At 42.7% G+C, this 71879-nt stretch overlaps 3 protein-coding genes across 4 annotated transcripts in view; all 3 read left to right on the top strand.

The window, feature by feature from the left end:
* The first annotated feature begins 21648 nt into the window (after positions 1-21648).
* sall3b (spalt-like transcription factor 3b) lies at positions 21649-31260 on the top strand. Its single transcript, XM_076139081.1, has 4 exons — positions 21649-22254; positions 26429-29416; positions 29810-30147; positions 30398-31260. Exons 1-4 carry the CDS (start codon positions 22173-22175, stop codon positions 30788-30790), a joined length of 3801 nt encoding a protein of 1266 aa, XP_075995196.1. The 5' UTR covers positions 21649-22172; the 3' UTR covers positions 30791-31260.
* An 847-nt stretch (positions 31261-32107) lies between these two features.
* atp9b (ATPase phospholipid transporting 9B) lies at positions 32108-63339 on the top strand. 2 transcript variants are annotated; one of them, XM_076139319.1, is made up of 30 exons: positions 32162-32210; positions 32661-32736; positions 36065-36238; positions 38416-38566; positions 39573-39686; positions 39868-39976; positions 40697-40755; positions 41277-41328; positions 42727-42821; positions 43784-43864; positions 45983-46058; positions 47161-47237; positions 49815-49975; positions 50211-50353; positions 51431-51543; positions 53109-53363; positions 56432-56593; positions 56731-56823; positions 57653-57736; positions 57828-57998; positions 58109-58207; positions 58315-58404; positions 58712-58856; positions 59212-59276; positions 59436-59591; positions 59677-59741; positions 59837-59945; positions 60105-60162; positions 61230-61433; positions 62228-63339. In XM_076139319.1, exons 2-30 carry the CDS (start codon positions 32729-32731, stop codon positions 62362-62364), a joined length of 3306 nt encoding a protein of 1101 aa, XP_075995434.1. In that variant the 5' UTR covers positions 32162-32210; positions 32661-32728; the 3' UTR covers positions 62365-63339. The 2 variants fall into 2 exon arrangements, with proteins under 2 accessions (XP_075995433.1, XP_075995434.1); XM_076139318.1 differs by lacking the exon at positions 32661-32736 and having other exon boundaries at positions 32108-32210.
* Positions 63340-71519: 8180 nt separating this feature from the next.
* The window catches only part of nfatc1 (nuclear factor of activated T cells 1), a 32982-nt gene continuing 32622 nt past the window's right edge, over positions 71520-71879 (top strand). Inside the window, exon 1 of the mRNA XM_076139639.1 lies at positions 71520-71860. Coding sequence (XP_075995754.1) covers positions 71842-71860 — 19 coding nt within the window. The 5' untranslated portion in view covers positions 71520-71841. The remainder of the gene's footprint in view (positions 71861-71879) is intronic.

Genomic DNA, 71879 nt, shown 5'->3' with positions numbered 1-71879 from the left:
AGAGGGAGCATTGAGGTCTGCTGGCGGTTTAAGGCTCACCGCAGCCGCCCCTTATTGTCCGCGCAATTATCATAACCTGCTGCTACCTTTAGTGCGCTGGGAAGATCACGCTTTGAGCAGTTGCTAAGAGCTTTACTTTACAGGAAATGCAAATTGGGGTGTTTGCAAATTGGATTCTGGTAAAAAAGGGGACGCAAAAAGAAATAGTGTCAAAAACCTGGCAACACCTCCTCAGCTAATCCACCATGACAGTCTGCTGTAATGAAAATAAGAGCTTTGGCAACGGCGAGAGATCATCGGACATTTTGAAACTGTAAAACCTGACGAGTTTATGCATTACTGCGTGTTCTCCATTAAGGCCCGACTCGCTGGAGGAGAGGCCGGCAAAAGCCCAGTTGGCATATTTTACTGATTGATTAACTACAGTGAAGCATATGGACACTGTGTTAATCGAATGAGGGAGACATCTGTGAGATGATTTATGAATTTGTTCAGATTTTTTTTTTTTGTTAGGCTGCAGGGTTGCATCAATGACATCATCAGCATCACTCAACCTTGCCTGGGATGCAGTGCATTTCCTAATTGATGAGGAAAGTGTGAACACTTTTAACAGACAAGCTACTCCAATGTCAACTTAACATAGAAATCTGTACGCTAGAATAATACACATGTGATGCGATTGTGATATGTGCAGTTTAGTTTAACTGTTTCAATTAGATGCATTTCTTTTAGTATGAATAGAACTGCTGGTCTGATTGTAATTGTGTCACTCATGTGTCAGGAGAAGTGATTTGTTTATTTGTTTGCCCTGGACATTTCCACCACAAAGACACACACTCTCTCTCACTGGGACGCCATCGCTTCTAAATCACCCAGAGACGATCTGACAGCTGAATTCCCTTCATTTCCCTTTTAACCTTTCACTTTATTTGTTTCATCCTCAAATATGAGGAGGCAGCTGAGCCAAAATCTGCCATCACATCGGACCCGCTGAGGGATTTTCCGATAGGAAGTCTCTGTAGCGCCTCCTACTGGAAGAATGGGAAAATATCAGCACCATTACATACAGGCAGGAGATGCAACAGGTAGGAAGGGAAGAAGAGGGATACCTACAAAGGTCAAAGGGTCAATAATGTTGACGCTGGAGCCAATTTGTTGAATGATGTAATGTACCTAACAATGCTAAAATGCTGATCTTGGTTGTTGATTATTTTATATTGTTATCAAAGCTAAGCCATTTTCTAGATTTGTGTTCCCTTCTTCCCTTAGTTTGGTTTCAGCCCTCCAGGATTACACAGCGTACACCAGTCAGTATGTAACACAGCCACGTGGAGCTGAAGTGTATGCGTAGTTAACAAGTCTAACCCTTTGCTGATGACACAGGGACGTGTTGAGTGGCAGCAGCAGCAGCACAGATGCACAGAGGCTGACGGCCATTCAGATGGAAATGAAACTGAATTGGAGAGCAGAGAACATTGACATTTTCATAAAAGTACAATTGCTTTTTTGTAATGCCAGTTATGACAACTTACACAGACAAACACACACACACAGTCACACACACACACACACCCTATCTTGCTACTATCTGCTTTGATCTACAGTAAATTCATCTCTTATGTAATCACTGGTGGCTTCTGCTGCCATGTGGAGTGAACCTCCAGTAAACTGGGATGAAGAACGTTCACCACATGCTGGTGTGACATCAGAGTCCTCTGTGGTCGTCTGCAGCAGAACCTGATGCAAACCTTCAGGATGGACTTTGGGGGATGGTAGTTAGACGGTATAAGGGGAGCAGAAGCTGCATCGGGTGAAGCTGTAGGAGAAATGGATGACCAGGGTCCTCAGAAGGCTTCTGTCTGTCAGCCTCAGGTGTTCCATTGCACTTTTACAGCCTTGAAATTCAACTTCCCTTCTGTTTGCAGCTTTATGTCATGACCTGTTTACCTCAGGTGTCATCATCTACATGACAGACATCAAAATCATTTTGTTGTGTCTTTCATTGCCTCCTTGACAGACGACAGATCATTTAGTAAGCAGGTCTAAATGGACAGAGTCATGTCTGAGCCATTTGCTTTCAGACACAAGAACAAATCTGTCATTGTACTGAAAGGCTTGTTGTCATTTAAGAAGCCTTTCAGTCAGACTGACAGACTTTGAACAGGCAGGCTGGAGTTTTTATAAGTAACAGATCAGCAGGCCGGCGCGTCAGCAGCAGCATCTCCCACTGACGGCTCAGAGTTCCCCTGGAGGGAAATCCTCTTTGTCTGGGCGGCGTGAGCGGGACGCGTCTTTCAACAGGATGTCCCAACAGAAGGTGAGGTCAACTATGAGCAAACTCTGCACAAAAGGATCCCGAGCTGGATTTGATGTTTCACAAAGAAGTGCTCATATTCTTTGAAGATTTCACACACACACACACACACACACACACACACACACACACACACACACACACACACGTGCACTCACCCACACACACACTCCACACACTCCCCCTCCCCTGTCCGGTCTGTGAGAGTTAATTAAACATAGGACAGCTTGGGGTCAAGCTTCAGCTCAGATTGAAAGACTTTCTTTTCATCTAATGTGTCGTGATGTTTCATGCATTGTCTTCCCACAAACGTCTTCACCTCAGCTAAAGAGCGACGATCTTCATCAGAGCCGCACCTTCCTCCTCCTTGAGTGTAGTCAATAATATTTTATGACTTTTTCTCATCTGCTCCCATTTAGTGTTGCTTCTGTTTGCAGTTTCTGTTTTGTAAGAGTCTCTGTTTTATTGATTCACTCTACAATCTGCCTTTTGCCTTCATATAAAGCTGCTGCGAATGAAACTAAACCCTTCCTGCAGACAATAAAAGCCTTCTAGGGAAATGAACTGCCGGGTTTTTAGCACCAAACATGAGCAGGAAATGTTGAGTTCACATTAACATGAACTTAACTGCAAGAAACGGCAAAATAGAATCATTTGTGCGGAACTATTGTCAGCTTTAAATGTTGCTGGTGGATCAGGGAGGCAGAGTTCACACCTAACAGGCTCTTACTCTGGAAAATCTGAAGGAAGTGCAGAGTTTCATCAACCCTGCTTAACATCAATCAGAACTAGCAAGATAATGTAAATAATTTTTTTTTTTCTTAAACCATGTATGTTTAAAACAGAAACTCTGAGCAGCAGCGTTTCTTCATCTGTTATCAAAGCAAAGCTGACACTTCCTGCACCATAACGGCTTCCATGGCAACCATCACTGTGGGGGGGACGTGTCACCTTTTTCCTGCTTTATTTTTATTTTTCAAAAACAATTTTCTTAATGCTTCACTACCGGCTCTTATGTGCACACACACTGTATTCATCTAAACACACACTGACTGCGGCCCCTCACTTTGCTGGTATCGATGTTGCCTTTCACCTTTTTGGGTTATTTCTCCGTGTAAAAGCTAAATGAATATTGGTAATTTTTGAGTGTTTGACCCCGAGTTATTTTTCATCTCCCTCCAGAGCGAGCTTGGCAGGGCATCCGTCGGAGCGGAGCTGCTGGCTGCCCTTCCATGTCTTCTGTTGTTGTTTTCTGCAGGCCTCAATGGGATGGGTAGTTTGTGAAATGACAGGACATGCCAACAAATTGCATCACTTCTGGCTCAGCGGCCAAGGACAATGCTGTGCCATATGCCAATCGGGGGGGTTATGGGCGGAGGGATGAATGGCTCTCATTTCCATGTGCTCCCCCTCCTTCCACAAACCCCCCACTAGAAACTCTGTTACCATCACACACACACACACACACACACACACACACACACACACACACACACACACACACACACACACACACACACACACACACACACACACACACGAAAAGCCTGTCGGGAGGCTTCCTTGGCCAGTGGTGTGACACAGACATACGAGCTGACACATTAGCCATTAGCCAAAACAAAACATCCAGAGATTCATTTCAGCACTCGGGCGGGCCTGAGGAGCGTCACGGTCCCTGCTGGTCTCTCTCTCTCTCTCTCTCTCTCTCTGCCCGCAGTCGACAGAGTCATCACAGCCACCGCACACTGTACACACTCTCCCACACACACACACAAACACACACACACGCTCCATATCGGAAGCTTTCTCACTGTATGATCACAAAAAAAATCATACTGTGAGAAAATCAACCTGTGAATTTGTGAGATTATTTCAAGCTGTTTTCACTACAAATTCTTTTTTCTAGAACTCAATCGTTGCCCAAAACGACTCAGTGATGGAATTTCTGCAGTGTTATTGATTTAACTTGAAAATAAATAGCAGAAATTCTCCCTGTGAAGGTGTTTGGTGTTAAAGTGAGACAGTTGCTAATCCAATTATTATAAGTGTGATAACAAACGGAATCAACAAAATAGTAACAAACAAGTGGATTTATCAACTAATTCACCACTAAACCCATCTGTCCATACTGAATAATGCGCACTAGTGGTGGACAAAATGATTTTAACATCAGTGTAGATTTACAGCAGTTTATTAGTAGCAGTTTTGCAGAATTCTAACTGTAAATATTTACTCATAAATACATTTTAAACATTTAAATGCTGCACAGAATAACTTTTTCTAGTAAATAAGTGATTACAAATTATGAAACCCTGAGTTGGAGGCAAGTTTAAAAGGTGTTGCAAGTTTGTGAATATTACCTAATTAAAGCATTTCTATATTTTCCTCTTGCTGCTCCAGATGAACTTCAGACCTGCATCAGGACAAAACAACATTTAGGAAAGTTCTCTGTATATCTTGTCCCATTTGTTTCTATGGGATCACAGGTGTAAAAAAGTGTGTGTGTGTGTGTGTGTGAGTGAGTGGAGCAGGGAGCGAGGGGCTGTGATTTAGGAGCCGCTTTTCGCTTGACACGATACAAATGAGGATGGCACAAAAGGTCAAGCAGCCTGCGCCTTCGCCATAATCGTGCTAATTAGGACAATATGTGCATGATAAATCACCACAGCCTGGCATCGGCTCCTCTTAATTGCCTTTATTAAAACATAGCACTGCGTTTGCCACTCTAGCATCAAAGTGGGAATTTTCACTTGTTTTCACTCATGTTTTGGTGGCGGCCATATGTTATTAAGAGCATATGTTTACGTGCTGAGGGAGGCAGGGAGGGAGGGAGGGATCCGTGAAAGGGTTTTAACCTTCTATGTGGGTGAAGTTGTGCGGTTAATACTCCAGCCACCTCTTCTTTGGTCCAAAGCCAAGTGATCCTCCAACCCCGGGCTCGACGAGGCGGGGCCACCAGACCCCACAGATGCTTCTCTCTCTCTCCGTCCGTCCCCTCCACCTCGCAGCCAGATGCCGAGAGGATAAACTCTGGTAGCTGCAGGACTCAGACATCAAGGTTGTGTCCAAAGCTGAAGCCTGAGATATTAGTCACAGCGGTGGTGTGATGTACGATGTCGCTCTGCACTCAGGCCACACAACTTTTATGCTTAGTTGGTGGAAATGTGTCTAAAAGCACAAGATAACAACAGAGTGATGATACCATGTGATGAACAGAGCTGCAGGGAGAAATCATCAGATAATTAGAGTTCATATCTTTTTAACAGTCGCTCATTCAAGTGTAATTTCTTAAATTGGAAAAAAAATACTAATTGAAAAAAATGACTAATATAATGAGGGTGAAAGAGTCTTTTGTGATCTTGATTGGTTGAATATTTAAAAATCAGTTTGTGTTGGAATTTGTCCTTAAATTAGTTTTGTAAAACCAAGAGTTCTTTGCCATTTTCAGATTTTTCTTATGTTTCCTGTGTCTGCAAGTCTGCAAATCAAAGTTTAGTAAATTCTATGATAGATTGCAGCAAAGGCATACATTCTTATGGCTTCATTCTACATTATTACTCTACATTGTAAAAAGCAATACAGAAAATTGACAGGAAATGTTTCAGTTTTTTTATTTACTTACTTGGCCTGAGAACTTTTGCTGTTGCCCATCAGAAGTGATTTTAAAAACAAAACATTTAGATTACATCATCAACAAGCTTCAAACTTTTATTCACACATATGTTTCATATTCAAATTGAGAAGTTTACAGTCTGAGTGAGACGTTATTGGCACCCCTGGGTCTGCGTCCCACCCTGTGACTGAGACCATGGCTCCATGGAGTTCAACCACTTTAGCAATTCTTATATGGAACTCATTTATTTATTTATTTTTAGGGTGAATTTGCCACAACATTATATATATCTCCACAAATTTAAATTGTTTTGATTCTCTGCAGATTTCTCTCTGTCTATTGCAAGAACAGGGGGGGGGGGGAGTTCATGTACCACTGCTGTTCCCCACCCCACAGTTTGAGAACCACTCAACTAGAACAACAGAGAAAAAACAAAGAATAAATAAATATAAAATAAATAAATGTAGGGTGTGAAGGTGGTGTGTAAGTGAACCCCCAGCTCGTATTGTGTGTGTGTGTGTGTGTGTGTGTGTGCGTGAGTGTGTGAGAGCGTGAACTTGACATAAAGGCTCAAAGCAACGGCACAAAAGTGGGAACCTGTCATAATTATACATGCAGATTTATTCCATCAATCTTACAAAATCTGTTTCTCCCTTGTTTTTTGTTTTTTTTTCCACTGATGGGAGGGAGCGAGGGAGACCTGTGGATGATTAGCTTCTTTTTGTCCTCTGCTTTATTTTCCCTGAGAAGATTAAATATTTCTGCTTGAGAAAATCTTTTTAAGCTGCCACTGACTGCTGTCCTGGCCCCCTCTGTCACAGCACAGTCCCCCTCCACAAAACCCACACTTCTCCCCCATTTTGTCATTCCAAAATGTGGTGAAAAAATGTAATCTTCTAACAAAGAATAGAAAAGGAGGCTATAGGGGAATTTTTTTCTGCAAGTGGCCTCTTTATTGGGTGGGGGATGGGCGGCGGAGGGGTCCTTCACAGTATCCACTCACAACAGGGCTCCAATCTGTCAAATAATTAGCCAGTGTGGGAGGACAAAGGTTTTTATTTGCCCGAATTTCATACATCACTGCTTGAATACATCATCACTGTATTGTGACGGGTCCTGGGAACTTCAGCTCACAGGCAGAGACGGAGAGAGAGAGAGAGGTCGAGAAAAAGTGATGGTGAAAAGAGCTCAGGAATAAGGAGAGGAGTTATGGAGACATTAAAGTCTAACAACAAGCATGTTTATGCCTTTGTGATCAGTCAAGAGAGAGAAGCTCTTGAACTCAACTGGGATCAATCAGTTTAAAACTAAAAAGTGTTATTAACAATAATCGTTGTGTATTGCTGGAGATGGAAAGCAACTAAGTACTGTACAAGTGACAATGTTGTGCTAGATTTGACTTCTGCTCCAGCATTTCCAGATTTTTCTTTTAAAATTTGGACATACAATGTTGTGAAAAACTCATATCTCTAATTTGGGGAAATCACATGACAATTCTTCACAATGAGTTGTTACTTTAGTACATTAACTGATCTGATTGCTTCTTGAACCAAAACATGTGTTGCATTTCACAGTAAAATCCTCGAATCTACAGTAAATCTAGCACAGATTATCAAAATCTCCGAGTATCTCCTCAGTAGTTTGACTTCATCTTTCAGCTGCCGTGTTTATTTGAGGCGTCTGCTCAGATCAGCTGGCTTCATTGTGACAAAGTGATTGAAAGTGATTGGCCCTGCAGTGAAATCAGAAAAGGAGTCATCAGGATCTCTGCATTGTCCCGCTGCTTTCAAGGGAAAGACTCTTCTGTCCATTGTTAGACATGATTGCACCGTTGGCCCGTCACACATTTCTCTGCAGGATTACATTGATCTGCTGAAATAAGATGAACTCGGTGTCGGCTTTCTCTACTGTACAGCTGCCACGACGACAACCGGGGGAGATTTTGTGGAACAGAGTTTGTATTTGTCTTCTCCTTTAGCCTGGAACTGAAATGAATCAATTAAGATGAAGAAAAGGCAGAGGAAGAACAGTTTTTTATGATGGAATCTGTGTTGTAGAGTCGCTTCATGTTGAATCCTTTAGTGTAAATCAGTGAATCTGGTTCTTGGCCAAAGAAGCCGAGCTGCTGTCTGCATCAGCATCTTATATTTACTTCTTAATCTCTCTGTTCTTTATCATTTCTCTTTACTTTTTACAATTCTTACTACAAAAGCACAACCTGAGAACTCACAGAGGTAATTTCCTACAAAAAACTGTCTCACCACCAGGAAGGCACGTCACGTTCCACTTACGGGACACACGCCACAGTTTGAGAAACACAGGGTTAAGCCTCTTAACTGTTATATTATCTTCATCTGAGGAAGAGTGTCCTAACATTCAGCATCTGATTCCCTGTTTAAATCAAGCAGTGGCCTTGTTTGGGTTGATTGAATTGAATTTGTTTTCCCTTTGGGGCTCGTCATGGTTTGTAAAGTGTGAGGCTGTTTAGTTGTGAGATGAAAAATCATTTTTGGCTCCTGACAGGTTGATGTATTTGATGACTCTTGGCCTGACAGCAGTGATGTTTGGATGCGGTACATGTATGCATGTTCAGACCGTGCCTCACACTCTCTCACATCACTGCACGATGCTTTTCTTTGGCAGAGAGAGGAAGCTAAGACACGGACAAACAGACATATTTTATGATTTAGCATTACAACTGGATTGCAGATTCATGTAAATGGAATGAAGCAGGATTGTGTGTAGATTTGTAGATTTGCAGCTGTTGTTGTGAGTTTAACAATCCTCTAACCTTTGATGTGAAGCGACATGTAAACCTGTGACCTGCTGCTGATTTTCCTTCCTCAAGAGTAAGACATCAAGAGTAAAATCTTGAAGTAAAAGAGCACAAACGCTATTTTAAAATCAGAAAGTTAAAGACGCCGGTCGCTGCTGCGCGGAGCAAAGTGACATTCTCACATCTCATCTTGGACCGAGTGTTTTATTTTCTCCCTGTTTTTTTTTCTTCTCCTTCCTCCTCTCAGACTGTGATTTAAACACACACACACAACATGATGCACAATGGGAGCCTTGTTTGCTAAATGGGATAGCCTTAATGGAGACTTATATTTCCAGGATTATATCTGTATTCAGTTGCAAATGATTTGGAGGGGGGGTCGTTTCAATACTCTTCCTCTGTCTATGAATAATAGTATCATTTGAATTAAGTGGACACCTGGTGCAGTGGCTAAGGCTCTGAGGCGCGCTGTTGACCCGCTACCACTGCCAACTTCCCTTTTTCCCAGCCTGTCCTTATCCGTCCCTTCAAGCCTCCGATTTCATTCTCCCTCCACAAAATGCCACACACTTGTAACTTTAGTCTCCCTTCGGCAAAAACTTGCTCTCTCCTGAAAGGCGAAGGGGGTGGATGAAGAAAAAAAAAAGCAGGGAGAGGAGGGGGGAGAAAGGGGGGAGGGAGGGAAAGAAATTCTTATCAATCTCCTCTTAGATTTTGGGGGGAAAGTCATTTGAAAAGCGCGGTGTAATGTTTCAGGGAAAACTTCCAATTAAATACTGTAAAAAGATAAAATAACAGTATCCTGGACCGGGCCGTCGCTGCTATTAAAGCCCTCTTTTGTTGATTTATTGTACATTAGCCACTGAGCCATGCAAGGAAGGGGACATTTCAGACGGGATTCTATTTGTATGCATCCTGCGTCGACTCCACACACAATCAGGCCTGTATTGCGTTTTGCAAATTTATACCAGGATGTAGGTTTAGAGTGTTGCCCCCACCGCCGCCGCCCCCTCCCTGAAAGAAAAAGAGAGTTTTTCAAGTAAGTGTCTGCTTTCATGAGCACAAGTGATTGAGGCTCACAAACAAAGCTTTGTTTCAAAACTCACAGATGTACAGCCCCTGTGTAGCTTTGTCCTCTGCCCCTGAGAAGCATTCAGAGATTTCTATTAGAGCACAACATTGGATTGTTTGGGAAATACTTTTAGAGTGGACATCCAATAATAACCCCTAAGCTTTCCCAGGGCTGTATTTTTCACCCGAGAGGAGGAACGAAAAGAAAAGTCTTTTTCTGAGCTCCATATCAGATAAAAAAGGAAGTAGCCTGCTTTTTTTTCTTTTTTCCCCCCCAATTCTTCTTTTCAGGCTTTTCCCCTTCGTTTGCTTTGTAAACGTCCTGAGAAACTAATGAGAATTTGAGAACCAGAGGAATAATATTTGGATCGTGAAGGCATTCAGCCAGATTCCGGAGAGAAGCACAAGATGAAGCTGATTTCAGATCATACGTTTTTCAGAAAGTCTATTTTTATGCAGAATATTTGACATATGACTCTGATTTTGTCTCATCATTGTAAACAAATAACATAAGCTGATATAAAAGGAGCTTCTTCATGTAGATTTAAAGAAAAAGCTTATGCGAATGTGAAATCTTAAGAGTTTAAAGAAAGAGCTGATTTGGATGAACGCCTGTCAACTGAGATGTGTGTCTTTGTGTGTGTGAGGCATGCGTACACACACACACACATACACACACACTAGGAGCGAGAGAGCCACAGCTAGAGCAGGTTACAGTTAGATGACAGGAGAACAATTATCCCTCTAATTCTCTTGTCGATGCCGTTATGTCGTACGCGGTGGATGGACGCCTGGTTGTTATCCCTGATCGATATGAGACACTTCATAACACAAGTGAGCGTGATAGAAGCTGATATCCTGCGTGACACCTCCTCATTTAGCCTGGATCGCAGGCGTCGGCGTAAATCTGTTTGGCTGGTTATGGATTAGTTACTTTGGCCCTGCAGTGGCTGCAAGTTGATGATGTGATTAAATCAATGATCATCTCTCTGAAGGCTCTTTGATTCACTCTCGTTTGGCTGCGCAGCATAACACACACTCCACTGGAAGAAATTACCCGGCTCGCCCCCTCAAAGGCTCGTTCATGCTCCGAGTGTGAGGCCAAGAAAGATGTGACACAAGCGTTTTTAGTAGAGTACTTATCCATTACATTAAATATAAGGCAAGTGGGGCAGCATGAAATACAAATCAGCTCACTTTATGTTACTGCAGATGGTGTGTGTGTGTGTGTGTGTGTGTGTGCTGTGTGGGGTTTGACCTGCAAGTTTGGAGCATTTGGGGTAAAATATTTGGAATTCTAAGATGAAATCATTAAAATCTCAAAACGGACAAAGTCTTTCATAGAATTGAAGGATAATATGTTTTAAAATACGCAATTTCTTATAAAATGCACGATGCCATCAAGCAAGAAGAAAAAAGAACAATATTACACTCTGACATGTCCTCAAGTAGCAGGTAGTTAACTCAAGTAATGTAATAGAATAAATGTATGTAGTTACTTTTGGTAAAAGCAGTAAAAGTTGTAAAGTCAGCGGTATGTTCCTTTAAATTATTATTAATATGTGAAACTTGAACTCTCCCTTCTTCTATTGAAACTCTTCCCTATCTTGTTCCTCTGTAGCCTTAAACCATCCATCAGTGTTTTGACAAAAGTCACCGTGAAAAGACTTAAATTTCCTGCAGTCAACCCTCAATTATTCTCATTTCCATTGTGCGACACTGCTTAAGCGTTTCTGCACTCACACAGATGTCTTGCGAGTGTTTGCCTCAGTTGTGTCTAGACTACAGGAAATGCAAAATTGCGTTTGTTTACAGCCACGAGGAGCTTGAAGCGGGCCGCGGTTAAAGAACGTGCAGCACCGGGCGAAGACGGCAGAGAGGCGGAGAGGCTTCACACAGCAGTGAGGAGGCCGGATATGAGAGAGAGGGAGGGAGAGAGAGAGAGAGAGGGAGAGACAGAGAGATAGAGAGAGAGGGAGGGAGAGAGAGAGAGAGAGGGAGAGACAGAGAGAGAGAGAGAGAGGGAGAGGGAGAGGTGGTTTGTCTGCAGGCAGCCAGAGAGGCTCAGCCCAGGATGTGCCGTAAAAGTGTTGTAAAGCAGATTGGACTCTTTTTTTTTTTTTTTAACTGTTTGCGTCGCATGACATTTGTTTTTCTCTCTCCTCTCCTCCTCCTCTGCCTCCTCCTCCCCCTTCTCCTCCTCCTCCTCCTCCCCTCTGCCGCACATTCAATGGGCCGTTTGACGCACGCGCTGCCATTTTGTGGCACAGTTTGCTGTGTCGGGGCTACAACAGAACCAGGGGTGTGAGACAGGTAGAAGTATAATCCAGGCCGCCGCTTATGAGAAACTCTGTTTTCACTCTCTCTCTCTCTCTCTCTCTCTCTCCCTTTCTTTCTCCCCCTCTCTCTCTTTTAATGTCTCTGTAAACACCGGCCCAGTCAAAAACGTGTCAACAGTACGGTGATATTGCCAGTTGCTTTGCCTCAGGAACAGACATAATACAAACATAACAGCGATGACAGATTTCATCCAAGCAAACGCTGGCCTGTCTGCCCGTCTGTCTATCCAGCTATTGATTATCCTTCAGCAGGAGGTCATAAATTACCCATGATCATCTGGCTGAAAAACATATTCGCAACATCTGACCTGTCACCAGAGGTTAATCAAATAAACCACGTTGGCTCCGTGGACCATGACTTTGCAATTATCCGTAACTTACTCCTCCTGTACCGGCTTTTATTGGCTCATTAATACATGGGAAGCGAGGTTGACAGCCAAGGGTAATGGCAGCTTTTAAAAAACACTGTGTGGTGTGAATACTTCCATTAACCTACAGCCAAAGCTTGTTACTTACTTACACGTGAGCAAAAAAGAGGCGATCAGAAAGGAAAAGGGTGCAGGAGGAAGCAACATAAAGACAATGGATGAAACTTTTACCAGACTACAAGGCTAGAGGACATTTATTTACAGTCTCACTAAAGAGACAGAGGAATGCATCACCTCCACATCTGCTGTGATGGATGGAGATGTTGTAACGTTCAGGGGGGAGAGGTGCTAATGCCAGGGAGAGGAGAAAGGAGAAAAGAGGCTCCTGCTGTCATGTTGTTTATGTCTGCCACCTTCAGTTTGTTTGGACGCTAACGAGTCAGAGAGGAGAGGTCATGATGCTGGATTCTGCCACACAAAGCCTGGACTTTGGGTGGTTTTTAGAAGAGGAACGCAGACAATGAAAGATTTATAGAAAGTTTGGGAGAGGCTGGGAATTTAGTTGAGAATGTGAAATGCTGGGAAACTGTCTTCAACCATCACTACAGCGTATATGCCTGCATCTCTTTGGCAATCAGAAATATAGTGCGAAACTTTATATAACCAGGTTCACAAACTCAAAATCAGTTTGCGACGCTTCAGCTGGAGCGACGCAGACTGAAACTGAACTAAGGTGATGCTGAAATATTCACGCTTTCTCCAAAGTTAGCTCTTAATTTGGTTCCGAGGCTCCTTAGTGTTCAGAAATTATAGGCATTTTTGCAATTCTACTTTTCATTGAGTTTGTTTTTCATTTGACGCACTGCAGAAGAATCCTTCAGCAGACAGGCAGACTGACACTGGACACTTGGGCTTGGGCTTGACATTTCTGTCCACAGTTATTATATTGCGAAAATTGTAAATCTAAGAAAACCTAAATATTTGTCAATAAATGTATAAATTCTAAAAACCTACAATAATAAACAAAAACCTAATAATTATAAGATATTATATTATTGTAATGATTTTGAATTATATAAAAATACTTAATACAATACAATAAATTATTCTGTGATTTCTTTTTAAAGAGCCTATAAAAGTTTCAGGGAAAAGAAATCCTCCAAAAAGTACAAACATTTCTCCCAAAAATGTTTCTCGAGCAACACAGCGGCCTTTCATCTTTTTGAAACATGTCAGAAATAATCCAGAATAATTTTTCATTCCAAAATCTGTTGTCTGTATGCCCGGTAAAGGAATTTTATATTCAAAAGCCAAATGCAATGAAAAATACATTTTCCAAAAAATGATTTGTAAATCAGTAGATTCAGGAAAACTGCCGAGAGAATCTTCAACAAAGCTGAGGAATCTTGTTGCTAATCAATTCCTACATGGCTGCTGTCCTGTGAAAACCACAGATCTCCATAATATTCCAGGAAGTAAGAAAAAAAATGCCTTATTTGAAGACTTTTCATATGAATCACCAAATATGGAGATACATGGTTTTACATGGACACAGTTGCTTAGCAGTATGTCATATTAAAAACCGTGTCTTGTCCATCCTGTCTGGCTGCTGTTGCTTCAGCGAGTACGGCTCCTTTAATAAACACAAACAAACATGGAATCTTACCTCCAGCTTTGGCGGGTCGGCTCCTGGCATTTTTAGGGTTACAACAGATAAAAAAAAGAGAGATTCTCACACGGACGCAGGCTGGAGCTACAAGAGGGAGACCAGCAGTAGACAAACTGTAACTCTGGGAATGTGTGCCATCTTGCATGATAAATATCAGTGATTTGCTCCAGGCTTCAGACTGTGACTCACAGGAAGTCACTGTTTGAGTGGGTTTACACAGATGGAGACCATTCTTAGTCAACATTCACATAAAAACTCAGGCCGGGCCTTTCATTTGCCCTCCTTCTTCTCATCGTGTTTAGACGGTGGCAAAGCCGGAGCGTTTTACTAGGTGGGAGAGAACACCTTTATTTGTTTGGAGGATCTTTGCGAGCTTTTAACTTTGGATCTCGTCGGCGTACGCAGCTTCTCACCCGCCTCCCTCAGAGAAGTGATTCAGCTTTGTCACATCAGTCGCACATTTTGGTGTAACTCCGATCCTCCCGCTCTTGTAACTCCGATCTTCCCGCTCTTGTAGTCTCGTGGCGTAACTTTCCTTCACTCTGCTGATGTGGCGTGACGAATCGCGGCATGTAGCTGCAGCGTCATTTATTGGCCTTGGACAGTGACTTATGAGCACTTTAACGCGGCTCTGTGTTCTCCACCACGACTTTCCTAATCATTACTTTGACCCATTTCACCCACTGAGAGCCACGCTGGACCGGCAGACAGAGACATCTTCACATATGCTGCTTTAATGTGTCAAAGATGGCTGCAGGGGCTCGGCTTACTGCTTCAATATGTTGTGCTCCAACTACCCACATTTATTGTAGGTAGGAAAACACGGCCTGAGAATTAGAGTGGAAAACGTCGCAAAAACTGGGCTCAGGAAAGTCCCCAGATCTTGTTTTGGTTTGTGTTATTAAGTCATTCAAGCTGTTTTTAAAGGCTCTGTAAAGTGGATTGAGTGATTCACACATTAGCATCACAAACAGCTATTGTGACGCGGCTAACAGGGCAAAACATGTTGACCTCCAGGAAGACCTCAAAAAAGAAAGGAAGGCGTGTTTGTCCCATGATAGAACCATCAATAAGTGTAATTTAATATGGATCCAGATAAAGATCAGGATCTGGTGGAACAAGTGGGGGACAAGCGACACATTAACACATACAAGGACCTAGAATGGCTGTGTAGGATGGAAATATAGAACAGAAAAATGCAGCAATCGTGAGCTGATGAATCTGGGGTTGTTTGGCCTTGATGGAGGTATGCGCTATCTTTCCGATTTGGTGGTCTGAATCCTACTTTTCTGTCATCGCGTCCGATCGTTCTTGTTCCACTTGCATCATTAGCATTTTTCGCTCCATCGCTCCAAAAGAAGCCTCCGGTTTGCGTATCGCTGAGCAAACTCCCGACTAAACGCTTCCAGGATTAAAGGATTCCCAACTTACATTAGTTGTCGGAGTTGATATTAAACGCCGTCCCACTAATGCTCGGGATGAAACAAAGAGGCGATCTGTGGGTCGTCTGCTTTGTTAGTCGTCTCTGAATAGACCTCTTGCTTTTAACTTTGATGTGGAACCTTCTATTCTTATTCAAAACAATTGTTACTGACTAATTGTTCCTGGGATGAACTGGGTGCTACGAAAAGACGTCCTGCTGCTTCATTCAAGACTTTCTCCTCTTTGTTTCAAGACATCAATTGCCTGAAAAGTTTGATCAATGCTTGCAATGAATCCGATCAACAGATTTGAACATTTTCAGTTAATTTCCATGTTATAGGGGAACGCCTGTGTCATGTTGTCATCTTTACTGCTCCTCTATACCGGCCTCAGATGTTACACCAGCAAAGGTTGTAATTAACGGCTGCTTTATTGCACCAATCGTTGTAAGTGGCGTGCAAGTTTGTGAGAAGGAATAATTTCCTTTTTTGCCTCAAATGTGCAGCTTCTTTGCCCTTAGCTGGTTGTCATGTAAGCCTGGATGTCAACAAAGTCACAAACACATCATTAAGAAGCTTTTATGTGTAAGAAAATAGCAGCCGAAGAGGTGTTTTAATCTGCATTCCTGCTGCTTTAAATACAGAAATTATCCTTACGCCCTCCTGAGTCTCCTCAAACGCACTGAACTTCCTTTGGTGGAGTCACACTCCCAGCGCCTTACAAATATACACACACCAATCTTATATTATCCCAAACCTTAAGAGGCTTATTTCATTTTTACCCATTTCTTCCCCCAATCGTCTCAAGTTTCTATCTCATCCAATCTTCCTCCTTCTTTTTGATCCCAGTCCACTGCTATCATCAGCTTCCTCATTTCCAGCTTGAAGGCGATCCTGACACCCGGGACGTCATGTGAAACCATGAACGACAGGAGGCAATAAGCTGGAGAATAGCAGCAATCTTCAGGAAAGTTCTCCATTCACTCCCGCTGCCGCACTTCTCTGTCCTCTTATCCAGCCGGGAAGATAAAGAAAAAAAAAATCAATACAGAAACACAGTGTTAGATAAAAGCAGCGGGGATGGGAGGGGGGAGGGGGGGAAGTGGAGGGTTGGGACCAGGCAGCCAAGTTGGGTGTAGTGAATTAAAGTGATCAGAAATTTCCCCGGCCACTCAGCCCCCAGTCTACATAACCTAACAGCCCTGTCTCGCTGCTGTCTATCACTCCGGGTTCTGGGTTCAATCCCTCTTTGTTCACTTTTGATTTCTTTTTTGGTCCATTCTCCCCGCCGCTTTGTGTTTTGGGATGAAGGAGCTGCACCCATTCAGTTACAATAACTGCTGAGTGAAGGTTTTGGATATTGCAGGGGAACCTGTCTGGGTCCCAGCCTCCGTATCAGCTTTGACAATTTGCCGGCCTCTCTGGAGGGACGTGAGGACGGACCGGACCCTTCAGTCTATTGTCTTTCCCCTCTGCTGGGTCAAATATGTGAAGACTCTCACATTCATTGTCTTTCTCTCTATCTGTTCTCTGTCCCACTCCTCGGGTACCCAGGGACGGACTTAGAGATTTTGGGACCTGAGCAGTGCCCCTTACTGATCCGCTCCTCACTGGATATAATTACACTGACGCTAAAGGTTCAATCTGTGATCTGAGCAACAGGCCTCAGCCGTCAGCAATATGAGTCTGAATCATTCAAAGTGCCTGTTGATCTGTGGTGGTGGGGTCGTGTGAGAATAGAGTCGGAGAACATTCGTAACATTAACAGACAGTGAGTAATGTTATTATGATTCACTAAAAATGAAAATGAAAATAAAAGTATGTCATCAATAAAATAAGAACAAAGCTTAAGTAACAGTTTAAGTGAGGATGAAGACTAAACAATAATAAGATAACTCACCAAATTAACTGATACAAGATTGTTCTACATTTTGAATGACATTGTGCTGTGTTTTCTGACCTTTTGGGGATTTTTTCCTTTAAAAAAACCTAAAACTAAATGAAACCCAAACAACTAAACACTCAATTACGCAGCGGGATTTAGCAGGAATGGTCAAAAACTCATAAAATTTAACAAAATCTGGAAATAATATTAAAACAAAAACCGAGATAATAAATTGCCTCTATAATGCTTTTAATTTCATTTATATCCCTTTTTGTGATCACAAAAATACACACAGAAGACACCCCTTTTCTCTATTTACTGTATATGATTGTGAAATGACACACACACACACACACACGCTCCTTGTCCCAGTATGACAGCTGCTTTTCGCACCACCTTTCTGAAAGCATACGAACACGATCACTTCCCAGCTGGAATGAGGCACAAACGACTTTAGCAGCTTTAACAGTAAACAACCCTGATGGTGTCAAAGGTCACATTACACCACAGCAGGTAAACAAGCCCTTTGCAACTGGGAATACTTTTATTTTATTTCAATATCAACTTTTATGTAGTATAGTCATCAGGGGGCCCTGTTCTCTGGCTGTCCCCTACCTTGCTTGATGGTAAAGGCACCTCTGCAGGTACCAGATCACCCTGTTGGTGACGTCTGATGAGCAGATATCAGGGCGCATGTGTTGCTCTGCGGGGGGACAGGACGTATTTCAGAGGAGGTTGAGGTCATATTTCACTGTTTCAGGGCTGAGGTACCGTCATGTATTAATTAAAATCCAAATACCCTGTATTGATTGTGTTATCAGGCCGCTGCAGCCAGGGTCTGCCGTATTGATCCAGCCGGTGATTTATGATCATTTTCACGAAAAATCCTTTTGTGTGATTATATGAGGAAACACAGCCTGAGTGTGTGTAATTCTTTTGGATCTATTCTGTGGCCGGGTGGTGGTGGAGGGCTGAACAGACTGCCACCCTGAAGCCCCTCAGTAAAGAGATATTTTCAACTAAAAAATTGTTATGATCCCATCTGTTTTATTACTGTATAAATCAAAGAAACTAGCAGGCTTCCCGGCCTCATAACTTACTAACTCAGGTCTGTGCTGCTGTGGCTCTCAGTTTGTGATTCTGGTGGATACAAGTCATTTTAGTAATTTAGGGATTTTGGCTCAGGTATGACTAATGCTGAAAATACTGGTGGGAAGTAACTGAGGAGGTAACTTTCCATAATGTTCTCCTTTCTACTGCTTCTTCACTGCATTAATAAGCAGTTTGTTTGTGTAATAGGTGTGCTTACCAGTTACTTTACAGGTTTAAATTCAACATCAGTCGGTCTCAATGTTGATGTCGGGTAAAAACCTTTTATGTTTGCTTTTTTTAAACTTGATAGCACAATGAATCTGACAAATTATCTCTCCTTTTGTATAAAGGAAACACGTCAACTGACCCCTAAACATAAAAATCTCCATTAAGTATTGTATCTCTTTTTTATTATGTACATTTTGATCATTTCATGCATGAATAATTTAACACGTTCTGTTTTTCACAATAAGTACTTCTACTATTGATACTTAATAATATGTTTATTTTCACTTCAGCAGTATTTGACATTGTGGGCTTTCATGTTATTTTAACCTCTTCCAATCTTCATTTTTACCGTTTGTTGTGTGACAGTGTGCTATGTTTGCTGTGTTGTTCATCGTTTCAGGGCCTATTATTGTACTTTTTACTTCACTGCATTTATCAGACTGCTGTAGTTTTGACTTACTTTGTCATTTTAAAGATTTTTTCCCAGCAGTATGTGATCCCTGTCTTAACATTCTGGTGGACTTTTCCATTATTTTAAATGATTATTGACACAGCAATAGTTTCTAATAATTTCTCATACTTTAACCATATAATTGACTTTATTTTCCTACTTAACTTTTACTTGAATTAGCTTTGAAAGATGGAATTTTTATCTGTAATGGTGAGGTTTCCATTACTACTTCATCATTTTACTAAAGGATTTGAAAGCTATTTCACTGCTGCAGTCAGAGCACCAAATACCTGATGAATGTATTAGAATGTCAAAGTAATCCCCCCTCCCCTCCCTTCCTCCCCCCTGCTTCAGAATTTCTGCATGGTCATTTGCTCTGACATATTTGCATGTTTCCCGTGGCTGATCGCTGTCTGTCTGAGCGGCGGGTCAGGGGCCATTAGCTTGTCATATCTCCATCGAAAGGCCTCGGCGTTCAGGAGCTCACATTCCTCAGTTGGCAGCGGCGGGACGGAGTCTGTATCTGCTCCTCCATTTGGCTGCTAGTAAATCACAGCCTGCTGCGATCATCATCTGGAGGGAAAGTAGTCGCAGCCATCCAAGGGTCCACCGGCTCATTTCTGCAGACTCCATTTCCACTTCTATACAGTACATAATTCACAACGACCCTCTCTCTTCAAAGTGACACACACACACGCTTATACACACATATTCACATAGATTGGAGCTTAAAATTGCTACATCAATACTTAACAATAACTGCTACTGGAGAAATTACATACAACTGACATGTTACATAATATTATTCCTCTTTTAACTATGTAAACATAAACAAAATTTGGATTTTAGAAGATTTGACACCACACATTTGGTCATCTGGAGCAGGAAACGGCCTAAAAGGGGAAATGAGACAATATGAACCCACATGTTAACATTGTTAACATCACAAATGCTGCTGAAAGGCTGTTGCGGTTGTTCTGCCCGGACGTGTCTTGTGTTTGGGGCTGTTTAATGTCTTTATGATTGTAATTTCATATATTTGTTGACTTAGTGCAGCACTTTGATTTACCCCATCTGTGTTTAGAACTCCATCATGTTTGAATTTGATTAAATCTGAACTGAAACAGGCTTCATATTCACCAACTTGTCGTCTCCTACACTGGTCAGCGCCGTGGCCTTCCTTTGCGATTCATCCCCCTTGATCATCTCCTCCTCTAGCACAAGCACACAATAATTAAACTCCAGTGTAGTTTGAGGGTGTGAGTGGAAGTCTGTGTTGGTGTAGGCCAAGTTAGAATCGGGAAGAGATCATGGTCAAGTAGTTGGTAGTTTGATTCTGTGTGCTGACGCCGGTTACAAGGAATCAATATCAAATCAAGGAGGGTTGAGTTTGTAGATAAGCGCTCTTGGCCACTCTGGCTATTCATCATAAGTCTGTAGAAACCTGATAGGTCAGAAGAAATTATATTCCAGCAGGAGTGGGGCCTTCTTATCTCTCCATAGCAGGGGAATAGGAGACATGCCGATCAATACCAGGCTGTTGTGTAGTACTTGCAATTATCAACAGCTGATTGTCCTCCCCCAGCTGCATCTTTTAATACCACATAATTACCAGTTTTGGGACAATGCCTGGTGAAAAGGGATTACAGCTTTGGTGAAGTATGCTTCATTCTTACTTCTGCTTTGAAGTGGCAATGTAGAAGTGGAAGAAACAATAACAGCATAACTCATTTTACTGCGCTGAATACTTTGACAGTAGCTTTCATCTAAAGTTTGAAGTAGCTAAATAAACGTGGGTAAGATTTGACCTGTGCAGTGATTGCAAGGTGAAGTTTCTCATCTTCCTATCATTTCCTTACTCCTATCATCATAACGTCTCCATAACAGAATGAATAACAAAGGTCAGACGGGTTTCCTCTCCACTCTTCCCATCATTACACAAAGTGAGACATTTTTTTCTCAAACATACAGACATTTTTCAGTCTATTATGGCGCCAAATTGTGGGAGGTCGTAACAAATGAAGTAAAGGCTCCAGCAGCTCCTGTGATATCCTGGCAGTAGCCTATCGCAGCGGGCTGAAGGGTATCTAATGATGGACCGGAGGCGGAGGCAACAACCAGAGCACCGGTGCCTCGGACAAACCAAGGAGACGCACTTCCGACTACCACCAGTTTGAGATCGGACCTGCGTGTGTGTGTGTGTGAGCCCTCAGAGAGTTTGGAGGTTTTCTACGCACAAACGAGACTTTACGCACGATATTTTGGTTTTACGCAATACTCGGACTGGACTTTACAGAAGATGAGGAGATGCAACATAGTTAAGTTCACGCCGTGGAAGGATAAACACAGCACGCCGGTGTAGCGCAGACATTCAAACCGGAGAGGAGGGGAGGGAGGGAGGGAGACGCTCATCCACAGACAAGACGAGACAAATCAGCTGGACCTCTCCGCGGGGCTCAGGTGCGGTGAAAGTAAAGTGAAAGTCAGTGAAGAAGCGTCTGCGGGACCTGGGGCTGCCATTTTGGCCCCAGAGAGACAAACCGAGGGGAAAAAAGCAAGAAAAAGCGCATGAGATTGTCACTGAAGTGCGATCGCAGCTGACAGACGCCGGTGGGAGCCGAGCAGGACTGAGCTGTGCGTTAAGAAAAAAGCGGACAGGACCGGACAGGAAGTGGAACAGATGATTATTAAAGCCCCTCATCCCTCATTTCCATATCTAGCGTGAGTTGACTGGACCGCAGCCAATCACCCGGCGAAGGGCAGCAAGAGTCGTAAAGCGCGTTATCCTTCCTCCATCATAATTACACTGACATGCGCAATCTGCACACGACTGGCAACAGCAACCGCCGCTCGCTCATTCCGCTCCGTCCGAGGAAGGGTCCCACTCGCCGGGGGAAGACGGGGAAGCAGCTCGCAGCCCGGTGAACAACAACAACAGCAGCGACATGTCCCGCCGCAAGCAAGCCAAGCCGCAGCACCTCGGGTCAGAGGAAGACGCCGGGCAGACAGGAGTCTTCTGCAAACATGGTATGAGAGCAGGAATCTTTGACTTTGGCTGTGTTTGAGGGAGAGCAGGAGCGTAACGGGACAGACCACATGAATAACTATCATTTAAACTAAAGCTTTACTTCAGGATTTCTCATGCAAAACTACTCCAGACTGAATGATTCCTAGGCTTTATTCCTTTAAAAAAGTCCAACCTGCAAACTTAACTAATTCGGCTTTTACTTTACATTCTAACTTTCTTTATTTCCATCCACAATGACGTGAATTCTGCTACGTTAAAACTGAGAAAAGTTCACAATTAAGTCAAAAAAAGTTGAATTTCTTAACAAATTTAGCTTTGTTTTGGTTGCATGTCTACATTCTAAATGGAGGTGTTTGGACAGTTGTAAACTACAGACAAACACACAGTAAACCCACGGAAACGGCTCCACGTCTGGTTTTAATGGTTTTCTTAGTGGTTGTTTGAGTCCACTTGAGGCCTTCCTGTCAACAACTGCAACCGTTAAACTTATTTAAAGAAACTGAAGAGAAAATCAAATCATCTAACATGACTATGTGGTCACACTGTCCTGTTTAAACCAAAGTATCCATCTGTTAGAAACGTTTGGCTTCACATGACTTAGTGTGTGTATGACTTCATATGATGCTGTATTTAGCCTGCTGCATCAATCTACTGCATAAATATGAAAATCTAACATAGCCGGTGAATATTAAATCATTTCATTCATTCAGCATTTCCTCATCTTAATATTTTGCCAGGAGTGTAAATATAATTATCAATCATGATTATTCATTCTCCATGCCACATATTATTTGTAACCTGATTTCCAATATTTAATAAAATTGTTATCCTATGTTATGATACTCCATACGATACAGCATTCATATTTAATTGAATTTAATAATTTCATTATCTCTTAGTGTACCCTGAATATTATGTGAGCCTTTAATCTGCACTAACAGTAGCGGTGCTGTATTGGTATCAATATTTTAGCCATAAATTTCCCTTTAAACTTGATTTTGGATCAGACTTCGACTGCTTCTTAAATTTGGCCTGATCCCATTAGATGTGTCACAAAATGTCTTAACAAAATATCCGATTAAGTTCAATTTGAGTCTGTGCGTTTAAATTAACAGGTAATCAGTAGGAATTTATTTAAATATAATAGGATTCATAACACTTATTTTATAGTTGGCATTGTTTTGTCTTTTATGGTCGTCTATGGTAAATGGCCTGAAAAGGATCAAACCGTTTTAAATCATTACTTCTACGTTTCATGGTCACAGTTCTTGTTTTCGTGTCACTTCGGTGTTATTTGCGGCTGTGAAAAGGTGTTGAGTGTGTGAGGGGCCCTCCTCAGGCCCTCCCCCCAGCCGGCCAGTCAGTCAGGGGGCTCAGCCACTCTCAGATGGGCTTTGATTGAGCCTGCTGACTTAACCTTTGTCAGCTTCACCCTGCGCGGGGCAAGTGCTGCATGTCTGGATCATAATACAATTAGTGCATCTGAACCGTCGACCTCGGCAGCCCAGAGGTCATCCGGAAAAGCAAAGAGGCATTAACACTGTGACGAGTGTCTGTTTGGGTCTAAGCTACAACTTGATGATTTTGTCTCTTTGCTCGCCAGACCACACAACAAGCAGCAGATATAAATCAGTTGTGCGGGTATGAATCACTTTTATGTTCCTTAACGTATAGATTGAGTGATTTACAGGGGTTGAAATTTTTGGAATAAAATTTTCATCGGTGTTGTTATGTTTGAAAATACACACGATGTTTGAAAATGTACAGCTTCGGACCAAAACTAATATTTTCTCAGATTTTTGTGGATGTAAATCGAACAAACCGCAGACAAAAACCCTGAGCTCAAATCGTGTTTGTGCTCCTTGTGTTGTGCTGAATCGCCTTGGTGATCTTCAGACCACCCACTTGGTGAGGCAGCGACTCTGATTATTTATTTCTGATGAGGTTCAAATACATTTTACTCGGTCATTTCACTGTGCACTCGTCTGAGCTGAAAAGTGGAGCTCAGTTAGTTTAAAGTCAGTCTCTGGTGTGTTCCTTAACTTGCTTGTTTCCTGACTAATGGACAAATTGAACCATGTTGTACTGTTTGCAGTGAGGATCTGTCAGTGTAATTATGAATTTACCTAAAGTCTGAGCACCATGGTACTAATTCCCAATCAGTCTTTTAGGCAGTGACTTGGTGATAATTAGAGACTATTGACAAAGACATTGAAACACAAACATGCATGCACACCCATATGTACACAGTAATCACCCATACACACACACACCCATACACACACACACACACATGTAGACGCATGACACATTTACTACTTTGCGTACACACACTGTTGTTAATTTACTTTACACCGGCAGTTATTGGTGTTGTACCAGATCCCTCACACGAAGGTACAGATCCAGTTTGTTGTACACATATGGCAGCAGCACAAACACACACATTACACACTCACTCACAGAAATATTTTAAAATGGCTCTATTGTGTGTTTTAAAGATCATGTGAAACATTTATTCCTGTAAAGTGGCTTTTAACATCTAAGTGTAAATTATTTGTCGCATTCAAACCCCCAAAGGTGAAAGTGTCCACAGCATTGAATTAAAAACATTTCATTTGCAGGTGTGTGTGTGTGAGTCTCCCCCAGTCCACCTTGCTCCTTTTTAAAGCTTAAATCTTAAAATTGTGTGGAGAAGCTTGAGTGTATGTAACAATAATTTACTATTGATTTCCCTAAATCTTTCCATCTGGTATCGCTGTCTGTTTCCTAATGGGGCAAAGAGACAACAGATGCAACAATGATTCTCACCCTAAAATCTCTCCACAAAGAATATCACATATCAGCTGAAAAGATGACAAAAGGGGAAAGAATATGTAAAAAGACGACACTTAAAAACTGTGAGAAAAATCTAGGTGATGATGTGCATTAATGTTGTGACAATGTGTGTATGTAGCACTGTAGCACTTTATAGAATGAACCATATTTAAACATCTGATCGATAGAGTAACAGAGGAGATGAGAGTGTAATAGAGTGTAATGCTCACTGTCTAGAAGTTGGGAACAAATTCAGTTTTTATCCCAGTCGTGTATTGATATGTTGTATTATTTATGTTTTTTTTTTACTAGTTTATGTGTAAGACTTGCAAATGTAGATAATTGCATATAATCGTTGTTTGTCTCACTATCATTTCATGCAAAATTGACGCATGATTTTAATAATACACTTCAAACATGTGTTTTAACCTGCTGGCAGTATCAAATGAATAGGATTTGCTTTATAATAACATACCGCAATGCCAGAGATGTATTTTTTTCTCAAAGTTGAGTTGATTTCTGTGATTATCAACTTACTTCTGACTATCTGAACTGTTCTCATGTCATAACTTTGCCCATTTGGTTGTGTAACAAAGCCAAAGCATATCAACAGCAAAACCAGAAATTGGGGCTCCACATAAGACTATAATGAATTATATGAAATCAATATTCTGTACCGAATGTCATTAACTATCTGGACGCGCATTTGACGGTCAGATAACTTTATTGAATATTGATTTATTTTTAGTTTTGATGGAATTGTCAACTCTGATATCAGGCAGTATGTGCTTGTCTTGCCTGAGTTACAAACGTCTGTGAATTTTAAAAGTGGTCTAATTCTTTAAACTCTTAACTGCAGCACTCACTCTTCTTTATTTATTTATTCAAATAGTTTTTTATCAAATCTAATCCCGTATAGAAATTTAAGAAAGCACTATGGCTATTATTTACATTTAACCCCTTAGCTATTCACTCTAATCTTTCATCTCATGTGGTTTCAAAGTTAGAAATGTATATTTTCCAGATTATTTTTTATTATTGGTTGCAATTCAATGCCAAAAGCTTAAACAATATCACGCAATGTAATGCTTAGACTGCGTTAAATATTAAAATCAAGATGTATTATTTCATTGCTGCACTATTACTTGAAAGGGAAAGATCAGTCTATGTTGTGCATTATTTTATATACAGAACTGGTCAGCATAACATATTTGCCATTTTTAAGGCAATGATAATGATGTTCAGTGGGTTTAGCCAATGCATATAACATTTATTATTATATATAATATCATATTTATTATTATTATGTATATTTCTTATGATAATAATAATAATTGTTCATGTTTTTCCCCTCACCAGGCGTCATGGAGGGCATGCAGAGAGAGGAGGCTAATGGAGTAGAAGGCTGCCACAGTAGTGAGGATACACACATCTGCGACAAATGCTGTGCTCAATTCTTCACTTGGACTGAATTGAATGAGCATCAGAAAGTCTGCACAGAGGATCCCTTGGTGTTGATAGTGAAGGATGATGAGGGGTTGCCTGTTCCTGAGGAATCCCCTATCAGACACTCCCCAGTTCCTAGCATGGCATCCAGTGACTCTACTGCAGGATCTGCAGATGTGGGCTTTGATCTAGGAGAGACACTAGTGACTGACAATGACAGCTTGGACAATCTAGAGGAAGAGAGGGAGCGGGATGAAGCCATGGAGCTAGAGCATCGTCCACAGGACAAATTCGCGGCACCCTCCAGTCCTCAGCCTCCAGACTCTGCTGAGCCCAGTTCCCCTCAGATGGCAGCTGCTCGCAGCTACAGCATGCCAAGTACAAATGTGACACTGGAGATCCTTCACAGCACCAGAGTGGCTGTGGCCCAGTTTTCCCAGGGAATCACCAGCAATGGTACTGGAGGGAAGGCGGCTTCAGCAGCCATCCCCATGATCCTAGATCACCTACTAGCTCTGCAGCAGCAACAAGTACACCAACTGCAGCTTATTGAGCAGATCTGCAGCCAGGTAGCCATCATGAACAGACAACCAACACAAACAGCATTAAACCCAGTGTCCAGAGCGCTGTCTCTAGCACCTAACCCTTTCCCTCCTCAAGGAATTATCCCTCCACCCATCCTCCCACTGTCGGGAACAATGCCCTCAACTATCACTGGACAGGCTTCTGTTTCTTTGTCATCTGTACTTGAAAAGTCACAAAATCACTCCTCACAAACTGTATGTGGACAGTCCACCTTAAGAGATGATTCAGGTACCTCAGCCTCCTCTGAAAACTCAGTCACATCTCTCCCCAGCTGCAGCAGCAGCACTTCTACATTATTGCCTCCTTATACAGGCTCACACACAAGCAGCATAAGCAGCACTCAGACACTGAGCTCCTCCAGCCCGCTGTCCCTGGGACAGAGCAGTCTCCTCAGCTCATCCTCCAACCTGCCATTTCTACCTCAGAGCCCTCCCAGCAGTGTCATTTTCCCCAATCCTTTGGCTAGCATTGCTGCCACAGCTAATGCACTTGACCCTCTTGCGGCCTTGATGAAGCAAAGGAAGGGAAAACTGCCGAACGTGTCCTTGTTCGAAACGAAGCCCAGCCCAGAGGAGCCCTTCTTCAAGCATAAATGTAGATTCTGTGCCAAAGTGTTTGGCAGCGATAGCGCTTTGCAGATCCACCTGCGCTCCCATACAGGAGAGCGGCCCTTCAAATGCAACATCTGTGGCAATCGCTTTTCCACAAAAGGGAACTTAAAGGTCCACTTCCAGAGGCACAAAGAGAAGTATCCTCATGTTCAAATGAATCCCTACCCTGTGCCAGAATATCTAGACAATGTGCCAACAAGTTCTGGGATTCCCTATGGTATGTCTATCCCCCCAGAAAAGCCAGTCTCATCTTGGTTGGAATGCAAACCTGTTGTAGCATCTCTGCCAAGTACTATGGTTCTTCCGCTTTCCTCCACTCTTACCAATATAGGAGGCTCAGATGACCCTGTAAGTGTAACACCATCTTCCTACCTGCCGGCCTCTGGTGAATGTCTATCTTTGTCACCTATTGAGAGAGAGAGAGGCAGTGAGCCTCACGTCTCTCGTGTTTCAGAGTCTCCACAGTCGAACCGCGAGACTGAGGCCTCCAGTATACTGAAAACAGAGGGGGTGCACCTGCCTCAAAACTGCATCGCGAGACTGAGGACCAACCCAGTTACCGAGGCTACCAGCACGACAACCCCATCTGTAGCCACCACACCTGAACCTGCTAGCCTGGCATCCCCTGTGTCTAACTCTCCACTTTCGTTCAACTCAGAAGAGATGAAATTCCCATCTGGTGGCTTCCTTGATTCTATGCAAACATCTGAAACCTCAAAGCTTCAGCAGCTGGTGGAGAATATTGACAAAAAGATTACAGACCCCAACCAGTGTGTCCTCTGTCACCGTGTCCTTAGCTGCCAGAGTGCCCTGAAGATGCATTACCGCATCCACACAGGCGAGAGGCCCTTTAAATGCAAGGTATGCGGCAGGGCTTTCACCACCAAAGGCAACCTGAAGACTCACATTGGTGTTCACAGAGAAAATCCTCCAGTCCGGGTGCAACACTCGTGTCCTATTTGCCAGAAGAAGTTCACTAATGCTGTTGTTCTTCAGCAGCACATTCGTATGCACATGGTTGGGCAGATTCCAGACTCAAATCTCGTGAATGGGCTGCAGGAGTTCGACTGTGATACCTCTGTCAACGAGAGGAACTTTGACAGCTTCAGCAGTAATGACAATGATCTCATCGATGATATTTCAATGGAGGATGATAACGACGAAGAGGAAGATGAGTCTGAAAATATGGATGAGGGTGTAAACCAACCAGAACCTTTGAGTTCTGTTTGTAAGTCTCCTCTTAAGCCCTCGACTATTATTTCAAGTATAGCAGCTCTGGAGAACCAAATGAGGATGATAGACTCTACAGTAAGCCTAAACCACGCCTTTGGCATTAAGTCCCTCACTAACGGCTTTCATGACAGGAGCCATGTCACTATGAACTACCCTTTATCAGAGAAAAGGGGGGAGAGATTTGGTGCAACCAGCCCAAATGTGTCTGAATCCTCTTGTTCACCTGATGCCTCAGCATCTCCTGTTCAAAGTTACTCAGAGGGAATCACGATCAAATCACCGGCAGTGAACAGCAGGCCAGAATACCATGAGCCCTTGGCAGCTCCAGTGAAGAGAGAGCAATCTGAGTCTCCTATCTCTGCATCAGCAGCTGCAGCAGCAGCTCAAGAGCAAAGAGAAATGCATCTCGGCAAATTATTTGTGAAAGAGGAGAGTCCTTACAGTACGTCATTTAATCTAAGCAGAGAACGAGGTAAAGTTGCAATGTCATGTATCAATAAAGTGTTGAAAAGTGTCAATTTTGTTTTAAGCTAATTTACTTTTTTAGGATGTCTTGGCAATCCTTGGTTAGTCTTGGTTATGTATTGTTTGATGCCAGTGCCAAAAGCAGTTTTTCAACAATTCACTCTTAAAGTGTAGAATTAAACCTCATAGTGCTTGACAGTGAAACTAAATATTTTTTTAACTTACAAATGAAAATCCTGTGAGAAGTTTACTGTTTTTGTTGCATGACATTTATCTGATAAAGCATTTTGGTCACAATCAGCTCCGGTTGCAAAATGTGGTTACACTATGTATGAGGTTTTTTAACCAACGGCTACCACAGAGGGGGAAAATATCACTCCTGCTTTCATTTTATCTGCAGGTCTAAGTGTTCCTGGTCTGGTTACCAGCACTTCATCGAGCATAATTAAAACAGAGATGAATGGACACAGTCAACCAAACACCCCAAGTGAAGGGCAGCACCCACCGTTTAGTGTACACATTCCATCAGCGTATCCGTCAGCCAGTAGCCCAGGAATGACCTCCCTGCTCGGCCCCGCTCCGCCTCGACGGACACCGAAGCAGCACAACTGCAACGTCTGCGGGAAGAACTTCTCCTCGGCCAGCGCGCTTCAGATCCATGAGCGCACACACACGGGGGAGAAACCATTTGTGTGCTCCATCTGTGGCAGAGCTTTCACCACTAAAGGCAATCTGAAGGTAGTTAACACTGTTTTTGTCTGCTGTCCGGTATTGAGCTGATATAGGTCTTTTATTAAATATCTTTTTTTGACTAGTCATGGTAACTACTAAATAATTAAATAAAGAACACATTTCTTTAATACCATTGGCTGCCCATCTAAAAGTACTGGATTTTCTTTATGTTCTGGCACAGAAACCCATCCTCAAATGTAGAGTAAAATCCTCCACCTAATGTCACACTTGTCTCTCTTCCATTTGTCATTTCCAGGTTCATATGGGAACTCACATGTGGAACAACGCCCCGGCCAGGAGAGGTCGGAGGCTGTCGGTAGAAAACCCCATGGCTCTGCTGGGAGGAGAGGCCATGAAGTTTGGAGAGATTTTTCAAAAGGACTTGGCAGCACGTGCGATGAATGTAGACCCTGGATTTTGGAACCGTTACGCGACAGCTATCACCAACAGCCTTGCCATGAAGAACAACGAGATCTCAGTGATTCAGAACAGAGGCATCTCTCAGCTTCACCCTATCACCGCTGGCATGGACAGAGCGAGTGCGGCAGGAAGTTCGATAACGAGTCTGGGGAAGACAGGCATGGATCTGGGGAGTAATAGACATTTTTCTATGCTGATCGATGACAGTAAAGAAATTGGCATCAACTGAATAAAGCTGAATGATGAATAAATACTTATGCAAACTATGATGAAAGTTGAATATTTGTAAAACATCTTGTTGGTTCTTGTGTATTATATATAGAGACTTAAAAAATGAACTTTTTATCGATTGACAGAGAGTAGAAGGCTGTTCGCATTTTATTGTTTTATTTTGCAGTCATTTGTGGATTATTTTCTATACAGTACATAACTTGTTTAATTTGTACTTGAGAATTCCCGCGGTACTCACAAGGGATATGTATAGTAACTCTGAGGAAGGGAGCATTTAGTATGTTGATGCAAATACAAAGAGTCTTCTCTCTCTCTCTCCTTCGGACAGCTGCCCAATGCTGCTAGCTGGTGCAAAGCACAAAACATCCTCCTAAATACCCACAACTAAGAGATGAAATGTTCGATTGTCAATGTTATGGTGAACACTTCTTGCATCTTACAACAGATGGACAGAATAAAAGCTAGAACAAGCAAAGAGTTTGTACTTTTCAGTTCACTACCTCTCTCTGTTTCACAGCCAGATGTCTTCATAAAATGTCTTCATGTTTAAACAATTAAATATCTTAGTAGCAATGACAACAGAGTAAATGGTTCAACATTGACCAAGGGCTTTCATTTCATTTAGCTTGGCACGCATGTCACCAAGATTTGTTTTTACACATGTAGGCTTCTCAACTCACTCAACAACAATAATCTATCTGCTCTGGTGCAATCAGGTTTGTAAAAAGGTCCGTGAGAGGATTTGTTCTTTCAAGAAGAAGCTCAAAAATTATTTTGGTTACTGGCAGGCAATGGCTTAAACAAGTCCCTGGGTTGAAACACAGGGCAGGGAATAAAGGTTACGGAAGGTTCACCTACTGGTTCACAGTGAGACATGAAAAACCAAAAGACAAACTTGGGCAGAGCGCTCACCTTTTTGTGCCAACATAATAAACTTGTGAACGTAAATAATAAAAAGATGATGGCACAAATGAATGTTAAATTGACTCGGTGGAAAGCAATAGATTCAGTATATATGATGGACACAAAAGACAGAAGACTAGAAAAAATAATTATATATTTTAAATATTTAATAATAAAACATGTAAATAAATGTAAATTGACTGATTAAAAGGACGAAGGAAAGAAACTCCAGATGATTTACATCGTTTTCAAATTCATTTATTCAAACAAAACGTGCAACAACTCCTCTGTTTTGAGGTTTTTCTCTCACTGCCCACCTTCTTGTCGGAACACGGGTGGGAAACGTCACGTCGCGTGTGGCATAGTTCCTATACTTCTTGAACGCGGCACAACTGCCTCCCCGTGTGACGTCACGATGTGTACTGCCCAGCCAAGATGGCTGACAGCATCCCGTTAAACCAGTTTCGGAAGAATTCGAAAAGAATTCCGTATTACAACTCAGCGAGACTGTCAAGGTACGGAGGGGTTTATGGCGGGTTAGCCTCATCAGAAAAAATGCCGAATTAAACCTTTTGTTCCATAAATGAGCTCCGGCGGGGTCTGTTGTTTGCGTTAGCTTTGCCGGGCTAGCTTACTGACGTTTTGTGTTCCGCCGGCAGTACATTTGCCGTTATTTGACAGCTGTGTTTGTCCGTCTGTTAACCGTCGGTAAAGCTAAAGATAATAGTCTTAACTCGTCTTTATCCGCCACAACTTGTTAACATCTTTATAATATCAGCTAGTTTGTCATTCGATACTGACAGGCTGACTCCATTCTGTCATTTCAAGTCACATGATAACAACTTCTGTGTGTTTTCCAGCATTGTAACATTTGTTTATTTTGTTTTGTCTGTCCATAAGTTTCATGACGTTGCCCGGTGCAGTGAACACTTACACGTTTATTAAGTAAAGTTTATTTATTTCAGACCGAACCAATAGGAACTGGACGAGGATGAGCTCAGAGTCAGGAATGGACAGGAAGTGAACTAGTGTCATGACCAGGTAACTTGTAGGTCGAGTAGGAGGCCAAGTCAGTCTGAGTCTGAGTAGATGTGCTTATGTGGGCTGTTACCGATCAACACATGTTTCAGGCTTTATTACTAATCACCATCAAGTTCTTAATACAACTAATGTAAGAATAACAACACAGAGGTAGATTGAAACCTTTATCTGAGGTGGTTGTAGATCATTTTCATATTGATCAACGCATTTCACACACACACCTTTCTTGGTTATTGTTGAGGTCAAAAGCTGTCCCACTATTAAAATACTTGTCTCCTTGCCAGAACACTAAATTAATGTTTTGCTTTTTTTTAATTACTGTACAGGGAGATAACACGTTATTTATGTCATGTGCTTCTCCTCATTCCACCTCAGAGCTCAGGAGTCTGTTACAAGAGAGATAATGTTTTTTTAGTGCCGTTTAAAAGTCCAGGAGGCTTCACTCAATATTTGTAGACATGATTCCAGTTAGTCGAGAATTCAAATGTGTTTCACGGGAGCTCCTCGGGATTTTCATTATCACATGGTTTTAATATAACTCACACTCCATCAAATGGGTTTATTTTAGAGTTGTGTCAGCTGAGGCCTTTACAGTCAGCTGTTTCACATAATGTATTCATTCAGAATGTTTGCACAATGTATGATATGATTATGTTTAAGTTCCCACAGACTTTTATACCACAGGAAGGTGTTTCAAATAAGAGCTAAAAAGGGACAGCGACTCAAAACAGACAGATCTTGGGTTTCATTTGCTGCTGTATGACGTCTGGGGGATAAACTGCCCCCTACTAAATCTTATACTACTTTGAGATCTAAATCATAATTGCATAATAACACATTTCAGTAAAAATATAGGTATTTCTTCTCAAACTTGGGCCCTTCACATACAGACTGATACAAAGTGCAATGGTACATAAGAGTTTATTTCATATCTTAAAGCGGTCCAAAGTTTTATTATCTCTCCACTTCCCTGACTTGAGTTGGAGGAGCTTTCAGCCGGGCTTGTCAGGTTGTACCGAGTGTGACGTGTTGTGCTCTGGCTTGATGAATTGCTCTGCAGGCCTGTACTCTGAATGGTTGCTCTTAAGCTCATAATCCCACTGACACTAGTTTCAGGGTTTGCTCACATGTCAGCATTTTCTACGGCTGCAAGATACTCATTCAAGTACCGACCACTGACCTTTCAGGCTGCTTAGATTCCACTGCTTATTCCTGTAATTCCAGACATATTGTTTCATATTCCACATTTGATTTATTCAGGAATTTGGAAAATGCAGACTAGTTGAAAACCTTGAGAATGTTGCATTCATATGCAGATGCACAAACGGGGGGGAAATGTCTTCTCTAATCAGAATTTGGCTTGTGGATGCTATGCTTGTTTGGCAGCTGACTCTCAAGTATTGGATGTCAGCACTCTGCACCACAGAAGCTGACTACCGCAAATAAATTATCAACCTGTGGGAAACAGTGTATTCACACAGCACCACATGCTCACCACTCTGCTATGCATCAGCTGTGATCTTCTGTTCACAAATCCGTCGGACATGCGAGTGTGGCAAACTTTACACTTGAATCGGCGTTGACACAATCAGCTTTGACCTTTTTCCAAATTACATATTTATTTTTATCATCAGTCCTGGACCTGTGTACAGAAATACTCATGCGTTTGTCAGCAAATATCTGCGACTCATTGCACCTGCAGGTACCAACTTCTTTCTGTTGCAAAATGTGCTTCAGAAAAGGGAAGCGTTGTTTTAAGCATTGCAAGTGACATACAGGATTAGACAGCAAGCATCGCCATGGAGACGGTTTGATTATTTTCTCTTCATGAAGACATTTCAGTCACAAGAGGCTGATGGTTTCAGAAGAGGTCAGGTTCTGTAAACACACCACAGCCAAAGCCGAGCTCGTCCGCCTCGTGACAAAGCTGAAAACCCTATTTTGCCCAAGTAAATCTAATGATGGACTGAATCTCCGCAGCAGTGTGATTAATATAGAAGCAAGGCAGTGGGCCAACTGTAAATTTAAGTAATTGGCTGTTTAACATTTGCACTGTCCTGTCCAACTTCCAGTAAAGTGTTTGGTTAATGCACTCTGCAGTTGTTTTAATTTTACAAAGTCAGTGTGCTCATGCCCTGAATCAGCAGTTGATCAGGAAATATAAAAAGCAAAGTGATGGCCATGCATACTTCCAAACCTGTCTCCCTCATGCTGCCTTCTCACACACACACACTGTTTACTCTGACACTGTTGCCTCTCCATCCCTAAATTTGAAATATCAGCAACTTGGGGGTTATAAAAATCCAAACTTTCTACTTACTTGTTTTTGTGGGTGATTTGTGTGTGCTCAACTCGTAATGTTATAAAAACAACACTGGAACATTTTTTATATTTCCTTTAGCTCATTAAAAGGCTTGCTAATGTTCAGATAAATTATGAGCCCAAGACAATACTCACCTGAGATTTCCTAAGAGGCGTATTTATTTACACGTCAAAGTCTCCTAAGGTGTAAAATGTGGGCCAAACGTTCACGTGCAGCAGTGTGAGAAATACTAGCTTCAGTAATATTCTTCTTGTGGTGGCTGTATATAAACAAATAAAGTTAAATTCCTGCTGTGGCTTTCATCTGAGGTTCAGTAAAGTCTAACAATGCCTGTCGTCATTCAATGTCATAATACCACAACTCGGAAAACATGTTTTTGTCTCCACTCATCCCCTTTTGCGTGTTATCATCACACAATACTTTGCTTGTTTGTGTTCTAGCAGTGCAATTAAACTAAATTACCAACTGTGGATTGTTGGCGCGGCAACGTGTGCTTTTCCCGTTAGCTTACAGACGGTCTAAATGGCGTAGAAGGGCCTTGTGAATGAGACATTATGTCCTCAAGAGTGTTTTCTAGTGTTTCTTTAAAATGCCTGGGTTATTGTGAATAGGAGTTGTACTCTACAGTACTTACCCACCGAGGCACTGAGCCAACTGCACTAACAAGCTTTAATCTAGGCTTTTTCTCACTTTTCTCTCCCCCCTTAATAGATTTTCCACATCTTGTGCGATGAAGAGCATTCTTTCGCACTTACCAAATGTGCAGATCCACCAGGCTGCGGCCACACACCTTGTATACACAACATGTACATTCTAAATCCATGTAGCCTCAAGTGTCCACAGAGTTTCAGATGGTTTTTAGATAGAGGAAGGATGAGATGTTTTTGCTGTGCTGTTTATTTTCAGCCACCTCAAAGTAATGTCATGTTGTCTGAGGCAGGAAGGAATCTATCACAGGTCCAAGCTCAGTGTCTTTTCTATTTAACCCTCTTTGCTTCCTCGCAGATACTCCTTAGAAGATGAGCTCTCCAACTTGGACGAGATGCCCCTGATGATGTCAGAGGAAGCCTTTGAGAACGACGAGAGCGACTACCAGACCCTTCCTCGTGCAAGGGTCAATCAGAAGCACAGAGGCCTAGGCTGGTTCCTCATGGGGGGGTGGAAGGTCCTCTGTGGCAGGTACAGCATTCATCCAGCATTGAATTACTGTTGATGTGAATTCTTTTAAAATAACCTCTCTCATAGAAGCGGTGTACAGGTCAGCACCGCAGCACGTACTGCATGTATCTAGTTGCGTGTGTTTGTCTGGGCCGTGTCTAGTTTGGCTGAAGGGGAAAAGTGAAACAAAATTCTGACAGACGGTTGAGAGTTTCTGCTCATGTTGGTGTCAGAGAAGGAGCAGAAAGACGATCAAACACATTTCAATTTTAGTACGCGATGGGAAAGATCAACCTTACCTCTAAATCTCGGGCGTCAGACCAAATCCACTTTCCCAGCACATCTTCTCCAATACTATATATCTTTTTAGCTTTGGGGCAATCTGTGCATCCTGCCTGATGCCTCATTTTACTTTGGGCATTAGTTTGTCTTGTTGCAATCATATAAAGCAAATGGTGCCAATTAAAGTGGAAAATGTGGTCACTGTTGTCTGTAAATGCACAGTTTTATTTTTGTTTTAAGGAGAACAACACAGTACTGAATAATTCTTTCAGCGTAATCGTAAATAAGTGCCGTCTTACAAAGTCACCTTGATTTATGCTATTTATAGGTTAGATTTATCGAACTTCCATTTGGACCTTGAATGCACCCTGAAACTTGTTTTGTCATTCTGTAAACGTGTCCGTGCGGAAGTGTATGTTGTCAGTCGGTATGATGATCAGTTTGGATTTCAAACGCACCAGTAGTTGTGCATGAAGTGCAAAGAGAGGATAAGGGCGCGTTTTTGGTCGATGCGCACCATCAGTCCAAAAAGATTTTCAGATCAAACAGGAAGGTGCAGTTTATCCAGCTAATGATTCATTTGACAGGTTTTGCCCTCTAAAGCCGCTTTCAGCCGCCGTGCAAAGAGACGTGAATTTATTATGTCTGTTTGGTACACTGTAATATTTGTTTGTGCGTCGCGGGAAAGGTCCAAAACAAGTTTACCCATGCAAGAAGTTCATATTGTTCCGTTTCAGCGTTGTTTTGTTTTTGGTAGTACATCTCCTGTTCAAGCTGCATATTGATTTCCCCCCTTCCCCCTCCCCCTCCCTCACTCCCCCCCACTAATGAACAAATCGGATTTTTCACAGCTGACCAGTTTGATGCTTTCCAGTAATTTTATGTGTGCTTAGCGCGGGATTATAAAACACAAATAATTCACACTGAATAAGCCCTGTCTGTTCAAATGGCATATTATTTGAATAGCATTCATTTGCGCAAATAATCTCTCTTATGAATCGGGACTGCGGGCGCACAGAGCCGGGGAGCACAGGGGCCAAGATAAACAACACCTTTTAACCAAAGTTGATTTATTTTGTTGTATGTTTTGCCAACTTGCTTAAAAAGTGGAAAAGCCAAGGCGATCAGCATGACGGTATACACTGCTGCTGTTTCCCCCCCAGGTGCCAGCTCAGGTCAGGTTCACGTCGAGCTGCTCTGATTGTAATTCACCATGACGCTACACTGTTTCATGGCGATAGGCTAGATAAGCCTCAGTGTAGCTACTGGCAGGCTGATAGAAAGTGTTCACCGAAGCAATTGTGACGGTTCTTTCTTGTTAAAACTTTCTGAAATGATAATAATACAGATAAATATAAAAAGAGGGAGGTCCTTGCTTGCCAGAATAATAACTGCTTTGTGATCTTTAGGTAAAATGATAGAGGGAAAGATGCCTTTAAACGATGCTCTCCATACAGTGTGCTTGTCTGGGTACAGTGGTTCAAGCTTGTGGAATGTGTCTGATTCCCACAGCATTAGCAAGGGAATTCCCTCCTGGAGGGATAGTAACCTTTTCAGATCCTCTAAAGTGCCACAAGAAGGGGCCCACTTGTAAAATTGTGTCAAAAGAAGCCTTGAAGATCTAATTAACACTAGCAAGACCAGGGATATAAATAACTGCTGTACTGAGGGACGGTGCAGGACACAACTGTGGAGCTTATTGACCACAAGCAATTAAAAGATGAGGGGTGAGGATTTTCCATTGCAAATAGATGAGATCTCTTACACTCGGGCCAAAAAGTGCTGTGGCAAAGAAATGGCATGGCAAGTTTAATTTTTAATCGGGCATTTGTAATTTACTTGAACTCTATCTGATGTATGGCTGTAAGCAGCAATGCTGGATGATCTTTCGTAAATCTCTCTCTCTCTCTCCTCAGCTGCTGTGACTGTCTGGCCCATATATGCTGGGCAAAGAAGCAGCTGAAGGCCAGGACGGTTTGGCTCGGCTGCCCAGAGAAATGTGAGGAGAAATACCCCAAAAACGCCATCAAGAACCAGAAGTACAACATCTTCACCTTTGTGCCTGGGGTGAGTTTGCATCAGAGAGACTCACACAACAATGTTCCCTTACAGAAGCCTTGAGACTCTGATCTTTAGTTCAAACAGCACATATGGCTTTGTTGACTCAATGTATACAGTATACATACGCTTTCAGTTGTTATTAACTTTAATAGTGGCCGACGGTGGCAATTCTTTCCTCCAGGTAAAACATTGTTGTTCACAGTTTAAGAGTATGTGAAGAACAGTAGAATGCACTTCATCTTTTGTAATTCTTAACTGCTCCTTTCAGTCATTAAGTTAAGGGTTTACACTATGGGGGACATTAGAGCTCCATCAGAGTTACTTATTAAAAAGCAAATGGTTCCATGATTAAGAGGCCCGGTCCTGGCCGTGCCATAAAATGTCAACTGTCTATTAGAGATGTAGATATTCTCATTGACTGTGAACCGAACACCTCTGTTTCTCTCCCCCCCCCACTTTGAATTATTAAATACTCACAAATTGAGTTTAGCAGTGTGCATTTTTCCCTAAAGGTCAGGGGGTTCATTAACTGCAGAGCATCATCCATTGATCCTATTGTCTCAGATAATCTGTGACCAGGCACTAGACTCTCATTATTGCAAACATTATTCAAAATTTGACCTTAGATAAATAGCCTGTTGGTTTCTGCTAAAGGTCTCTCAGAGGTAGTACAGAAGCAAAAAAAAGAGAAAAGAAGTACCTGCGCCTAATAATTAATGAGACGGCTAATTAGCAACCAGGCCTCAGGATGCTGCAGGTAGCTCTGGCTTTTGTTGAGTCAAACCAAACAGACTTATTCTGCTTTTATTGTTGTCATTTGTCCTGTCTGGTTTCGTCGCCTCGCCAAGCGGAACCTCCGGACCATTCCCTGCTTAAAACAGAAGAAAATTGTTTTCAATAGGTTAACAATATGTAAAGGCGGCCTTCACTCGTTCAGTCTTAAACAGCTGCACTGGCTTATCTAAATGAAAGGACTTCATCATTCTCATGTTCGTCTCTTTTCCCCTCCCAGGTTCTCTACCAGCAGTTCAAGTTCTTCCTCAACCTCTACTTCCTTGTGGTGGCCTGTTCCCAGCTTGTGCCAGCGCTGAAAATTGGATATTTGTACACATACTGGGCACCTCTGGTAAATGAGCGCTAACACAAACTTTTACAGTGATCGATGTATCAGAAATAGTTTGTTATGGTTTTTGGTTGTAATGTAGTTTACGTTATGGAGACATGTTCAGATCCACAAACCACACATACAGTTAGTACCAGCTATAATATGATTGGTAATTTATATTCATTCACACTGTTTCACTCAGGCTTTTGTGTTGTCTGTCACGATGATGCGAGAGGCCGTGGATGAAGTGCGGCGCTTCCAACGGGACAAAGAGATGAACTCTCAACTTTACAGCAAGCTCACAGTGCGAGGTAATGGGAGATGGGGGGTGGTGGGGTCGGAAGAAATTCATCTGTATTCCTTCTTGTGCCTGTAACTGATTGCTGACACTAAGGTAACAGATATTTCAAAGTATAGTCAAGCTGTCCCTGTGCAATTAAGAGATGGCCCTCCAGTGGATCTACACTTGTAGCAGAGGTCATTCTTCTCACTGTAATTGCATTGATTTTTTTTCTTTCTCCAGTTTCTCAGGACTGTATGATCTAAGATCTGTTCCATTGTTGAACGAGTGGGCGAATCCCCTTGTGTGATATCTGTGACCCCTGTGAAGGATGTAACTTTAACACCGCGCGCTCATGTGCATGTAGGGCCGGCACTGTACGTGCGCACGGTAAAAGGGGCACGGAGGATATTCAGTCACAATGATTGCGAGTGACCCTATGTCTCATTGTTTTTATCTATCGCCTCGCTCCACAGAGGAAAACATGGGGGTATTACATTAGCATGGGGATGGTAATCAATCTGTCAGAAATGGAGAAAGAAAGAAGAGCAACAGAAAAAACACAGTTGTGGTTTAGTGTCGGCGTCATTTTCAAGGGCCAGGGATCGATGGGCGCGTTTGATTTCACCACTGCTGAAAAATTCATCTTAGAAATAAGACGGCTTAATTGGAACGTGCCCGCTAAGCAATGCTGTTAGATTGCTATCGGCAGTCGGCACCTTTTACTGAATTTGAGCTGTTTTCTTTACAGGTAAAATCCAGGTGAAGAGTTCAGACATACAAGTTGGAGACCTGATCATTGTGGAGAAGGTAAACGTTTGTGTATTTCCAGTAGATGAGAATGCAAGAATCTTTACAGGGTCAGTTTTGGTCACTGGTCCCGCCATTTATCAGCCTTTACTCTTATTTATTCTGAATACCTATTTCCTTACCTTCAGATTAAACATGAAAACATCTGAAAATAACATCATTTAAATGGGGAATAAAAACATTTTTACACTTTTGACATTGTTTGGATGTAGCCTATACATATCCCAAACCTAGTGTATTCAGTTCTATCATAATCAGTCAGATGAGCTTCTAACTGACCCACTCACCTGTTCAGTTTGTGGTCTTCAGCTTTAGCTCGGCCAATGTGAAATCTAGCCACCGCTGGCATGTGGACAACTTCCACTGCGTCCTAGAAAGACTTTAGAAATCCGTTTTCTCTTTCACCCCCCTGGTCAAGGTATTGACCTTGTTTAATAATTCAGGAAGATTCAGAGAGCTTTTGCCACAGTGCTCAATAACGTGGCACCATTTTCACTCTTCTTCTCTTCTTCTCCTCGCAGAACCAGAGGATTCCCGCAGACATGATATTCCTGAGAACGTCGGAGAAAACCGGTGAGCAATAATCACGCGTGACGTTGTCAATGTGAAGACAAGGCCGAATTGATTCATGTATTAAAAGGTACCGTAGACAAATGATAGTAAGTCATTGAAATGGATGTTATCGCAAACAAAAACATGATAAATGTAAGAAAAAGACAGATTGCTATGGAGCAGTGAACTTTGTGTGCCCTGAGACACTTAAGCAGACAGCGTGGAGAGAGTGGGTGAGAAATGTGACTTTTTTTCCTCCGCACACTTCCAGTCCTTTGACATCATCTGATCAAGCCAGCCTGTGATTCATATGATTTATCGCACATTCCTCCAGTGACTGATGATGTAAATTCCAATTAATCAATGAGCTGCGTCAGATCCTGGCTCTTTTCTAAGGGGCATCGGCAGGAAATGTTCTGAGGACATAATTTCCATCCATCTTTGACGTGCCAATATGCTTGGCAGGGAGCTGATGATGTCTTTATGCCTGACACACACACACACACACACACACACACACACACACACACACACACACACACACACACACACACACACACACACACACACACACCCTCACACCCTCACACACACACACCCTCACTCATACACATTGTCTTTTACATACTCATACACACTTCTCAGTGGTGTTATGTGATGAGTAGAAGTGCCACTGCAGCAGAAGGAAAGCATGAATCATCCTCTTCGTGTTAATGTTTTCCATCATACTTAACCCTCCAGGGATTGTTTATAGCCGCCCTTTACCCTCTCTGTCAAATTGTTGCTCTCATCCATCAGTTTCCCATGTAATATTACCTCAGATCAATACAGGTCATGACTGCTCAACGTTTATGAGGCCATGCAGTGTCCACATCAGCCACAGATGCTCTGTATCACGCCGCAAGCTTAGCGCTAATGTATTGTGCCATCGGGTGTGTGTTATGGCTTATGTGAGCTTCATGAGCCTCAGTTTATGGTGAGACATGACATTTTTATAAACTGAATACTTTGGCTGAATATTTTTCAGGGCTAAAGGAGTTTATTTTAATATCTAGTCAGTGTTGCACTATTTCCAGAAATACTAAAAAAAATTGCTGAGTTGAATCTGTGTGATATCGTTCCAAAACACTCCATTATGCTGCCATGCCCAATTTTATTGCTGAATAAATGCAATATCATTTCAGTGCAGCAGCTCCATAATATAAATTTGATATTAGTAATATGCTGGAGGATTTCTTTTTTTTACTGCTTTCTTCACATAAAAACATTGAATATTGAAAAAAAACATTGAAATGATCTTCAGTGTTCACAAAGTTTCCTTAAATTTCACTGGGGTCTGTATTTGTTTAGGAGTCACAGTTGGAAAACATGTAAGACACAAAACCATCTTTAATGTATTTGTTTCCAAATTGTTTCCAGGTGCATGTTTCATCAGAACAGATCAGCTGGATGGAGAAACGGACTGGAAACTGAAAGTTGCTGTTGTCTGCACTCAACGCCTACCAGCAGTGGGGGTATGCAGACGCTGTGATGTAGCTTATCGCCTGCCCTCATCCGCTTCATCTGGAATTGTTCCAGAATAAGTTATTTTAGGTTTGGAGAAGCTTGGGTGTTGCAAATCTTCATGCAGTTTTGTTACCAATGTATTATCTAACGTGGGACGCACTGCACTCCACGAAGGCCTTGCTAGAATAGTTCAGTCTATTTTTCCTCCCTCTGCTTTAGCCACTAGGTATATTTGCACCGTTTATGCGTTTAAGTTCATGTGCTAGAAGTCTCTGTGCCCTTTAGTGTGAAAGGCTGGAGCAACATTACCCTCCATTGGGGGTTCAGTAAAATAATCTTCCCTGCTCCTGCTTAACCCCTCTGCCCATGTTCTCGCCAGGAGAACACTATCTGAGCATGGCTGACGATTGCCTGGCTGCTGCAGAGGCTGCCTGCCTGAATAATTTAATATTTACAATCAATTTTGTTCCACTTCAGGGGAAAAGGCTGATGTTAGATGCTTGACAGGTCATAGGCTGCAGTCCTTTGTTTGGATGACAGAGAGAAGCTGATGATTGAAGGGTGATGGTGCATTGGCTGTGTTTTTTAGTCCTCTTTAGATTTGGTATTTTTGTGTTCAAGTTGATAACAAAGCTTTCCTTGTTTTTATGTATTCATTTTCCAACGGGGGCTCTGCAAAAATACATTTCAAAAGTTAACATGGAAATTAATTTAGGTTGTCACTGGCACAGTCATCCAAAATGGACAGTTAAATGATCTTAAATGTATCGATTGCAAGTTTTCTGTAGCAAAAGTACAAGCGTCATAATTCTAAGCACCTCATCTGAAGAAATGCGTTATCCTAAACAAAGAGGTTTCCCGTATGCTACATTAATAACTCGCTGTGGTCATTTAGTTAATTGTGTTTGAATATTGCGTGGATCAATGTTAACGACTTCATCTCCCTGTCTGTCATTCATCCTTGTCATAGGACCTCTTCTCCATCAACGCCTATGTCTACGCCCAGAAGCCTCAGCTGGACATCCACAGCTTTGAAGGGAACTTCACGCGGGTAGGGCGACTTGCTGATATATTTATGATGCGTGAACAAACTCTCAGACACATTAAGACTTTTGTCATAGAAATTGGATTGACATGGAAGATGTATATCACTGCAATGTGTTGACAAGCGGTAACAATGAGCGCTTGTGTGTGCATCCGGGCCTGTTGTTATCTCCAGCAGGCGTACCCCTTACATCACAGGCAGGTTCTTATAACTCCAGCTCCATCCATCCCCTCTTGTTGCTCAGTGATTTTTTTTTTCTCTTTTTTTTTATTAATAGCAGATTAGCGCAGCCCCCACAGAGAGGAGAGCTCCGGTACAAAGGGAGGCTTTGTGGCCCGTCTTCACTCTTGGCCACACACCAGGCTTAGTGAGCGAGCACTTCCTCCGCTCATTCATCCTCCGCGGCCTTCCTTTGCATAGCGTGTGCTTTTAGTCTGAGCAGGATGGGAAAAAAAATGGGTTCCCACAGATCCGCAGCAAATGAACTTACCTATTTATGAGGGTTCCTTTTTCCTTGAGACGGATATGGTGGCTTTGTTTCTGTGCTCTCTGCTTGGACCCTCCACAGTTATGAACACCGTGGTATGACGCCAATGTCAGAGCGGTCAAGCGTTCTGCAACCTGCCATTTATTTTTCATGCACCTCTTCCCATGTTTGAGTGGATTGACAGGATGTGGCTGCTTAGGTATCATAATTATCATATCAGTCAGGCAATTTGAGCTGAAACCGGAGCCTTGACTCTGCAGTCCTGACTCAAGCCGTTTTCAGCATTCGTCTTTATTTAAGAGAGAGGGCTAAAGAAGGGGGGGGGTGAAACAAGAGGCTCTCCAGGGGCTTATTTATCACTGAAATCTCATCTACGTGCACACTCTATACTGTTTTTAAAAGGACCTTCTATCGCCACGCCAAATCCAGTGAAAGTATTTGTAAGGGGGTCCTGTAATACTACAGTAAGCACAGAGCCAAGCCACTCCAGTCAGGGTGGATACAGCACCTGAAATCTTTATTTTCTGAGTTTTCCCTCAGAAAGATGTCCTTTTTTGACTGAAGCAGGATTTAAAAACTATACATACTGTCACAACATACCTACATAACAAAGTATGTTATGCTGTAAAACTTTTAAAATCGTGCACTTTTACTGCACATAACCTTAGCTTATTTGACGATAATATTTATAATATCAAAGTAAACATTATACTGCATTTTTATGGCAAGTACATTTTAGACAAACTGTTGTCTTGCTGTTACTGAAAGATAACAGGTGCTGTCTCTGTCAATGAGTGCCATAGAGAAACAGTTGTATTATGTGCCAGGGTGTTTAAGGCTGATGGGTTTATAATGGGCACTAAGCTGCTGTTCACTTGCTTTCAAGGAAGCTTAATATTGAACTTCTGTAAAATCTGAATTGGATCAAAAAGTGAAATCGGCATGAAGCCTAAGTCAACCTGTCTCAATTTTCATTTGATTTTAATCAGAATTTATTGTAAAGGACAATTGCATTGATTGTCTTTTCTTTGCCTGAAAGTAAACTTCATGGCTTCCTGGTGTTTAGTTTTCCTCCTGTGCTCCAGGGACACACACACTGAGTGCTCAGGAGAAGTTGGCTGATTGCAGAAATAAATTCAAGCAAATAGTTCTTCTTTTTAGTAGTTTGTTTTGACTGTGACTAGTTTTTTGTGTTTGTTTTCCTCTTCATTCTTTTAAGTTTAACGTAAAAGTGTGCAAACTGAAACAAGAATTACCACTTTAAAATCAGCATGTTAACAAATATTGTTTCTATTTGGCGTAGAAGGAGGATTGAACGACATTTAAAACACACTTTAACCATCTGAGCGTTGTTGTTTGTCAAATATCTTTAGTTCCTTTCCTTGCTCTTCCTTGTTGTGTGTGTTTCTGTTTTCACTACACACACGTGAGCTAAATTAGGCATGTTCAGCCAATCGGGATCTGGCAGTTCAAGTGACAGTCAGGTCAGGTGTGGGTGAAGCTTGGTGCCTGGAAGACCTGCATTGTAACCTGTGGTCTCTCCGGCATCCAGTGGCCTATGATTGAGGGGGAAAATGTCACACTATTTGTAAAGTTTTGAATAGCCTTTAAAAGTTTTTTTTTCATTTCCTCCACAGGAAGACTCCGACCCTCAGATCCATGAAAGCCTGAATATTGATAACACTCTTTGGGCCAGCACTATTGTTGCCTCTGGTAAGTGCACAACAACATTAATTTCCAGTAAATATTCATGAAACCTAGACTATTTACTTTCCTATCACTCACTTTAGGATAAAAGTGATCTCAGAAATTACTTTAGATACCTGTGGCGTCAAACCATGATGGGGATTTGTTTAGATATTTCACATTGCGGCCTGGAGAAAAAAACCCAGAGAATCCTACGGTTTAGATCATCCTCCCCTGCTCCAGCTAAACAATTCCCCACAGAAACGGTTGTGTCAGTTGAGAGTGTTTGTGACGCTCTGAGTGATGACCACACCATTGATTTGCGGTGTTGCTCTCGCCCTGCCCTGACCTTGACCAGAGGAACACACACCCGCACAAAGCCTGCTTTAGACCCCTTACATCATCTCTGCTTAGGAATGTCTTTGCGTCCGTAAAAAGCTTCTCCTTGACGAACACTTGAGCGTCTCTACAATGGCGTTGTGGCACTTGAACCAGCGCGGATCGCCACGTATCCACAGTCCAGCCGGGACCAAACAGTCGTCTGCATATTTAAAAGGATATTTTCCGGTATTTCTTTAGTACAAAGTCAAAGAGCCATTCATTACCTTTCACATGTAGCAACCACACACACACACACACACCCTAGCTGTCTCTTCTCCCCCTCTTTCTGTTTTCTATTATTTTTTAACTTTCTCCTTTGCCACTTTTATAGTTTTGGGATTTCAGAGGATGTATTCTGGTTTATTAGCACCCTTTTCCTCCCATTAAGCTCATTTAATATTAATGACCCATTAATCCTTTGTAATAAGGCCACCGTAATGAATCGGCAAATAAAGATGGCAGTGTATTGATCAAGTTTTATGAGCTTCCATAGGGTGGCTGAAGGCCCGGAGAGTCTAAGCGTGTTAAAGCCACGCCGTCCATAGGGGAGTGTGGCAATGAGACAGAACTGCCTCGGCTCAGCCTTATTGTCTTTCTTCTCATGCAGTTCATCTTACTTGACCAAGATGAGTGTGTGCATGTGGGATTGTGTCAGTGTGTGTGTCTCTGTGTGTGTGTGTGTGTATGTGAGATGATGGTGGGGGAACTTAATGAGCAGCATTACTTTCCTTGTCTCCCTCCTTGGCAGGCACAGTGATAGGGGTGGTGATCTACACAGGCAAAGAGACCAGAAGTGTACTGAACACGTCGTCTGCCAAGAACAAGGTGAATACTTTTTTTGTTTTGTAATTCTACAGAAACTGTCCGTGTTCTGTGATTAATTTCTTCTTTTTGTTTTACTTTTCTAAAATTGCATCGCTGGTATTATTTTAAAGCACGTTTCCGCACGGGTGTTTTAATTATGTTCAGGTTTCATTTACTAATTTCCAGAAGCAATAATTAGAAACCATTGAAAGCCCTTGCTGCAGAGGATGAAACACTCCACAAAGTAACTCTTTCTCTTGCACCTTCCTACCTCTAATCACTAATCAATCACCATGCTGAGATGGTTTTTTAACCTTGACTTTCTAGATAAAGTTGGACCTGTCAATGCGAAAGGTCGGCCCCAGTTGCTAATTAAGCAAAAGGGAAATTAACTAGCAGAGGATTTAAATGACATTTTCAGCCCAACGTTAATCCCACAGAATCCCCATTGAGCGTTTTGTCCCCAGATTGAGGAGATTAATGAAAGTTTTATGCTAAATATAAGAATTCACCTGGAGGATCATTGGACTAGATAGGCATGGTCAACTGATAGAAGCAGGCATTGGCAAAATCCAAGAGGCAACATTGTGGCAAGAGTGCAAGTGACACACACACACACAGTTCTCACCTATTTCTGTCTGCTGGTATAAAGCTTTCTGTGGCTCAACATAGCTCCCTCCCACTGCACCACAGTTTTGACACCAGTGTCTTTTAATAAGAACGCTGATGTGGCCGGTCGAACGGCCAGGGCTGGTGTTTTGTGTAAGCTCCACAGTTGAGAGGAATTCAATATTTCAAGGAGATGATGTCAGAAGTGCCAATACAGAGACTGGAGATTGGGGGAGAAAGTCGATACAGTGCGGCTAAAGTCACAGGAACGTTTTGGCCTCATATAATCTGTTGTGACACCGGCCAGGACAATGCCTGCACTTGATCAATCTGACAGGACATCAGACATAGATTCACTCTTTGTCTCAGTATTGTTAGACGGACCTCTGTCTGAGGAAAGAGACAGAACAATGTCATTTGACAAGAGGCTGTTTTTCAATAAAGATTTTCCTGGAAGTTGTCCAAGTCCTAATGCTCTAAACTCTTTACGTTTTTCTTAAACAGTGTTGCTTGGGCTGGAAAAAAACCTACTTTTATCTCTAGAATTGGTGCTGGCAAGTTGTCTCGACATCCTTGATTTGTCTACACCACACGCATTACACAAAATACTGCTTACAGACTGAAGTTGTGATATTCTTTGGTTTTGATGTCATGAATATTCATGTCCCACAGCTGCGGTGCTTCATCAGATTTCACACACATGCTAAAATACAAGCCACACAGGCAGATCGAATCATTTCTTTCACTTTTTAATGGCTTGGAGATGAATGGGGTAAAATATGCACTTTTATTCATTGATAGCATCTTTAGGTTGAGGTAATTGAGTCCTTTTTCCCCCTTGACTGAATGAATAATGACTTCATCTGATCCCCGTCAAGCCTTGGAAAATTTAGACTAGCCATTGTTCAGGCAGAAGGGGATCCTTTGCTTTTCAGGCATGCACTGTGCTCTCTGTCTTAATTTTTCTTCATTTTAATCCACCCAAACCCCCTATTTTTCTCAATAGCTCAACCATGAACCATGTAGTGAGGCACTGGGGTGGGGAGATACCCGCCCGCCCGCCCGCTCCCCTTCCCGTTCCCCTTCTCAGCTCTCTGCTACCGGGAGTTTAACAGCGACTGATAAATCAGTCACACTGGTCTCCCAGCTCTCCTAGTCCTCTGGGGAATGGGGTTGGTGGGGGCTCAGGCACTGGAGGAATTCTCCTGCTTTTTATATGTGCTTGCCCCCTCCCCTCCTTTTGAGACCAGCTCCTTTATACGAGGGAGGAGAGATGTTATGTTCTGCTGTTTTTGTAAGCGTGGTGCGTCAGATGAAAGCCCTCTGTGTACAGGGCTTTGCTGTGAGCCCTGCCAGAAAGGGGAAGGGCGCTTCTTTATTTGACATCTTTTTCCCACATGCTCCATTGGCTGGGAGATACACTCGAAAAATAAAAGAAAACTCTGACCCTTTTTTTCAAAGAGAGCCATCTCAATATGGGAACTTTCTCTATTTTTGAGGCCTTTTGACCTCCGACGACAATACCTCCGCACAATAATGCAGCTTGTGGTTTACTACAAAATAGTGCCACCAGCAAACTCATTTATGCGGCGCACACAGTTGGCATGATAAAAGCCGCAGCTAACAACGTCTTTCAGCTGTTTTGTTTTTTCTCCCTGTGGTGGAGCATATTGTAAGGTTTAGTTAGCAGATGGGAAAGCAACAATGAGTCACAACGAGTACAAGTGGACAGAGAAGAGGTTTAGGTGCTTAATCAACAATCTGTACTGAATGTTTTAAGTTTATATCTGTGTGTTATGGTGTACATATTATTACACTTATTAGAATCTTTGTAATTAGTTAATGATGAGCAGATATACAAAATACTGATTGTCAAAAGCAACAACAGATTTTGGCCTTTAATCTGACAGTAACAGCACATTTGATCACTTTTCCCAATTTATTTTGTAAGAATTTCTTGTTTTAACTTATGCATTCTTGTCTCTGTAGTTTGGCCTGCTGGACCTGGAGCTCAACCGCCTTACCAAGGCCTTGTTCTTGGCCCAGGTGGTTTTATCTATCGTCATGGTTGCGCTGCAGGGGTTCGTGGGTCCATGGTTCCGCAACCTTTTCCGATTTGTTGTGCTTTTCTCCTACATCATCCCCATCAGGTACTTCATTTAACTTTTCATAGTTTTAGACAGCATTGATGTTTGTTCTGTTGTTCTCTACGACCACAAAGGAACAACCATGACAGGACAGTGATATTTCTTTCAGGGAGAACATGTGGTCACACAATGGAACAAATTAAATTTATCGGAAGAAATTTAGAGGCATATGTTTTGATTTCAAAGTTTCTGCTTTTTTTGCAGCACATTCTCACTGCTTTGTTTTTTCTACGTGTAGCTTGCGTGTAAATCTCGACATGGGGAAATCCGCCTACGGCTGGATGATCATGAAAGACGAGAACATCCCTGGCACCGTTGTTAGAACCAGCACCATCCCTGAAGAGCTGGGTCGCCTGGTCTACCTACTGACAGACAAGACTGGTATGAGTGCAAACACCTAAATACTTCAATGCACAATCTGATCTGAAGTGTGTGACGATACAGAGAGTGTGGGTTTCAGTTCATGGCAAAGCATTGTTATCTAGTGGAGGCGCAACCAGTGTGAATGTTTTCTGAAACGGCAGTAGGCCATTTGGAGCATGGAAAGTATATATCTTTATCCACTTATGGTATATTTATGTGCTTTTGATTTACATATATTAAATGTACAATGACTTTATGAAGTGGATGTAGCACACATTTAGTTTTTGCTCTGTGTTTGGCCAGCAGGAGTACATGATATGAATACACCTTTACAGTGTGTATCCTATAGCAGCCAGGGGTGCAGATCAGGTGTTGGGAGGAATTGATATTTGTGGATAATATTACGAAGGAGCACAACACACAAAGTGAAACAGGATGTCACTATTTTAAAAGTATACTTGTCCAACACAGATCCTTGTAAAACACAAGGTGCTATCAACATTATAAAGTAAATAAAAAAACAAAAACCTGCACAGCTTCCAGAAGATGTTAATACCTCCTTAAGCTTTGCACACCTCACTATCTTGCTCTGATTTCCCTTTAACAAATGGGTGCTCTTTACTAATGCCAGACATAGCATCAGAGTGATAAACCCCTAACATGCTCCTTTGTCTTAACCTGCTGATCTAGGTAGGAATAGATTAGCCTGAGGGTCTATTTATTTAAGTTGATAGTTGAAACACATAGGAGGACCAAACAATCCATTAGAATGTGTTAACCCTGTGTAGATGCCCTCTAATCAGCTTTACACCATCGGTACACATTTTGGCAACCTGCATCAATTAAACAAGGCCTTTAGTTTTTTATATGTTGGTTTGTTTTAGTTGTGTCTTGCCTGTTAGGCCGTATGCAGTCCATGATTAGATTCAGTGAGCTAGAAAGCAGCCATACCACCCTGTAGATCCCATGATATGTTTTAGTCAGTTAGGTACAGACAAACACTATACCGTGTGTATGGAACTGAGATCTGTGAGATACTGAACTGTTGTTTTTTACTTCAGTTGTTTAAGTCTCAACTGGTCTTGTGCACTGTAGGAACTCTGACCCAGAACGAAATGATCTTCAAGCGGCTCCATCTGGGTACGGTGTCATACGGCACCGACACTATGGATGAGATACAGAACCACATAGTCCAATCATACACACAGGTGAGACGTCTTCCTGTGTAATCCGGTATGTAAGTAAGTAAATGAAGTTACTCGATGTCAGCAGTTAACAGCAGTTGTTTGTTAAGGACAGAGTTATCCTGGTTACCTGTATCTATACTAAACACAACTAGATACAGTATTTGTGACTAAAATAAGAATTTCACTCTTTTTTCCCTGTTTAATCCCACCTCTCCACGTGTGTCTATTTAATCTGTTTTTATATTTAGCCAAGGATAAGGTTTCCGGGAAAGGCGCCCATATTGTTCATTCATCATGTGAACTAAACCACTCACTGTACTGTAAGCAAGCGTTTCCTCACTGGGTGGCTGGGATCAGATCTGGCTGCAGCCTTGACAGAATGATATTGTTCACTCTCAGCCAGCTCCAAACAGCTGGTGGATGCTGCAACCATCTGCCCACACCCTTATTTATAATCTCAGCTAATGAAAAATGACTGGGCCTTTTAGCGCTGCACAGCCTGAGCAGGCCAGCAGCCATGCCTCTGTCCAGCTGATTTGCATTATGCTGTTTTACTCTAGCTCACTGACGCAGTGAGATGTCAGCTGTGAGGGTTTTTGTAAGAATTTCACATTTCAGATTAACTGTAGGACGTGTATTTATTTGAATAGATTAGGATAAAATACAACAAACGAAAGTGGCTGCTTATTTGAACACACATAAGATTTTCAATGGGTTTTCACTGAGTGAGTATCCATCCCAGTATTGCCTCACCAACAAGCCACTGAAGGAAACATCATGAATGCATGTATGACACCCACATAAAAATGATTCTCCTCCTCTATAATAAAGAATACTAAACTTCTAGGAAACCACACTTATTTGTGACTAATTTGCCACAGTACGTTTTCATTCTTGACCTTTTTGTTTCTCTAATATTAAAGCAGTCAATTCCTTTTTCCTGCTCTATTGACATGAAATTGTCGCTGCACTAAGTGGTCTGTAGATTGAGTCAATAGGTGACGTATTCTCCACTAATAAATCTGAAAACCTGACCTACTGATCCCCACAAAGATCCTTCAGTTGAAGATTGTCCTCCCGTGTCCCCACAGGGGTCCCTGACACCCCTCCTTCCTTCCGGCCCGGCAGGATCTAAGGTTAATAATAAGCCAAAATCAGATGCTCCAGTAGAGCGCAACAGCCCCTGTCAAAGGCAGCTGGCACAGTGGGATGTCCACTTGCCACCACATAGTTAAATTGATGGTTGTTGTCAGAACGGCGGAAGAAACAAAAGGCCCCCAAACCAGATATGACATGATAAAGACAGTGATACAGCATTTCCCCACGCTGTGTCATTTAGTCTGGAAGGGGATGTGGGGGGTGAATGGGCTGTGAGGGCAGGACTACATCTAATACTACTGGATTCCTTTGGTCATTGGATAACTTGAAATGCGGTTAGCTTTGAAAAGAATTCTAGCCTTGAAGATTTAAAGGACTGAATAAAGGATATTAGTGGCCGATCCTTCCTTCACCACGTTAAATTCATCTACTGAATGTGTGAAAGAGCAAATATGATTGAAGTCTCATTTGTGCTCTTGTTGTGTTAGGTGACCTCCCAACCATCCAACGGCACTAGCGGTAGTAGCACCACACCGTCCAGGAAGGCCCAGGCATCGGCGCCAAAAGTCCGCAAGAGTGTCAGCAGCCGTATCCACGAGGCTGTGAAGGCCATCGCTCTGTGCCACAACGTCACGCCCGTCTATGAGTCGCACGGCGTCGTTAACGGAGAGACGGAATCTGCCGAAGCCGACCAGGACTTCAGTGATGACAATCGCACGTACCAAGCCTCCAGTCCTGATGAGGTAAATATAAAGATAATTGAAATATTATAATAATAATAATTGCTGATAATTGAACATAATGAATGGAAAGTAATGCTATTTCTTTCAATTGTTGTTCATTTGATACAAAACGGAAGCTAGCCTTTGCTTTCACAAACAAGCTGAAGACCCTCTGTGTGTTTATCAGCCATGACATGCCAGCAACTTGGCAAAGCTTTGTTGAGACTTGCATACTTTTGAGCGGAACCCCCGACTGAGTCTAGCAATCAAAATGAAGATAAAAAGGTGGTGAAAGATAAATCTCAGCTTTCCATTTGGCCTGTCTGTCCTCCCCCTTGACTTGATGTATATATTTATTTATATCCCTGCACTCTCGGCTCTATCTCGCCTCTCTCGTTTGTCTCTCACTGCTTGAATTGATCAATATTTAATTTTCTCTCAGAGACGATGAGAGGCGGAGGTCTGTGATTGTTCACGGAGCTCTCCCTTCCCCTCCTACTATAGTCTTTGTTCTTTTTCTGCCCCCTCCCACGTTCTTTCGTTCTCTCTCCACTGCTCTCCCCCTCTCTCTCTCTCCTTGTCACTCTCTCCCTGGTCTCATTGACCGCAGCATCAGATCTTGTCTGGATCTCTGGCTCTCGCTCTCTCCTCAGCCTCTCTAATGTAATGAGCCGTCATTAGGAGATGAAGTGGGCCGGCCACTGAGGTCAGAACAGGGGTCGTCTGATCTCCTGGTCAGTCATGCTGTGAATAGAGTCCGCTGGTAACCTTTGACCCTTGTAATATCGGACAAAAGCATTAGATTATGGCCTATAATGACTGACAAATACGACAAAGCTGGTGGTTTGTCATCTTCAATTGGATGTAACTGTCACTCTCATATATGGTTGGTAGTCTCTCACTCACTCACACACACACACACACACACACACACACACACACACAAAATGGACTTCACACGTAAAGCGAAACAAATCAGAAAGACCATTATTGATACTTTATAATGTCTGAATCTAAATGCTATGCTGGCAGTATGACATCGTGAGAGCCTTCAGTCTTCAGTCTTCAGCACTAACAAGAAGTAAACTTGTGACGTCATAGAGTAAAGATTCCTAGATATTTTCCGTCAACTGACTCAAATGCTTTCACATGCTTAATAGAGCTCCTAAACACCAATAAACTTTAAAAATTGGTGTAGCCCCCCCCCCTTTTATATATTTGTCAACCCTCTTGTTACCGTTGGTACTGATCCAAACCAGCTGTCATTCCTGCATCCTTTAGTACTTTGGTGCTTTAGTGCTGTAGAGGACTTTAGGGTTTTCATGAATCAAGCACACACACACAGGGATCCTACATTTCTCATTTATGCATGAGATAGTAGCACCGGCTCATGATTCATGTTAAACTAATTTAAACAATCCAAATGAATGTAGATACATTCGGCGCCCCTTAACTGTCCAGGGTCCACTTCCATCATGACCTGCTTTAGGTGCTGCTGATTTTACAGACTGCCATTGGGACAAACATGATCACTTGCGCATTGAGAACACAATTGAAATGACTGATCGGGTTGTTGAAAGTAGTCTGCTGTTGTCGTAAAGTAGTCACCAGCTGTTTCTTCCATTACTGTTCTAACATGTGATTCACATGCAGTTTGTATCAAAGTGGACATGGTTTTAAATAGTTACCATCAAGCTAATAAAATCTATTGCAGAGGAAGGTTTTATATCCTTAACAAATCCTGTGTCTGTGCACGCAGGCGAGCATGTGTAGCTGCGTACACACACACAGGATAATGACACACAGATGTGTGTTAAGTAAATATAGGCAGCCCTTTTACAGAGCTCAAAGGGGGGAGCGGGAGAAATGATGGGGTATTAACAGGAAGTTCCAATTTGTAGGTCAGAGTATAATAACAACCTTTGAGTGAGCAAATTGAAAATGAACCCATTGAGAATTGAGTCGTGTGCAGCTGAACACTCACTCGGGGGCCACGGTTCCTGCTGAGGAGAAAAAGAGGAAAGAGAAACAGAAAAACACTTATCTGGAGCTGAATGAGAAGAGCTCAGCAGCTCTGCACTATCGTAACTCTCTCATGCCCGCCTTGTCTTTTAAATGCAGCACCACAGTGAGATGCAGTGACGGGCCGAGGATCTCTGCAGTCGATTGTTTTGACTCCATATATAAGAATTTCAAATGAGTTGAGCAGAAACAAAGAAGTTTTTATGGATAAATTGTCTCTATTCAACATATTTCACAACCAGTGCAATAAAAGAGAATGTATGGGTGTTAGCTTGTTACTACCTTTTCCCCTTAAAGCTCTTTTGTCAATGTGCCTTTGAGTGAGGCACAGCCCAGAACAGTATAACATTATGTGGTTGTACCCACATAATAACATGTGTAATAGCATTAATGACAAACACTGCTTCTCTTAATATTGCTATTCATGCTCTGCAGTCCTTTCCTGCATAAAGGTTAAGAAATAAATAGAGGCCACACAATTAAAGCTTTCTTTGCGACTCATTGAATTCCCCTTCAGATGTGAGTGACACAATGAACAAGTCAGTTTAATGTGCTTCATATCTCCCCCCATTGGGGATGGAGAGGCTTTCCAACAGGATGTTATGAGGGTTGACTTATTACTCACAAAGAATAAACGCTTCTGCTTTATCTTTATCGTACAGCACTTTGACCAAGCATCTAACTGGCCTCTACAGGGAGGTCCAGAGATTTGGTTTCTCACTAATCTAACGTCTATGTATCTAATCTAGTCATCTATTTTTAGTTTGTTAATATTATAGTGTAGCTTCCAGTACATTGCAGTAAACATGAAAAGCAGCACCTCTCATTGGAATAGGTTATTAGTTTTAATAGATTTAAGCTTAGAACAACATAAATCAACATAAATCTTCAGGAAATGCATTGTATCTTTACTGTATTTAAAGTAAATATGAGTTTATTTTGTAGCAGTGAGACTTTTGAAAACCCATCCGCTCAGTACATTGTTGCCATAACACCTTACTGAGTTTCATCGAATTTGGGGAACAAAGCGTCGTACAGTCTGACTGTGTACGTGTCTCTGTTCTCAGGTGGCGTTGGTGCGGTGGACAGAGAGCGTCGGCCTGACCTTGGTGAACAGAGACCTGACCTCACTGCAGCTGAAGACTCCTTCTGGACAGATCCTGTCTTTCCTCATCCTGCAGATCTTCCCCTTCACCTCTGAGAGTAAAAGGATGGGCATCATTGTCAGGGTGTGTACTGCAGTAGCGCTGTGAAGAAATCTCAGCTGTGTGTATATTGCAAATTTTGTTTATTGTAATTTGTTATGCAGTGGCATTGAGCAGAAAGCTTATCCATGTCTCTACTTTGGTTTTATAATCTGACTCAGGAGGAATCGACAGGAGACATCACTTTCTACATGAAAGGTGCTGATGTTGCCATGGCGAGCATCGTCCAGTACAACGACTGGTTAGAAGAAGAGGTAAGGAGTCAGGACCAAGAACTTAATGTTACATTTCAGCTTTTTAAAGTGTGTGTCCACCAGCATCCTTCCCCGCTGTCGATGTTCCCGTTACCAAGGTTCCTACCCCTCGTCTGGTAGCTTTGTATTGAATGATCATCACTAAAATGAATAAAATGTTAATTGTTATAATATGAACTCGACACTTTGAATCGGTCCAGCAGTCAGTACTTTAGCTGCTCTTATTCAGGGCATTCATCAACCGATCAACAGGCCGCGTCGACGCCAGTTTGGCCATGGAAGGTCTTGTGCGCATATGTTTATAATTATATTGGCATATTGAGTCATTTACCACCGGGGGCAGCTTTTGATTTAATTAGTGACCTAGATAAAGTTGAAGTAATTACAGTATGTCATATTCGTGAACAATGGTGCTAATGATGTCCTGCTGACTGTAATATCCAGCTGTCAGATCAGCCGGCGCTACGGTTACTCTGCTTGTCAATAACCAATCAACAGGGAAAGATTCACCCCAATGGTGTTTCATATCAAATATAAACTGCCTTCCATGCCTTGGTTTAATTGTGCCCTCTGAATCTTACCGCCGGCTATGTTATTCACCATTGATTTCTTTTTTTGTGTCCGTGTTTGTTAACAATACACTGCTACTGAGAGTGCTTTACATGTTATACTTACACAGAATTCACGAGTGGGATTATTATTTGATTTAAATGTCACATTTGTTTATTTGACAAATCATTCCAAACCCCCAAATCAACCAAGAAACAAAGCTATGAAAAGATAGAACTTGAAAGGAGAAGTTCACCAAGTGTGTGATTGTTGTTTGCAGTGTGGGAACATGGCCAGGGAGGGACTGAGGACTCTGGTGGTGGCCAAGAAGTCTCTCTCTGAAGAACAGTATCAGGACTTTGAGGTATAGATGAACAAATCCTCTCCTCTCCTCTACTCTCTCACCTGTTCACCTCTTCTAAATTTGTTTTCATTTTGTCTCTCTTCCCTCATAGAACCGCTACAACCAGGCGAAGCTGAGTATCCACGACCGGAGCCTGAAGGTAGCTGCAGTGGTGGAGAGCCTCGAGCGGGAGATGGAGCTACTGTGTCTGACTGGAGTTGAAGACCAGCTACAAGCTGACGTCAGGCCCACGCTGGAGCTTCTCAGGAACGCTGGCATCAAGGTTGGCAAGACGGACTTCTTATTGTCTCCACTAGTAATTGTGTATCCGTAAAATTAATATAACACTACTAAAACCAAAAAGGTTCTAACTTAATCTTGTTTTCTACTTAGATCTGGATGTTGACTGGTGACAAGCTTGAGACGGCTACATGCATCGCCAAAAGCTCCCATTTGGTCTCAAGAAGTCAAGATATCCACGTCTTCAGACCGGTGTGTGTTGTGTTCTCTCCTGCAATCATAAAAAAGCATTTTTGATGGGAGATTATAAAATGCTTAAATATTGCCATGACTAATTGTATTGTCTGGCACTTGAGTAGGTCTCCAACAGAGGAGAGGCCCATCTGGAGCTCAACGCCTTCAGAAGGAAACATGACTGTGCGCTGGTCATCTCAGGAGACTCCTTAGAGGTACTACAGCACAGTGCAGCACAGTGTGACATAGCACAGCAGATGATGCAGAGGCTGCAGCCAAGCCGGCGGAGAGAGAATAAAAAGTACTTCACAGCCAAAAGTAATACTTGAGAATTCAGCTAAGGCCTTCAGGAATTGAAGCTGAAAATCTGCAAAACATATCAGTCATTCTTTGACAAGGCAGAAACTGTCCATTGTGCACCTTATGTTCTGTCAAATGTCAAATTTGTGCTTTATGGACTCCAGAGTCTTCGACAGCCAAACTGACGTCATCCTGTACATCTCCCCCTCTGTGGTGTTGCAGGTGTGCTTGCGTTACTATGAGCACGAGTTTGTGGAGTTGGCGTGTCAGTGTCCGGCGGTGGTTTGCTGCCGCTGCTCCCCGACTCAGAAGGCCCAGATAGTCCGGCTCCTCCAGCAGCACACGGACAACAGAACCTGTGCCATAGGTGAGAGAGAGCAGGCACAGGGTGGCAGCCAACTGACTGTGTGTGTGTGTGTGTGTGTTGTTTCCTCAGCCATCTGGCAACATATAAAACAATCTATTGGACAATTTGTTTAATGAGGAGATCATTGGACTTGATTGTTGCATACTGTTGAAATCTGAGTGACAGTGGATCAGGTGTGAATATTTAACCATTCGTGTATAGAAGTGTTTATTTAACACACGGCCATGAAATGGACCACAGCTATCAAATATGTTACCTCTTGCGTCCACAAGATGGCAACCAAAGCTATTGTTGCACTCTGATACAGGGCTTTCAATGTGGAGCTTTTCCTTAATGTGTGTGTCCTGTGCTGCAGGTGATGGGGGAAATGATGTTAGTATGATCCAGGCTGCAGACTGCGGTATCGGCATCGAGGGAAAGGTAAAGGCTGCCATAACTGCTCCAGAGGCTTAAAAGCCCCCCCCCCCCCGACCTCCAGTGTTATCCTGGAGTTCTTGCTTTTACTCTCACTGTTGCTCTTTCCTTTTAGGGCGGTAATAATCGCAGTGTGTTCTCCATATTCTGTGCTTTCCTAAACAGGAAGGCAAACAGGCCTCACTGGCTGCAGATTTCTCCATCACTCAGTTTAGCCACATCGGCCGCCTGCTCATGGTTCATGGCAGGAACAGCTACAAGCGATCTGCAGCTCTGGGCCAGTTTGTGATGCACAGAGGCATGATCATCTCCGCCATGCAGGTACAGTGCTTATACACTGCTTCATTAGACTGAAGGAACATTGAGATGGGTTTCTGATCATTTCTGCTTGCTGTTTCTTTCTCAGGCTGTCTTCTCCTCCATATTTTTCTTCGCCTCTGTGCCCTTATACCAGGGTTTCCTCATGGTTGGGTAAGTCAAATCCCTTTTTAGGACTCATTCAATAGTCTGCATATTGTAGTTTTAACAATAGTCCACTTAAATTGCGCTCCTTTCTCTGTGTGCAGGTACGCCACCATATACACCATGTTTCCAGTCTTCTCTTTGGTTCTGGACCAGGATGTGAAACCAGAGATGGCCCTGCTGTACCCAGAGCTTTACAAAGACCTGACCAAGGTATGGATTTTCAAAATGTTAATAACTCTACACAAGCCTTAATCAAACATGGGCTTTACAGTTGAGTGTCTGGTTACGTACTCTGTATCTCAGATTGTTATAGCTTCTGATTCACTAAATCTTATTAAGCTAAGTATTCATGTTGTTTCTCTCTTATAGGGACGTTCGTTATCTTTCAAAACATTCCTCATATGGGTGTTGATCAGTGTTTATCAAGGTAAGCTGCACACACTCATACATTGTGTTGAACTAATTAAGGTTCTTCAACAGAAACACACAAGTTAGTTTTAAAGCCAATCCTTGAAATGTGAACAGGTGGAGAGCCACACACACTGTTTGGTAGTGTGCGGCTCTGCGACTACCATTCAGTCATTTCTCCTGTGCCTAAGACCAGGGGTCCCCAGGCCCCTTCAAACTCTCAGACAGTCACTTTCTCAGTAGCTTAAGTTTCCAACCGTTATCCGCTTTTACATGCGGGCTTTTGTCTGTCCAGTAAATCGATATTTCTGTAATCACTAAGCCATGCAGCGTGTGAGAAAGATCTATGTTCCCGCTCAAGCGTGACTTCCTGACAGCTCCGCGTTTTTAATTAAAGGCCAATACAGGTCTGTGGAAAAAAAATAAAAAAATGCAGACTCGCTATGAAAGGAGGAAAATATTAGGCACCATCCCGGTTTCATTTATTACAGAGTGTGACTCGCTGGAATGCGCTGTATGAAGCCTGTATGAAAAAGCAATTATGTGATCAGTTATAGGCTATTAAGCTCAATTTGCGTAGCATTATGATAAAACCAAAGGCTATCAAAATACAGGCGGCGCCCCAAAGATGAGCGAGTGTCTGCCACTCTGCGGGCTTTAATGAAGTGGGACACACTGGAGCACATTGTGTGTGTTTTACCCCCGTAAATAATGTTATCAAATCAATCCTTATCTCCAGACAGACATTAACCCAGGGCCTCAGTCACTCAGTGCTGAACTCAATGAGCCAAATGCTATTTTCACAATTAGCTTTTGTGCTTTTTTTTGTAGACAGACGAGACCCACGTGCCTAAGCAAAGTGAAGCGTTTAACCATTCTAAGTGTTTTCAAATCTATACACGTGTCTGTACACAAACTTGAGGTGATGTCGCCGTCTGTGTGACCCCTCTGCCATTACATCATGGCTTAGATCCAAGAGAACATTAAAAAGGGAATCCTGCATTTCCCTGCCCTGTCCCGGTCTTGGACTTTATACTCCCTCAAATGTGAATAAGTACTGAGTTGATTTGGTGATGGCGCCACCAGGGGGCATTCTGATGTACGGCGGGCTGGTGCTGTTTGAATCGGAGTTCGTGCACGTGGTGGCCATCTCCTTCACGGCGCTCATCCTGACCGAGCTGCTGATGGTGGCGCTGACCATCCGCACCTGGCACTGGCTCATGGTGCTGGCCGAGTTCCTCAGCCTGGGCTGCTACCTCGCCTCCCTCGCCTTCCTCAACGAATACTTTGGTACGTACTCGTCAATACCTTGTTCCTCTGAAAAATTGACTTTTAGAATGTCTTATATGAACAGCTGCAAAATCGGTTAGTTTGCTGATGTTAAATTGCTCTAATAGTTTTTCCTGCTCCCTGTAAATGCCAGTAAACTGCTCAGACAGCCGCTGTGTGTTTGATAGTTAAACTGAGCACTTTAAGGACGCGCAGTTGTTTTCGCTGCACTTCCTTTTTCTTTAGTTTGTTGAAACGTTACTCGGCACTTAAATGTTTTGGTTTAGATCAGCCACCGGCTCTGTGCTTTTCTTGACTCTTCCTCCTGCCTCCTCCTCCTCCTCCCCTCCTTTCTTCTCTCTGTCTCCTCTGTCTCTCTCTCCTCCTTGGCTTTGTACTGCACTCACTCTGTTTTTGCTGCACCTCTTCTGCTTCTGTATGTCGGTGACAGGCATAGGCAGGGTGTCCTTTGGAGCTTTCCTTGGTAGGTGTTGCTGCCTGTAAACTCCTCATCGTTTCACCCGCCACTCACCAACTTTCGATCCCTCTCTCTCTCTCTCTCTCTCTCCCTGCCTCTCAGTGCTGTGGTGTCATGTGTCCGTTTCATTTGGGTTCCTTTAAGTCATGTGCACTTCACATCGTGTTGTGATATTTGTCGTCTCATTCATTCCATGTCTTTCTCTTCTTCTGTTCCTGATGTGGATGGCTGTCAATGTTGCTTCAAAGCCTCATGATTGAGTTCTCTTAACGTTTGCATCACTTGATTGAGCGTCCATAATCCTGTGAAATCACAACTTATTGATTTCCGCCCCCAGATTTGTCCTTCATCACAACTTGGCCTTTCCTATGGAAGGTGTCTGCCATCACGCTGGTCAGCTGTCTTCCTCTTTACATCATCAAGTACCTGAAGCGGAAGTTTTCACCCCCCAGCTACTCCAAACTCTCCTCATGAGCCAAACGGGGAATTCTCGTGTTTGCTTTTCTAGACTTTAGCTTCTCTGACATTTTTTCAGGCACTTTTTAAATCACTGCTTCTCAGTGATGGACAGGGACCACTGGAACAATCACAAAGCAAAACAGGGGGTAAAGGGACTTCCTGTCGGTTTCACTGGGACTTGGGATTACTTGAAAAAGTCGTGAGCACAGAAATATTTTGTCAAAACAAAAAGAGAAGAATAATAATTATATGTCAATGACTGGTTGCACTGAGAAGGCCTGTAACCTTTGACCCCCACCCTGAGGGAACGGTCCAGGGTCAATCTGCCCTCTTCTGGTTCAAAGAAATTCCAACAAATCAGCTTCAAGCTTCATTTTATAAACTTGCGATTCCTTTCAACGTGCAAACTTTTATATGTGAAGTCTAATAACTTTTTAAGTGTTATTTTTTTATTATTGATATTAACTTACAGTTGCTGGCCTTGATCTTTAAACAGTGTTGATTTGCGGTAAAGGGGTTGGAAAGGCGACTCACTGCTTAAACGTGATTCCGTGTTACTGTAAATAAAAACTGATTACTACAGCTGTCAATGTAAACCTCCCTGCATACAAACCTGTACAAATGCATTAACCAAAAAATCATTCAGAAATGCTGAGTATACATCCTGGATACAATCTGTGAGGGCTTCAGATAACGTCTGTCCATCTGCTGCTGTCCGTCCCTCATACCTGTTAGACCGCGAATGATTTCTATGTTCACTTTTCTAGTCTAAAAACCAGCACTCCATAGTATTAAGCCATGTCATATTTTTTGGGATAATGATTATTGATTTGTAATGTCTTGTCTTTGGCTGCCATTCCTCTTTTCAGGGTCTGGAGGCTTAATTTGTGCCTCATTTGTGCGCGCGTTCATGTATTGAGGTCAAATCTTACAGCGTTGGATGTTTGAACAATCAATCGGGAGGTTTTTGGTCGGCGTTTGTATCTGAGCTTCCAGAGGCTTCACCCTTATGGTAGGAGAGTGAAAATGACTCCAATGCACAACAAATGATGTTCTTCAGCTGTTCCACTCACTGGGCTGCTGTGTGGTTTTGGCCTTTAGTGGATGTGGAGCTCCAGCTTTTGTAAAGGAAGAATGAGTTCTATCATTCTCATCATGTAGATCTTAGAGTCTGAGTGTGTGCGGAGTGGGGAAATGTCCGTCTACAGTTCAGTTAATGACGTGTCGTTATGTTACCAGCCAGGTTGTCAGGTTTTTACCGAGTCACTGGGTCTTTCCTTCCTAAAGATAATGATTCATTCATTTCAATTGCGACAACCTTTATAGTAAAAGACAAATGATGGATGTAGTTATGTTGGAGAGTTGAGTGTGACAGAGAGACCTGAATGTGAGCAGCGTTTAGGGTTTCAATTTTGGATTTTTGTGCTTTTTGAAGAACGGTTCCATTTCTTGACTCCTCCTGTGTGTGTTGATCCCTGTGTTCTGTACGTGTTTGTGAACTTGCTTTCTATGTCCTACACTGCAATTTCCAAGAATATGTCCATTATTTATAATGTTATTGATAAATGAAGAATAAAAAATACAACAGATCCCAAAACATTTTTTTTAAGTCAATCCTCCCTCATGGTTCTACACGTTTTGTTTGTTGTCGTTTCTCTGTTCACTATAGCTTCATCAGTTGGCCACTAGATGGTGCTGTAGGCAAACGTTTGTCAGTCAGGCTGCACCTCTCCTCTCCTGTGTGTCTGAGGTTACACACAGCACATGCATCACTACTGTGCTGCTCAGAACAGAGGGAGAAACTTTGATTTCCAGTTTTTTTTTTTTTTTTAAACTTACAAGGGTGCAGCTTTAATATTTATTGATCAGTCTGTCATTGATCTATAAGTATGGGTTGTCAAGGCAACACCTGGATGTTTCTCTCCTTTTCTAGAATTTGTATATTTCCTGAAAAGCTTTTATTTGCAAATGAACTGTACCAACCACCTAAATCCATCCCAATGCTAACCGCAGGTCTGTGTGTCTTTGGCTGTCTTAGAACATGCAAATACCTCCTTAACTCGCCTGCAAATGTCTCGCACTGTGACCTTTATAGTTGTGCTTCAGTGCTGGAAAGAAAAAGCTTTAATGTATACTTTAAAAAAAAAACAAGAGCGAGATTCTCTTTTTTTTGTGTTACCATGTAATCTACAACAGACAATGTGTTATCAATTTCTGCACAGAGAGGAGGAAGTACTTTGTGGATGGCGGGTGACCCAGTGATGAATGTGATGGTCCAATGGCTCCAACATGTTAAGAAACGCTCCTTTCATCTCCCAGGCTTCACTTTGTAGCTTAACGTTCACAGGAGGGAGAGAGGTACTGTACCATTACTGTGCTAGAAGTTGTACTTATCTGTTCCTATGTGCGTCTGTGGAAGATCTTTGCGGTGTGTCTTCCAAACCTGCTTCATTAGAAAGTGTGCAGCATGAAGAGCAGGTAGGGACTCGACCCATTCAGACACATTATGTTAAATTAATGGAGAAGACATTGAGACTAGGAAAGATTTCTTCATTTTATGTAGCTTGTAACTTTAAAGGTATGGTCTCTTTAATGAATCAGGCCCACGTCAGACAATATCATTAAGACCTGACTAAGATAATCACATTAAAATGGTAATAATTCAAAGAAAATGGCCAAAGATTGAATAGATAAGGAAATGCAAAGCCATCATATTTGTGTTGGACATTTCATACACAAAGGAAATTTAATAAATATATCAAAAGAAGCACATTTAAAAGATCTAATCATGAAAAGGGTGAAAGTATAGATTAAGTGCATTATCGTCAAAATGCTTAAGATTTAGATGAAACAATGGATGTGAAGTTCGTGACTTTTTCAGCGTCTCCTCTGTCTGTTCCAACTAAATCTCAGAAAAATATGCTCTTATCAAGCCTTTTAAAAGCTCGTTCCATAATGTGAGGCCAACAACAACAGTCTGGCCTCCTCAGATCACAGAGCTGCTGCATACAGGCTCACACTATAGACGGCTCAAAGACATTAAGATCACGTCCAGGCGGGAGTTAAAAATATGAGGAATAAATCCACCCGTCAGCACAGATCACCTTAAATCCGTCACGTCCTGTCTTTTTCTGTCACTGCGGCGCTTTGCCAGTCAAATCTGTTTACATACCGTATGTAAAACACACTGGGATGACAGCGGAGACTCACGCTGCAAAGCCAACAGCACTGAGCCGTGTGTGTGCACAGGAATTAACGCGGGGGGCTCAGATTGGATGGCGCGAGTGCAGGAACGTGACAGTGTAGCTGTTCTACGGCCTAAACGCGTACTTTAAAACGTACCGTCTCATCTGTGTTACAACAAATTGTAACAACAAACGACTCCACTTAAACTCATTCGCCTTTTGGCCCAACACTTCTTGAGTAAACTCGATTACATCCAAGCCATAAGTGGAACACAAAACACTTATTTCAGATAAACGGGAACATTTGCGATTTTTTTTTTTCACTTTTTTTTGCCGCTGCTTTTTGTGTGCTAGCAGACCTGCCATTATGCCATTATGCTATCTTGTTACTAAGCGGCTAAGTGGCTTCTCGAGCCATATTCCATCTGACTGCGCTTGTTATAAAATTCCACAGCACCCTGTTTGAATTAAGAAACAACAACCAGCGGAGATAAAGTTACTGGTAATGATATTCTCCCTTCGACCGGCCCGACGCAGGAGAGGAGTTTAGAAGTCTTTGTTACGGCGAGATCATGAATGTGCTTGTTTCACTTTCTAGATCTGTGTCACAAATACACTTCTACATTGTTTCAAAATCAGTTTCACAAACATGAAGGGTTAAATGTCCCGCCTCCTAAAATAGAATGGGCTCAGAAAGTCTCATTTGTTTCTAATACTTTCATTATCTGGATCTGTGTGTGTGTGTGTGTGTGTGTGTGTGTGTATTGGATCCTGGCATCCTGCACACTCGGCTCAGATGTGTGTGAACATGCTGCCTTAGGCGCTTCCCAGGCAGGCCCGAGTGTGTACGACAGCAGCGAGCATGTCTGTGGTCACCGCACTTCCCTGCTGTTACACTAGCTCCATTCTTGATTTATGGAAACGACCTTGTGCACGTGGAAGCTTGTGTAACCGTGACCAACAGCTGAGAGACAGACCAGCGCTCTGTGCTGCTGCTGCTGCTGCTGCTCGCTGCCGGTGTCGACTCACTTTCACATCATTTGGCTGCCAAACTCACTTTCATAAGCGAGCAGATGCTTTATAGTTATATATGAATGTAGTTTTTTTTATTTTTAGGCCAAAGGACTCAGCTTCTTCTTCTTCGTCATGTTGGCCCCGGGACCGTTAAAGAGAGATTATGAGCCCTGACTCCTCCCTCCTCCCCGCCGTCACCTAGCAACGGGCCTTCACAACAGGAAACAGACCAGGGGATTCCGTCACAGAGGCCCGAGAAAAAAGGAGAACATTGATGGGAGACAGGAAGTCTGACTGTAAGAGGGGGGGGGGGGTCACCTCTTAACGCTGCCACTCTGCTGGTTAGCAACGTCACACCCAACATAACATCCCAGCCCCACACAAAACAACACAACTTCTTTTTTTTATTATAAGGCGCACAAGTGAAGTTATTTCCTGTCTGATGCCATAAAGTGGCTGCGGGGATTTGATCAATATCAGGGAGTCAAAGATTACATCAGCAGGTGGTGAGGATTTGTGCCTTTCATACTCGCCCTCCAGCCCCGACACACACACACACACACACACACCATCAGCCTCTTCATCGCTGACTTATGAGTGTGCGTTTGCTGCTTTAAAGCCTTTTTTTAATAACATCATACAAGTATTCTTCTCATTTGTATGAATGACTCATTGTTCATAACCTTTAATCATCTCATCATCTCCATACGTGCTCACCGCTTAATTCAACCACCCGCACTCTTAAATGACATCATCTCTATCTTTAATACCTAGCATTACCTTTCATTTGTTAGATTACAGGGGCGCGCTGCTTACGTAACGCCTTACATTCAAACTCTTCATCATTAATGTGAGAGACAAAGAGTGGGTCAGGTTGTTTTAGCCCTTAAAGTTCCTCATTTAATGTGGATTTCAGCTCAATATGAAAGCTTTAAGGGGCGTTACAGGTTTAAAATGAAGGGTTTTCACTCAGCAAATGAATGCAAAGCAAAGTTACACACTCAGGCAGAGGCTGGAGGATTCTTTTCTGAGCTTTTTCTGTGTTTATTTGTCACTGCGGGTGAGAATTGGACATGAGTTGAAGCTTAAAGTCAGTTTAGTGGCGGCTGTACTCTTTTGACTCGTACAGGAACTATAGTGTTTTATTATGTTACATCAAGGAACACTTCCACACGGAGAGACGTGTCCCTGTGTGATGTGTAAGCCCGGCTCACAAACACAAAGAGGTACAGTAATAGTTTTTTGCAGTTTCCTTCCAATTCATTTTTCCAAAACAAACAGGTGATTCAGCGGTGGGAACGCCAGCAGCTTTTGGGTCGGGTTTGTTTCTCGCTTTATGAATAACTTACAACGCCGTCCAATGTTCCATCGTGTTTTTGTTCAGACGCAAATAAAGCCAGGCACTGGATTTCGGGAGTTAGAGCGGTGGAAAGAAAAAGCGAGTTGAGGTCTTTTCCACCGCGCCGCCGCCAAACCACGTCAGACCAGGCAGGGGCTCTGCACAACGCTTGGCAGTGGAGAGATAGGGGATGGCAGAGGAGGGGAAAAAAGAAATGTGTGGGTTTGTGACGGGGGAGGACCACCCCCTACACACACACACACACACACACACACACACAGAACAGCAGGTCAAAGATCAACAAACAGTTTGATGAAATTGTGTGATTGTGTGTGTGTGTGTGTGACCCCACTGCAGACACTGTTTACTCTTACATCTGAAAAAAACCTGTGACATCATTGTGTTCACAGTGTAAAGTAAGGTGAATACACATCATTGTACAGAGGAATATTGTACTTTTAACTCCTTAACATTGACCTGATGGCTGTAATTATGTTGTACTAATGGAATAAGTCTTATTTCAGACTTAAAGACTGAAATTGTTCTAAATTTTGCCATGTTTATTTGTGAATATCATGCCATAATAATCAACTTTCCGTTAATGTGAGTCCTGGCGTCCTGCAGTTTGAGAGCCGCTGAATGAATCATAGTAACAGAGTGTAAACTTTTCCAAAACACAGCCAAGTACAACTTTAATTTCAGCTTCTTCTGATGAATGGAGTAACAGTCTGGGTCAGGGATGATACTGATACCCTTATGGAGCAGCAGTGTATCGTAACCAGACTCTCCTGTAAACGCACAAAACACATGTTCACATGTAAATCCTTGAGTTTTGCACCAGGGCAACAAAATAAGAGTCTGCCACAGGGTCTGCTCACATGTTTCCTGGTAACAACATGTTCCTGCGGGATTAAAGCAACAACACTGAGCCAAGTCCATCAATGAGTTGCTCCTTCCCCGTGTCTCTCTGCCTTTAGTGCCATAAAAGGAAATCAGTGTTTGATTCAGGACTGTAGCGCCCCGTCGTGTCACATCCTTCGCCATTGACGAGCTTTGTACTTATCAAAGAGGCTCTGATGTTCACCCTGCCGTGTCTTCATCATCAACCCGGGACCTTGGCGGTGTTTCTCATTATCTGCTCTCTTCCTCTTCCAGTCCTGCCTTTCTGGAACCATCTGGTCTGTAGCGGCCTGTTACCAAGGTGTCCGCTAACTAGTAACAGGCCCGCGTGGAAAAACTACGAACCCCAGCGCCGCCCTGACGTAGAACGGGGGTCCCACACGTCAATCGGCAACAGCACAGCTATTTAGTAACAGCAGAGGAGGGAGGGGGGAGCGGCAGTATCCCCTTGCTCCCCGCGTTAGACCCCTCGTGAAAGATTTCCATGAGGTCAAACGGGAGAGCGGGGTTCTTTAAATGACTGGGGAGTCACCGAGCCACGTCCCCGTGACGAGGCGGACGGGGATAGAGTTTCACAAGCGTCCCCCCATCCCCCCATCCCCCCACCCAGCTCCCCGCTCCGTGAGATACTCTGCTACTGGAGATGTGTGCAGAAACGAGAGCCCAGTCGGCCAGGGGGAAGCTTTGGATCGGGGGGGGGGGGGGGTGGGGAGAGTGTTTGCCACGTTGTTGCGCAATATGGAGACGAATGTGAAGTTCATCGCTGAAATCCCACAGAAACGTATAGAAACACAAGAAAACCTTTTAATGTATGTGACTGAATATCAATCAATCAATCATTCAGCTCACTGGCATCAAATTAGGGAAATTGAACAAACACAGCTGCAGTAAGTGTTTACTTTTTAGGGGGGGAATAATATGAAAGTACATTCAATTAAAGTAGAAATTAAGTAAAGTAAATTAAGTACATTCATTTAATCTAAACGTCCTAACAGATAGGTTTATTCCTAAATTAAGGAAGATTGAATTCCCTATCTAGATTACTGTGCAATACCCAATGCCGATTTAAAACTAAAGCTCAGAAGAAGAAAGAGTGAAGACCTTCAGATAAACACAAACCTTGGCACTCCCTGCTTAAGAGATCCGGTGACCTTTGACACTCTGGGGGCTCACGCCATCCAGAGCCCTTAGCTGATAAGATGCCAGCGCGTTGTACCATCACTTCCCACCTCCCGGGGACGGACAGACCTCTCCAGAGCGCTGCCATGTGACCATCGTCATCACAGAAGAAAAAAAACCACCAGCCGACTGCCAACATGCCGAAAATGTCGGGACCTGCCAAAGATAGCAACGAGCCGGCCCCAGACTGAAGGGAAGCTGCGTGCGCCCGCCGCAGAGAGCCGGGGCCTATGGAAAACTCTGTGATGATTCTCAGCTCACCGTGTCAAATGACGGGGTGGAGGACTTAACTTTTATATAGTACTTCTATGAAAGTATAGATAATTATGTGTTCTGCCTCCTCAGACGTGCAGGCTTGTCAGAAGGAAGAGGAAGAGTGATTATTCGCCTTTACGGTAACATGAAAAACCCGTCAGACTCCCATCCCAGATCTAAAGGAAGTCGTGTTTTGTGTAGGTTATTACCAAGAAGCACTCATTTATCCACGCCTATACGTTCACACACGTCTGGCCCCGGCTCAGTTGTCCTTGTGTGTACTCCAGGATGAAAACCCCAAAGCTTTTTCCCCCCCTTTCTTTTAAAGCAGACATCCAGCTGATGAATGGCTGTCCGAGGGTGAAAATGACAGCAGTTTAATGTAAAATGCTCCCGAGGATTAGCCGGCTCCATAAATCTTACTTTAGGAGGGCCCGTGTGCTGTATCTCACATCGCGTTCGGTCGCACAAGCCTTCTTTTGTACACAATGCCAGAGAGAATAGATGGATGAAGTGGGTGGAAACGTCAGATTATTGCTGTTAATACTGATTAAGTCGGCTGTAGCTTGTGGGGATCCAGCCGCCGAGGAGGAAAGACTCAAAGCTTTAAGGGAAGGGACTCCAAAAGAATACTACTTCAGTGAAAACACACATAATTGGAAACACAACCTTCATCAGACATCACAAATTAGAAGCAGCTCCCAATTTAATAAGGAAATTCCTGGACTTATATTAAAATAGTAAGTAAGAGATGAGAGAAGTATATTTTTAGAGTTTACCCGTTTGTTTTGAAGTCCTTAGACTACAGACATCAGATAAGGGAGTGTCGTCAAGGCAACACATGATAACGTCACTATTGTAGTTATGATTCATCCTGGAGTAAATACTGTTTGTTTATTTATTTTCTTTGTGGAATCCTCCAACATATGTCATGAATGGAATCCTGTTGTATGAGTGTATCTGTGTGTTCCCTCTGTTTACAGGCTGCTCGCATCCGGCTGGAACTTCTTCTTCTCCTTGCGTTTGATTCGAGGCTTATTTCGCTGCTCGTGTCGGAGTCTTCCGCCCTCGCTGATTGGCCTCTGGAAACCCTGGAAACCCCTGGTGAGTGAGACAGAGGAGGATCTCCATGAGACCCATCTGGTGGTCGGGACGCGGAGATGCGTCAGTGCCTCGCAGGGGTGGAGGGAGGGAGGGAGGAGGAGAGGAGGGGTGGTGACGGGGAGGGCGGTGCTGCCGGGCGCGGAGGTGATCCCCGGGTTTAAAAAGCGCAGAGGACCTCAGTGCGCCGGAGCAGTGCGTCACAGGCGAGCCAGGCGAGGCGAGGATCCCCCCGCCACTACACACACTCCATCACACCCGACGCGGAGAGCTGTTTCCTGGCTGTGCGAGCGCCTCACTCATCATCCATATGTTGGTTTAGATCGATGTCACTTTTTTTTTGGACGCTGTTTTCTTTATTTGTTTGCGGTTGAAACCAGCGGGGAGAAGACACACACACACACACACACACAAGACGCAACAGCTGAGGGGAATATAAGAACTCCAACTCCGCTATATGGAGAAAGAACCCGCCGCTGAAGTCTGAGCTCATCCGTCCCTCGGTGCTAAAAGAAGAAAATGAAATCTCCCGAAGAAGGTGAGTTGGCTGATTTACT

The sequence above is a fragment of the Genypterus blacodes genome, unplaced genomic scaffold (genome assembly GCF_046128005.1).
Source record: "Genypterus blacodes isolate CSIRO-AG114 ecotype Tasmania unplaced genomic scaffold, CSIRO-AGI_Gbla_v1 ptg000438l_1, whole genome shotgun sequence".
NCBI classification, from domain to species: domain Eukaryota; kingdom Metazoa; phylum Chordata; class Actinopteri; order Ophidiiformes; family Ophidiidae; genus Genypterus; species Genypterus blacodes.
The sequence above is the reverse complement of the archived record's forward strand: the minus strand, read 5'-3'. Positions and strand labels throughout refer to the sequence as shown.

Bases quoted from the DNA above. Each gene is read 5' to 3' on its own strand.
- sall3b (XM_076139081.1), top strand. From the start codon at position 22,173: ATGTCCCGCCGCAAGCAAGCCAAGCCGCAGCACCTCGGGTCAGAGGAA. The intron at 29,417-29,809 runs GTAAAGTTGCAA...TTTTATCTGCAG, and splicing joins TAATCTAAGCAGAGAACGAG to GTCTAAGTGTTCCTGGTCTG. The intron at 30,148-30,397 runs GTAGTTAACACT...TGTCATTTCCAG, and splicing joins CCACTAAAGGCAATCTGAAG to GTTCATATGGGAACTCACAT.
- atp9b (XM_076139318.1), top strand. From the start codon at position 32,131: ATGGCTGACAGCATCCCGTTAAACCAGTTTCGGAAGAATTCGAAAAGA. The intron at 51,544-53,108 runs GTGAGACGTCTT...TTGTTGTGTTAG, and splicing joins TAGTCCAATCATACACACAG to GTGACCTCCCAACCATCCAA. The intron at 60,163-61,229 runs GTAAGCTGCACA...TGGCGCCACCAG, and splicing joins GTTGATCAGTGTTTATCAAG to GGGGCATTCTGATGTACGGC.